This window comes from Nelumbo lutea, chromosome 4 (assembly GCF_056320005.1).
Source record: "Nelumbo lutea isolate HS-2025 chromosome 4, American lotus-T2T, whole genome shotgun sequence".
Classification (NCBI taxonomy): domain Eukaryota; kingdom Viridiplantae; phylum Streptophyta; class Magnoliopsida; order Proteales; family Nelumbonaceae; genus Nelumbo; species Nelumbo lutea.
The window spans coordinates 37929636-38000134 of NC_142687.1; the positions used below are offsets into that span (position 1 = coordinate 37929636).

Consider the following 70499-nt stretch of genomic DNA (forward strand, 5'->3'; position numbering starts at 1 on the left):
CCACATCATCCCCCTTTGGAGCTCATTTTAATTCACATGTTTCGCATGTGACTACTTCTGCCGTCACTCGACCTACACGTGCCGCGGTCCCTTCTTCTTCTTCATTGGTTCCTACTATTAAGTCCTCACCACCGACTTTCAAAAAAATGACCGATAAAGAGATGCAGCAGAAGCGTAAGAAGGGTCTATGTTTCCATTGCGACGAGAAATACAGCCCTGGTCATCGTTGTGCTCAGAAATCACTTCAGGTTTTACGGGTCCAGGATGATGTGGAGGAAATTGCTTCTGAGGTGTCTAATTTGGACAGCACTTCGACTGACATTGAAATTGCTCCGGCTCCAGATTCGGCCGTGCTTTGCATTTCATCTCTTGTGGGATTGTGTGCTGCTAATTCCCTTGAGATGCGTGGACACATTTTGTCGCGTGAGGTAGTCTTATTGGTAGACTCGGGTGCATCCCACAATTTTATCTCGGAAGCTTTAATTGAGGAGTTGAAATTGCCCCGTACTCCTACACACGAGTTTGGAGTTAAGATAGGTAATGGCGACGAGGTGAGAACTTCTGGAGTTTGCCGTCAGGTTTGCCTCAACTTACCTGAATTAGATGTCATTGCAGATTTCTTCCCTTTGAAATTGGGCTCTACGAACGTCATTCTTGGTTTTCATTGGTTAGCATCTCTCAGTGATTCAGTGATGAATTGGGGTAACATGTCTATGAAGCTCAATTTTGGGGGTATCTGTGTGAAACTGCAGGGCAACCCTTCTCTGTGCAATTTCATCATTCTTGGTTTGCACGCTATGATGCGTAACTTGCAACATGAGGGACAAGGGGTTTTGTTGGAACTGAGACAATTGCAGGTGGTGGATTCTTCTTTGAACTCTGCCTTGTCTACACCCTTGTCTCTGCCAATTTCTTATTTACTGGATGAGTTCAAAGATGTTTTTGATATGCCTACGGGTTTACCCCCTACTCGGGCTACGGAGCATGCTATTGTCTTGCATGAAGACACTTCCCCTATCTCTGTTTGTCATTACAGATACCCTTAGTTCCAGAAAGATGAAATTGAACAACTTGTCTCTGAGATGCTGGTTGCGGGTATTATTCAGCCAAGTACAAGTCCCTACTCGAGCCCGGTCCTTTTAGTCAAGAAAAAGGATGGAAGCTGGCATTTTTGTGTTGATTACCGAGCCCTTAACCATGCCACGGTTCCGGATAAGTTTCCCATTCCAATTATCGAAGAACTTCTCGATGAGCTTCATGGTGCTTCTATTTTCAGCAAAATTGATCTTAAATCGGGCTACCATCAAATTCGTGTCCGCAATGAGGATATTCCCAAGACCACATTTCGCAGACACGAGGGCCATTTATGAGTTCCTTGTCATGCCCTTCAGTCTTACTAATGCGCCATCGACTTTTCAGTCGTTAATGAATATTGTTTTCCATGATTTCCTCTAGCGCTTTGTTCTGGTGTTTTTCGATGATATTCTGGTCTATAGTGCTTTCGAAGCTGCCCATTTGGATCACCTTCAACAGGTCTTTTCTGTGTTGCGTGCCCACTGTCTTTTTGCTAACTCAAAGAAATGTATCTTTGCTCAGCCTAGCATTGAATACCTTGGTCATATTATCAGTGCGACTGGTGTTTCTGCCGATCCTTCTAAAATCCAGGCCATGGTGAATTGGCCCCAACAATCTTCACTTAAAGCTCTTCACGGTTTTCTGGGATTTACGGGCTATTATCGCCGTTTTGTGCATAACTACAGTAAAATAGCATGGCCATTGACAAAACAGCTTAAAAAGGATGCCTTCTCATGGAATGCGGAAGCTGAGAATGCTTTTTAGGAGTTGAAACGGGCTATGACGATAGTACCTGTGTTGGCCCTTCTGGATTTTTCCCAGCCCTTCTTGATCGAGATAGATGCATCCGGTGTGGGTCTTGGTGCGGTATTGATGCAGAACAATCGCCCTATAGCTTTTTACAGCCACAAGCTTAGTCCATTTACACAGTCTAAATCTATTTACGAGCATGAATTAATGGTCGTTGTCTTTGCCACTAAAAAGTGGCGCCCCTATCTTCTTGGTAGGTGCTTTATTGTACGTACCGACCAGCATAGTCTTAAGTATCTGTTGGAGCAACGGGTTGTCGAAGGAGAGCATCATAAGTGGCTCCTTAAGCTTATGAATTATGATTTTGAGATTCAGTACAAACCTGGTACTGAAAATGTCATGGTTGACGCTCTTTCCAAAGTTCCTGCTGAAATGCACTTAAATTCTCTTACAATCCCTATTTTTCTTGATTTTGATGGCCTTAAGGAGCAAGTTGATGCTAATTCTTTTTTGGCCAACATTAAAAATGTTATACAGTAGGATCCTGCTACCTATCCTGCCTACTCTTTAGTTGGGGATCACCTTTGTTATCATGGTAAATTGGTTCTGCCTGCTTCTCCATTTATTCCCCTCTTAAAGAGTTTCATTCTAGTGTTGTGGGGGGTCACGTTGGTATCCGCCGGACATATCAGCGTATAGCAGCTGAATTTTATTGGAGGGGGATAAAATGTTCTGTTCAGGAGTTCGTACAGGCTTGTGATGTGTGTCAACGCAGTAAATATGAAGCCATGTCTCCTGCTGGCCTTTTGCAACATATACCCATTCCTAATCAGATCTGGGAGGATATTGCTATGGACTTCATTAAGGCTCTTCCTTAGTCTAAGGGATTTGATACAATTATGGTGGTGGTCGACCGTTTCTCCAAGTACGCCCATTTCATCCCTCTCAGTCATCCTTTCTCAGCTCTTATGATTGCTCAGGATTTCTTACACAACATAGTTCGTTTACATGGCATTCCCTAATCAATTGTGTCTGATCGTGATAAAGTCTTTATGAGTTTCTTTTGGCATGAGCTTTTCACTTTGCAAGGTTCAGAATTGTGTCGTAGTTCAGCTTACCATCCTCAGACGGATGGTCAATCGGAGGTGGTTAATTGCTGTTTAGAGACTTATTTGCGTTGTTTTGCGGCTGATTCTCCCTCTTGCTGGTCTTCTTGGAAATCTTGGGCGGAATACAGCTATAATACTTCTTTTCACACTGCTGCTGGTATGACACCTTTTAAGGTGGTTTATGGGTGCGATCCTCCTCCATTAATCCGCTATGAGCTTGGTTCTATGGCTAATGCTAATGTTGAAATTGTTCTCCTTCAACATGACGCTATACTTACTGAGCTACGTGCTCATCTACACCGTGCACAACAAAAGATGAAGGACTCGGTTGATGCGAGCCGGCGTGATGTGAATTTTGATGTCGGGGATTTGGTGTATGTGAGAGTGCGACCTTATCGCCAGCAGTCTTTAGCTCGCCGAGTCAATGAAAAGCTTGCCCCTCGTTTTTATGGACCATTTGCTATTGTGGAAAGAATTAGTATTGTTGCTTATAAACTTCAACTTCCTCCAGATGCACGGATTCAACCAGTTTTTCATGACTCGCAACTCAAAAAGGCGATTGGTAACCATATCTCTTCTCCTGTGATTCCTTCCACTTTGTTTGCTGATATGGAGATGCTTGTGGAACCAGCTGCCGTGTGTGGTGTGTGTCCATCCACTATGACCGGAGTTACTGGTTTGGAAGTGCTTATTCATTGGCAGGACCTGCCTGATTTTGAAGATTCTTGGTAGCCTTTTGACTTGCTTCGGGACCGATTTCCTCATTTTAACCTTGAGGACAAGGTTAGACTTTGGGTGGCGGGTAATGATAGGCCCCCAATTATCCTTACATATGCTAGGAGAGGGGAAGGGCAGCATAAGCCAGGTTAGCAGTCGGTTAAGGAGGGAAATGTTTAGATATTGGTGTGCTTATTGTAGCTATGCCAGCTGGGCATTCCTAGAAGGAGTTAGTTATGATGACAGGAGGGAATAAGAAGGGAGTCTAGGGATAGGGAGGGATCATTCTGGTGTGAGGAATATTTTGAGTGTTTGGGAGCGGCGGTCTCTCGAAGAACCGACCAACTGTTATTACCTTCCATTGAATAAATACATGTTTCTTTTCATTTGTGTTGTGTATTTTTGCCGTGTCTGAGAATTGTGTGTGAGATCTCCAGGACATATCACAACCAAGCTGCAGATCTGTTAATTCGATTTCTTGATTGACCTCTTCAATTGATTTGGGGCTCCTGCATTCCTCTCCTCTCATGATCACTAGCCATTCAAACGAGAATTAAGGTCGAGAAATTGATCTTCATTGCAAGATGCAGATCTTTCAACTGATTTGAGGCTCCTGCATTCCTCTGCTCTCCTGTCATGATCACGTGCCCCCAGAAAATGAAAAGAATAGAGGAGCGCAGTTGGCTTCTTCCAACTGCCAATTCTCAGATTCCTATAGAATGACAAATCCAAAATAACATATTAATCATTTGATATTTAGCAACTTCGGCTGACTTTTGAGATGTGAAGCTCAGTCATGGATCTTTATTTTGGAGGCAAAATAACACAAATGGTGGAAAGAGAATAAAACTAACCATATTCTTTATGGATCTCAAGAAAAAGAAAACCAAATTGAGTGGAAAGGCATGACAAAGAACAGGCAAGCAAATCCACAGGGTTGATGCCACCTTTAACTTTAAAGAGGTTTGCTATCATCTGCCCCCATATTTTTAAGGGAGAATGACTGTTCAGCCCACCTCAGAATTCTTAGCCCCACCGTACAGGTGGGATGAATCCTGACCATGGGTTGATGCCAAATCCACGGGTAGGATGCAGTTTATAGGGGGGGCTATTACTGTAATTTCAGAATTCTGAAGTGGGCTGCAGTGTACTTCTCCGCATTTTTAATACCTTCATTTCTGCCAATTAAAACCTAAGGACATTGAGGAAAAATTCTTTAGGAATTTCACAATGAATACTCTGCATAGTCTTCTATGCATTAATTGTAGTTGAAAAAAGAGAAGATGAATTTGCAGATTTGCAAAGGGAGATTTCACTTATTATTTTTCTCTGTTTCTTCAATATTTTCTTTTTGCACACAGAATGAAAGTGTTCCTATAGGTCTGTTGGCAGCCCAAGTAATAATACAGAAGTTTTATCTCTACCATGCGTAATATTAACTTTGATCAAACGAAACATACTTTTACATCCAATAATGTATTATGCATAAAACCAACTGCAGATATGCTTCGAACATTTCAAATCTGATCCACCTGCACAAGCACATATGTAACCATGACAGACTGAAACACCAATTAACAAACTCTGAACTGATGGATTTTATACCCAAGATGTTTCAAGTTTTGTAGTGTGAGCTTGTGAAAAGGCTCAGAATATGGTAGACTTCTGCTCATTGACAGTTGGTGAGACACTTGAAGCATGGTTGGCCTAGAAGTCGGATTTGCATTTGTGCATGCCAAAGCAATTGTCACCACCAAAGCCAGCTCTAGTGCAATGAGATCAGTTGGAGGTAGTATTCGTTGGTCCAATGCACTTTTGAGTTGCAGGTCATATTCTTCACTTTGTAAGCATAAGAGGAGTTCACCAGGATGCTTTCCCATGATAATTTCTAATACTACAACCCCAAAGCTGTACACATCGCACTTCTCTGTCACCTTCATTGTAGTGGCAAGCTCTGCAGTACCATGATGAACACAAATTAATAGATAGTCTAATTAACAGCAGTGCAGACTGTTTAGATTAGGTGTGAAGAATAAGAAAACTAACCTGGAGCCATATAGCCATATGATCCAGCTGGTGCACTCCAGTTAGACTCACCAACTCTTAGCAACCTTGATGCTCCAAAGTCTGAGATCTTTGGCTCGAAGTCTGAGTCCAACAAAATGTTATTCCCTGATATGTCCCTGTGCACGATGGGTGAAGAACGGTCATGGTGCAAATAAGACAAAGCATGTGCAACTCCTTTAATAAGCTTCAATCTCTTCTCCCAGTCTAGCATCCTTGCCTCTTCCTCCTCATGTAGGAAACGTCCCAAGCTACCCTTTTCAACATATTCATACAACAGGAACATGAAGCCCTTGTTTGAACAGAACCCATGAAGCTTTACAATGTTTCGGTGTCGAATTTCAGTTAAAGCATATATTTCAGATTGAAAATTCTTATTCCACTGGTTATCATGAAGTCTATCTTCATCAGATGTTGATGGGTGAAGGCGCTTTACCGCGAAAACATCTCCAGTTGGAAGAATTGCTTTGTAGACACTCCCTTGACCCCCTTTCCCTATGCAGTGTTTATCATTGAAATTTTCAGTGGCATTGACAATATCCTCAAATATTAATTTCTTGTTGTAATTCCACACTGAGAATGAAGTTGCACCCACTAAATCATAGTTTTCTTGAGATAGGTCTCTGGGTTTATAGTGGCAGATGAAGATTTTAAACAAAATGGGTAGAAATATGGCAAGAGAAGCAAGAGGTACAGTTATAACAATGATCAATTTCTTCTGCCTATTTTTTGTGCTTTCACTTCTATTAGTCTTGCTGCCACAAGGAGCCAAACCTTGCACTTTTTCACCGCACAAATCCATGTTACCTGCCAATTCCTTGGGAGAAGCTTCCCGAAAGGCCTTAACATTTGGAAGTGGACCCTGAAGCTGGTTATTTGATATATCGACAACTTGAAGGCCTACCAAATCTTGCAGGGCAGAAGGTATTAAACCTGAGAGCCTATTGTTAGAAAGATTCAAATATTCTAGTGAGATTAGACTCCCAAGCTGTGGTGGTATGCTTCCTGTGAGAACATTTTGACTGAGGTCAAGTGCAGTCTGTAAAAACACTAGATTCCCAATCTTGTGTGGGATATCCCCAATTAATTTGTTTCCATTGAGATTTAAGGATATTAGTTCTCGGCAATCCCCCAGTTCCCCTGGTATTGATCCACTTAAACTGTTGTGTGATAAGTCCAAATTTTTCAGATTTGGCAACCTTCCAATCTCAACTGGGACCTGTCCTGAAAGCAGATTGTTGCTCAGGTTTAGCATGTATACAAGAGAAGTTGAATGGAAAATCTCCGCAGGAATTTCTCCTGTTAGTTGATTTGAAGAGAGGTCGAGTTCTTGCATGTTTTTCAACCTCATTATCTCCAAGGGAATTTTGCCTGATATCATATTACCAGATATACGGAAAAATGATAGACTTGCACAATCTCCCCAGTTCTTTGATAAAATACCAGACAGCCGATTATCACCCATATCGAAGTGTTGGAGATCTGGGTATACCCCAAATGCATTGGTGATGTCTCCGTCAAGAAGGTTCTGTTCAAGACGGACTCTGGTTAATCCTGTGCAGTTTTTAAGGCTTTGGGGTATTGGTCCAACAAAATTGTTTCCATTAGCTGTGAAGCGTTTGAGCTGTCCTCCTCTGCAGATTTGCGGAGGGACCTTGCCTGAGAAGTTGTTGTAGGATAAGGTTGCGACTTCGAGTGAATTGGGGCCAAAATCTTCAGGTATACTACCAGAGAAGTTGTTACTGTAAACATGAAAGGCAACCAAGTTTTTCAAGTGGGTTATGGAAGAAGGCAAGGTTCCTTGCAGTTTATTTGTATTCAAATCAAGATGATTTAGGCTTTCAATATTACCAATTTCATGGGGAAGGAACCCAGTGAGCTGGTTATTGGAGAGACTTAGGTTGACAAGCACAGATAAATTTCCTATGCTGGAAGGAATTAAACCAGTAATCAAGTTTCCATTCAAGTTAAGGAACTTCAAGTTCAACAAGTTCCCAATCTCCCGAGGTATGGAACCTGATAACTGGTTACTGAACAGGTACAAGTACTCGAGCTTATGGAGAGACCCAATTTTAGGAGGGATTATTCCAGTCAAGTTGTTGGTATCAAGTTGCAAAGAAATGAGTTTATTCCAATTAGAGAGAAAATACGGATGGATTGCACCGGATAGTTGACTTCCAGATATTCGAAGATAAAGAATTTGATTTAGGGAGGCCATTGAAGGGGGCAAGGGCCCTGCAAGGTTATTTTCTGACAGTTCAAGGAAAGTAAGGTTGGTGCAAAAGCCAAGCTCATCTGGGATACTGGAATTCAAGCCTGCTTTCTGTAGATTTAGTTCCTGAAGCATGGTGAGCTTTCCTATAGAAGATGGTATTGGCCCATGAAATTGATTTTCCTGCAGTTCAAGAATTCTGAGGCTGGACAAAAGGCCAATATCTGTTGGAATTGTACCATTTAGTTTATTTTTTCCTACCCTCAGCTCTTGAAGTTCATCTAGCTTCATGGTTTCCATGGGAATTGGCCCTTCAAATTGATTGTTGGTGAGGTTCAAGATTTTAAGATTCTTAAGACTAGTCATAAGTTGAATAGGTATCGGACCTGCAATTTGATTATTTGACAGGTCCAGAAAAATGAGCTTTGAACATTCAAAAATGAATGGGGGAACATCTGGTTTCAGCTGGTTATAATCAAGCCGGAGTTCAGTTAATGATAACATGGGCTTAAACCGAATTGGGTCTGGATTCTCTTGGTAAATGTTTCCCCCAAGATGAAGATGCCATACCTTTTGTAGCTTGCTAATCTGATATGGAATTGGACCTGTGAATGAATTGTTCTGGAGGCGAAGAACTTGTAACTCCAGGAGGTTTCCAATCTCTGACGGAATAGCTTCTGTAAAATTATTACTGCCGAGATCAAGAAAAACAAGTTTTGCAAGTAATCCAATTTGACTTGGAACTGCCCCAATAAGCTTGTTGAGGTTGAGATTGAGAGAGCTGAGATTGGGGAAAGCAGAGAAGTTGAATTTGTAGAGAGTGCCACCAAGTCCTGAGTTGGCAAGATTTATCTCAACAATGTCCCCTGCTTTATTGCACTGAATTCCAGTCCAGTTGCAAGGATTGCTTGTGCGACTGGTGAGGGACCATGAAGTGAGAGAGTGAGAGCTTAAACTGTCCTTCCATTTCACCAAAGCTTCTGCTTCATCCTGAGCATGAGCTTCCAGGAAAACACAAGACAGAATGAGAAAGTAGAGAGTGATATGCAATGTTTCTCTCATGGCTGCAGCTCTACTGATTTGCAATGTTTAGCCTTGCCCTGGTTCAATGTGAATGAACAATGAAAAGCAAAGTAGAATGAGGCAATATCAAAGCAATTCAATTTAGTCATCAGGATTAATTAAAATGGATACTGATTTGCATGATTTGACTATTATCTTTGAGTCTAAATGTTATTTTTTAAGCTAATCATTTTGAATTTTTGGTTCTTAATTAAACCTGTATATCATTTTCATTTTGTGCCTGTAAATTTCAGTGAAATTGCTTTTGCTGAAACCCTTTGTATCTCTTTCAATCGGGGACCCAGAAAGTTTGCAACATCGTTGATGTGAAATGTGAACACCACAGCTCTCTCTCATGACAACAAACTGCTTAATTTTGACTATGCTTTTTCGGTCTAAACATTATTTCTTTTTACTAGTAATTTTGAATTTTTGAAGCTGAAACCTGTACAGCTTTTCAATTTGTGCCTGTAAATTTCAGTGAAATTGCTTTTGCTGAAACCCTTTGTATCTCTTTCAATCGGGGACCCAGAAAGTTTGCAACATCGTTGATGTGAAATGTGAACACCACAGCTCTCTCTCATGACAACAAACTGCTTAATTTTGACTATGCTTTTTCGGTCTAAACATTATTTCTTTTTACTAGTCATTTTGAATTTTTGAAGCTGAAACCTGTACAGCTTTTCAATTTGTGCCTGTAAATTTCAGTGAATTGAAGTTGCTGTTGCTGAAACCCTTTGTGTTTCTTTCGATGGTAGAACTTGAATCTTCGATGCCATACAAGTCAAATTTACCCTAATTTTTATTAATTTAAATTTTATTTAAAATAATTACATAAATAAAGATTTATAATAAGCCTATAGCCTAACCTGGCCCATGACCACCCCTAATTAAGAATATCATAAGCCTGCAATTTATATATCTCTATTTCCATCTTAATTTCAACCCGACATATGAAATTTCACTCGGTCAGATCCTTCCAACTCTTGGTGTGTCAATTGATCACATTATTTGTATCTTACGTAAGTTTTATGACTATTTCCTGTCATCCTTTGCATTTATTAGTTCTCAAAGACCTTGAATATAATTCCCTCCACCAGTTTAACTAAAACATTAATACCAATGAGAATTAAAAAAGCAAAATAAGAAAATTTGGGTTATTCAAAAAAATCAAAATTTTGGATTATTCAAAAAAATAATAAAATATGAACAAAAAAATCATGAAAAATATGCAATCACAAGTTTTCAAAAAAAATAATTCATTCACTAATTATTAATTACAATAACATATACAAAACATAACAAATATTCACATAAAAAATAAAGAAAAATGCAATCACAAATCAAGAATACATATAAGCATTTAACTAAATATTAATCACAACAAAATATAAAAGACATCACAACTATATATATCAAAAATAAAGAAAAATGCAATCACAAATCAATAAAAATATAAACATTTAACTAATTATTCATACAAAAAATTAAGAAAAATAATTCTGCAACCCACATACTTCAGCATATGTTTGCATCATTTTTAACAAGAAAATGAAAAATATATATATTCATGCATAAGAATCATCACATAGACAATGCAAAAAAAAAACAAATATTTTGGATTTATCTATGAAAAAAAAATCGGTTTCAATCAAAATATTGCACTAAAAATAGTTTTAAAGCAAAGATGAGGGAGGAGGAAGGCAGACCTGAGTGTCACCGACGAGAGCACAATGAGAATGCATGGAATCACCCTAAAAAACTAGATCTAGTAAAGAGGGTTTCAAGCGTTTAAAACCTCAAAAAACCCAAAATATTCAAGAATACATGTAGGAAACAAGTCCAAATGTGAAACCGACTAGGTCACCGACGAGTTTGTAGCTCATTTGATCATCGCTGGTCGCTCTCAAAACAGGTTTCGCCATTGGTATGCTTAACCCTATTCGAGTGAGGAAGAAGGATGTTTAAGGAGATATAGGGGTATTTTGGTAATTTAAAAAATTAAATAGGGACCAAATTGTCCCAAAGTTTTCGTAGGTCCATTTATTAACAAGTATTTAAAAAAAGTAACTCTCAAGTGGCTTTTTTAATGTGTACTTCTTTACCAAATAAGTACTTTTTTTACCAAACACTAAGGTTGTTCACGGGTCAGTTCGATTCAGTTACATAGTATTTTAGCAACCAAACCAAACATCTCAGATTGGCTTATTACCCAACTGAAACCGAATCAAAACTAACATAAACCGATTAAAAATAGTGCTATCGGATGCTTGGTTTGCTTGATTTTAACTGAATCGAAACTACTATTTTCTTGTATTTTTGTTGCTTACAGGTTGTAAGCAAATTTAATAAAAAGAGGAAATCATTATGATGGGTACAGATTTTTTGACATTTGTTTTGATAACAAATAATTATTTGAATATTTTAATCAAATATCAAAATACAAATTTAATGAAAAAGGGATAAAGAATTAAGCAATGAAAGGAATTGTACAAATTTGCCTAAAATAGGCCTAGGGGTAAGGGCTAGGATTGTAAGCCTGCAAAACTTGGTAGGTCATGTCATTGTCTTGTGATATCTTAGAAAAAGTACTTTACAAAACATATCACATGTGAGAAAGAATTAACTTTTTTTAAATGACTATTACACATTATGTATCCCATTATATACAATTGTTTGGGTCGGTTTTACTTGGTTTGTAAATTCAAAAATAGTGACCCAAACCGATCAGTTGGTTTATTTATGTCTTTAAATTGATGTTGACCGAAAATTTAACAAAACCGACCAACTTTGATCGAGTTGGGTTGGGTTGGTCAGTTTGATTGGTTTGGCCCGATTCATGAATAACCCTACCAAACACCCACAAGTGCTTATCTTCCACTTCATGTGTGTGTGTATGTGAGAGAGAGAGCGCGCAAAAGAGTTAAGGAGGAAGTTTCCCATTTTAACATGATTTAAACTAGTGGTAAATAGATCATTGTCCCATGGCTCAATAAGAGGCCTGTAGGAGAAGGGGAGGAAAGAAATAATGAATGAGAGTTGGGAAGGGGTATAGGAGAAAAGAGAGATCAAAGAAGGAGGAATCGGAGAAGGAGATGACTACTGACGTATATAATATAATATAGATATAAACACTTAGAACAAAACAAATTTTAGAAATTTATAAAAGTAAATTTGGAAAATAAAACTTCTATAATGGATGAAATATCTCAAAAGAAATACTTGAAATTGTCTTTTGTCTTATTCATTTTCACTTACTTGGTAAGTATGTTTACCCATACAAGTGTTTTGGATATTATTCTTATTTTGATAAGCGAGATTCCAATGTTCTTATATGATATATATTACCTAAGTAAAGAGAAATGACAAAGGGAAAGAATGTTATTAGTGTGCGAGTAAATTATTTATCAATATTTTAAGGAGGTATTAGGTACGAAAGTAATTGAAACCCTTTAATATCTTGGTTTTTCGTATGACCTAATATAACAACATATGAATGCAGGAATTATAATCAATTGTCCGTTTAACCAACTTAACCCTACTAAATACCAACAAACTAACGAAGCATTATATATAGATATAGATATATGGAATTGTTTTTCTTTTATGTGGTGGTATAATCGTTGATAGTTAAATATTTAGTAACAAATATGAAAAGATGAGAAAGGGTTATGATTACATTTATCTTATATAATAGCATTATTGTAACTAATTAAAGGTTTAATGGTACATTATATAAATATATAAATATATAAACACTTAGAATAAAACAAATTTTAGAAATTTATATAGTAAATTTTATCATAGACAAAAAATCTTAAAAATGAGAGTTGTATTGTAGCATAATCACAATATTTAGTAACAACAATAAAATGAGAGATTTTTAATCTTATATTATACCTCTCTTATAAATTGATTATGACTTTGTATAGAAAACTCTAAATTAAACTTAGTTTATTGTGTTGAAAAGTAGACTTAAAGAACTTTTTATAAATATATAATATATTATGTAAAATTAATTATTTTGAAATAAAAACTCTAAAATAAGATTTATGATTATCTTAATCAACCAGCTATGTACCTTAAATTGAATTAGCAATTTAACTCAGATTTAGGTATAAAAGGTATTAAAATACTTGAAATTTAACTCTATCTATTGGTATGATTTAAATATTTTTTAACTTTTATCTTGAAAGAACCAAAGTATCATTTTTTAAAGAAGTAATTAAAAGATTAGAAGTCAATTGTATGATACTTAAAGAGAAAATGATAAAAGTGTTCAAAAATGAGGTGTCTACAACCACTATTATATTGTTAATACAAATGTACTTAATAAATCTACCTCTCTCAACTATAGATTTTAAAATATAAATCAATACTTTTTAATAATATAATTATAATAATAACAAAATAGGATGTATCATCAAGTATTTTAACAAAATAAGATATACCACAAAAGACCCTTTGTAGAGTTTCTATTTCCACTACTAAATTAATTATTACAGCATCTTTATTTTGCTTTTTAGTTAAAATCAAATTTAAGTAGAGATATAAAACATGTTTTACATATTTGAAAACTAATTTGCAATTCATATTATTTTATATAACCTATCTCATAATTTTGAAAATTTATTAATCTCATTCTTATAAGATCAAAATCTTATACTAAATGAGATAAAAATATTCCTTATAAGACCAATTTTTTCCATTTAATAAAATCATCCTAACTAAACTTGCTTCTATGATTTATATAAGAATCAATAGCTTTGATACTAATTCATAAGCAATAGTATGAACACCAAGATTTGCGTGGTAACTGTGAGACTAAATAATAAGTTATAATGGTTTGTAGTTAGTTAGAAATATATAATAATATTAAATCAATAACTATTGATTTTCAACAACAAATATCATTAATAAGATGGATAACATATAAAAAAACTTCAGTAAAAGTGAATTTACAATAAAGAAATAAGAAAACTTCCCTTGTCTTTAATAGTGGGGCTCACCTCAATAAAGGGACCTAGTTTTAATTAAAAATTTTAAATTATTAAATTATGGGCTACTCTTTATATATTAGTTTATTTCATTTTTTTTCAATGTGCGAATCACTTCATTTATATATAAAGAATATTTTAATTTTTTCCTTTTTTATCTTTTATTTTTTTAAGTTTTTTATCTCTATTTGTGGATTTCGCCTCATAAAAATGGAACCCTCAATATTCTATTGTGCATTGAGGGATTATAAAATTCAAAGAATTTATACACGTTCGTAGAACTTATATACAAGAGTTAAATGCTATCTTTAACTCAAAAGTTAAGGCTATTAGGTTGTGGGCTAATCCTTGTATATAAATCCCTTGTACATCTTATTCTTTTTCAATGCAAAGTTCTCATAAGGGAATTCTAACATTCTATTTTGCACTGATTAGGAGAGTTACAAAACTGAAGAGTTTGTATACACACTTATGACTTATATATTAGACCACCTTTAACGTAAAAGCTTAAACTATTGTCTCTGGATTTTCCTCGAGGTTCCCTACATCTCTTATCTTCTTTAAGAGAGTCTCTGTTTTTGGGTTTTTAGAGGTTTACTCTCTCTTTCTTCTCTGAGATAGTCTCCATCTCGGGGTTGTCCTCAGGTTTTCTTTTTTCAATTTCAGTAATTTCTTTTCTTCCCTTTCTCCCTTTCTTTTCTATTTTTCTCTTCCCTTCTCCATTTCCCTTACTCTTCTTTCTTTTTGATTAATTTGGTTTAATCCTCATCTCTTTAGTTTCTTCTCCCTTTTTTCTTTTTCCTTATTTTTTTGTTCTCTTTTGTCAGAATTTTAGTATAAGAGGCGGAGGGTTGGGCGATGGCCTTAATCATTCTAGTTCTAGTGGCTAATTTTTTCAAATGGTTAAACTTATAGTTGGTTCCAATTTCAGCAATAAGAATTCTGACGGTTATGGTTCTAGAATTTTAAAGTTCTAATTTGTTAAAGTTTTGGCGGTTATGATTCCAAATGGTTAAAGTTATGGTAAATCGCTATTGTATTTATCTCTCTCATTTAGTGGTTGGAAATGCATTCATTTATCTCTTTTGTTTGTGATTCTGCCGCATCTTGTCTATTGTAGAAGTTTCTTCATTTTCTCCTTTATTTACTATTTATATTTTATTCTTTCTAGAGGCCTGTGTTTTTTCTTAGTATTGTTATCACTTTTCTATTTTCATACAATGTTTGTGTACTTTCTTGTTTGGTACTGTAACCACTACTTTGTATTCATACAAGTTTCATAATTGAATGAAATATGATGTCTTGCCTTAAAAAAAAGCTTAAACTATTAGGTTATGGGCTAATCTTTGTATACAAGTTTTTTGAACTTTTCATTCTTTTCTCATGTGGGGCTTTCTTTATTCTATATACTCATACGTAAATCATAACAAAATCTTCACCCATTAACATATATACATCCATATAACCAATTTAGATTTTGTTACAACATTTTCTCAAGTCTATACTCTAATAAAAAAAATGAAATAATAAAAACAATTAATGATAGTAGTGAGAGAGAAGTGAGGGTTGTTTGCGAATTTTTATTAAAAGAAATTATTTAGCAAAAATAAAAGAATTGTTAAAAGGGAGCAATAAGTGAAGAAACTTAATCTTTTTATTAACTTATCAAAATAACATTTTACTTTTTTTTCTCTTTTTAGACATTAGAAAATGTAAAGACAACCCATCCTTAGAGAATCAAAGTATGGGTTAATCTTAACGATTATTTAACATCAAATCATTCTTCAAGTAAATTTTCTTATCTCTTGATTTTTCATTTTAGTTTTCAATGAAATTTTCAAAACAATAGATAAAACTTCTCATTTGGACTTTTGAGCTAAAAAATAAGATTTGTGGAAATTGGTACCCTAAATATGTTAAATTTAGGAATTTAAAAAAATTTAGCAGCTAATTGATTTTAAACTTTTAACAAGGTTCATCCCATGAGGTCTTCACAATGATAGGTTACACTTGCGAAACAAATAATTGAGCTGGAAGTACCAAGTCTTAAAAGTTTGGTCCATTAACATAGTAAATTAAATATGAAAAAACTCTAGGAATATTGGTCAACAACCAACTTTAGAATATAGTAAATCAATCATTTTTGTGAAATTTTTTATTGGGTTTCGATTTTAATTTGTAATATATTATGAAAATTTTATGTTGGAATAATAAATGTTTATTTTAGGTGGTTAGAATATAAGATACAGGTGTCAAAATTTGCTCATGTAAATATACAAACTAAAAACTAGAATCTAAGAATCTTAGAACCTAAGCTAGTAAACTACTTTAGATTTAGGTAAAATGGTATAATAAGATACTTTTGGCTATACTCTGACTCACTTTTATTAGTATTTTTTATTTAAAGCATTAAAATACTTTTCATTTTGATTTTTTTGTGAACTAATAAATTAAATTAGCAAAACAATTTATGGGTTATATACATAAAAATGCATTTGTTTATTTGAATTAGGATTCAAACATGTAAAAACTTATGATTTTATAAATTTAGAATATAAGTGAATTTTTTACTATTATGGTACAATGAAAATTTTGTTTGATACCTTGTTAGTCCATAAAAGAATCAATGATACTTTTTTTTAACTTATTAGTCTTTATTTAATTATATTATTATTACAATTGTTAAACTTGTATTGTAAGACTCATGCTTGGATTGATGTATTTGTTATATTCTATATATGTTACTATAGAAAGAAATGTTCTAGACATCAAAGGGACCAATTGAGCATTAAATCTGTTGAGATCAACCCTCCTTTCCACTTGCAATATTTTATGTCTAAAAGATTTAGAATATAACAAAACTAAGAAGTTATTAGATTATGTAAAACTTGGCAAGAAAAATGAATATATACGGACTTCACCTAAGAGTGTTATAGGTTTAGAGACACTATGATGAGGAGGAAGAGGAATATGCAAATGGAAGATTGTTCAATTTTTTTTGTAATATTGGTGACTTTCTAAAGAAAGAAAGAAGGTGAAAAGAGGATGGTGATGTTGCACTATTGAGAGGGTTGGGAAGTGGAAAAAGGGGGGAGGAAATTTTAGGTAAAATGTATTGAGCTAATTAAAAAAAAAAAAAACTATTATATGGGTAGATACACATGAGATATGGAGACAATCCTATATAAAAAAGGAATAATAGGAAAATCCAATAAATTCATAGGAACGAAACCTATAGAAAGAAAATTATAGGAGAAACCAACGAATTCATAGAAGAATTGTAAAAGAAAGTGTTAATTTGGCTTAGTTGGAGGGTTGGGAAGGGGAAAAGAGAAAGAGTTAAGTTGTGTTTGATTTGTGGGAAGATTTTGGTGGAATGAGATGGGATGAGAAAAGAAAAAAGGGTGGAAATTTTTCTTGCTCCATTGTATGGTTGCAAAAGGGAAAATAGTGGAAAAATTTAGAAATAATTATTAATTAATTAGTAATATTTTATTATTTTATATATTACTTTTATTAAATATTAATATTTTAATGAAATAATTTTATAATTAATTATTATTGATAATTATCTAATGAATTATTTACTAAGAATTAATATTTATTATGAATTAATTAATAATTTTATTTTTCTTATTAATTATTTTTATTAAATAATTAATCAGATTAATAATCAAATCCTTATTTATTCATTAATAACTTAGCTAATTAATTATTAACTATATTTTTAATTATTAATTAGTAGATAATACTTTTTTATTACTTGTTATTTTATTATTAAATATTTAAAATCCATAATTAGTTCATTAATTATTATCTTACATTTTATTAATTTTTATGTTATTAGCAATATTATAGTTTATTAAGAACCATGACTTAATTAAATTTTAATGTTATTATTCATATATTATTAAAATATTTTCAAATTTATAAATTATTTATTTTAATTAAAATATTATAAAATAATTATTTAATTATTAATTAATTGTTAAATGTTTGTTGTTATTTCTTAATTAATTAATTAATCATTTTAATTATTTTTATCTTATTATGAATATTTTATTTTATTAATACTTATGATTGAATTAATAATTTTAATAGTTTATTTTGGAAATATAATTAACTATTAAATTATTTATTGATTAATATTTTTATTAATTATTTATTAATTGCTTTAATCACATTATTTTATTAATATGTTATTAAATAAATAATTATTTATTTATAGGTTAAGAATCTAGTATTAACTCATAGAAATACTACAAGGATGGTGTTTTTTCTATTAAATAAGTTTCACCCTACATTCTCACTTGTTTAGCACAAAATGGTGGGACTCCACAACCCAAGAACTAGGATCTATAACCCCACCTTTTTCACAAACTAAACATGAGAAGGGAGAAATATTCTAAATACTCCATGTTTTACCTTCTCTTCCCACAAACCAAACCGAGCCTATGTATGTATAAATAGATTACCACCTTACATATAGATCACCACTTCACCACTTATTTGTTGAATGGTGAAAACATGGGCATTTTTGTGATGTTTTTTCCTATTTTTTATCATAATACCTATAATACCCTTAGATCCATTAATTATTTTTTTGTATGAAGTATTTTTCAACCTTCATCTTTATCATAATACCTATAATACCCCACAACTACGAATTCCACAAAAGGAGGTCGACAAAAATCAGGTAAAGAAAAAACATTATTGGAGGCAAAGTTTTGGACCCTCTAACTCTAATTATATTTGCCATGTGTTCCATTTTTTCGAGCATTGGGGGTATGGATGTAATTTTGGACGGTCAAGGAAATTTATTCATTAAAAAATTAAATACAAAATCGAAACGAAATGGTTCATATTTATCTGATCATGGCCAACGTCATTGGAAATAAGTAATACCAGTGCCTGAAAGAAGCTCTCATATGTATTTGAAGGCATCAGAAGGTATGACAGGAGAATGAGCAACTGAGCATTTCTGATTAGTGTAACGTTCTGTTTTGTTTGAAGTCCCACATCGGTAAGATAGGGGAGAAACAAATAAGAGAGAGAGATATAAGAATGAATAGAGAGTAAGAGAAGAACATACTTACCTGGACGGGGTCAATGGGTGAACAAGAAGGCCCATGGCCTAGGCGGGCGACCTCCATTGCACTGAGGAGGGGTGCCAGCTTAACATCTCCCCAAGTGGTAGAGTGTACGTCATAATTTGTGAGAGCGGGGGTACGCGTTCGCGCGGCCCCTACCCAATTTTTCCTTGTTCAAGTTTTACTGTGTTTATTTGTTCTATATTGTGATGACCTACTTGTGAAGATGCAGTTAGCCTTCATTCAGACTAACTTTGTTATTTAAGGACTTCGAAGTCATTCATCTTCAACCGCGACTCATGCTGTAACAAATTCTGAGGCATAAGGCTATCATATCTTTGGAATCGGTTCCAATAACAATCTGTTATGTTTTCAAGTCCCACATTGGTAAAAGATAAGAAAGAAACAAATAGAGGGAGGTATAAGAAGTGATATAGAGGAAGAGAAGAATTCTGTCAATAGTGAAAAGGTCAATGCATTGCTTCCTCCAAACCATCAAAAAGATCTATGAACTTATTTCCTTATTTATTTTCTCAGAGTTTAGCTCATCTCCTTTATTAACATATGAAAAATGTCTTACACCCTCCAAACTAGAATAAAAAACATTGTACTTCATCTAGTTGGTTCCTGGTAGAATATTCTTCGACAGACACCTGTACTACAAATACTATTCTAGCAAGCATCTTCTCCAGTTATGTTCTTTCCTTTCAATGGGTTAAACCCTTTTTAGCGTTAATATCTTCAGAGTTTAGATGGGTGTGGAAATTGTAGCAGTCATCCATGACTCAATGTTCTGTGGTTGTTACACAGAACAACCAATTAGTTTAGTTTGGGTTCATCCAGAGGAGTATTGGGTTGGTGAATTCCAATTTCCCCATGCTGTTCATACGAATCTGGCATGTCCTTAGTCTACCCATCCATCTCTTGCTTACAATCTTATTTTCTATTTCAACCCATAGCTCAATGGAGGAACATTGGCACGTTGAAATTTTTCTGATAAAGCAGAGTCTTAAAGACTTAATATGGATTCAAAAACTCTTTTTTGATGATATGACTTAGATCCTAATGTACCCTTGGTTAGTTTATATAGGAGACATGGATCTAATCACTTCTCTTTTCGTATTTAAACAAAATATATTAGAAAAAAATACCTGCAAAAGAAATCCTACATGTTTTCAGTTACATGTATGTTCATGAAGATCCAGAAGTAAGCTGTACAGTATCCATTAGTAGAGAAAGTTAATGTCACCAAAGTCATGTAATGTAACATATCTAAAATAATAATCCAAGAGGCCCGATATCTTCCAGAAAAGGATAACAATTGCAACCCAGGTAAACAAAATAATGAAAAAATGAGACCATCAACCTGAGATGAATTTTGGAACTCAAAAATAGTAAACAGAAATTGAAAGACAATAAGGAAATGAGTCACTGAGATGTTCTGTTTGTTTGTATTTAATGTGGATAATCATGAAAACAACTTGCATTTTATGACTGCTTATAATCGACAAAAGTAAACTACCAATTAGTTGAACAATAAAAGCTGGCATTCTCATTGTTAAATTCAGTCAAAACTCAAAGCGAATTCATGTTTTGGTTGGCCAGAGCTGCTATTGCTCAGTCTGTCAGTTGCATTAAAAACTCAAACCAAAACCCATATCAAAAGTAAAGAATTTGAATGCCTGCAGACTACAGCACTTGGTCTAGGATTGGAAGTTGCCATATAGAAAGGTGCGTGTTCTTGGATCCTACATGTCAAAATTTGCGTAAACATGATCTCATTAGAGAGACCTGCTCAAAGAGATAAACCACAAAGAGAGTCAAATGGTGAAGATAAAAAACTAGACGTTTTTCTTTTGCCAGTTTTTAAAATGGTTCCGAGTTCCGGCCTCACTAAAATAGAAGACAATAAAAAACCTTGAGGTGAGAAGTTTCTGTTTGCACATTTGTGAATTTGGTGAAGTTTTCCACTTGTAACCAAGAACACAGGACAAAGCGAGAATGAAACGCATAGAAGAGAGAAACCAGCCATCCAAAACCAAAACCCCCCACATGAAGTCTAACTTCAGTAAAACCTTGGGAGTAAATAATTGTTGGGGCATTCCAAAAGATGGAAAAGCCCTCCAAAAATAGGCGTATGCCGCTGAATGCGGCGAGTACACGGTATTCTTTAGTAAAAGGCGAAAGAATAGTTCGCTATGTACTCACCGCGCGGCTGCGTGAATGGGTTAAAACGTAAAAGAATCTTATATAAAATTCATGGGGAGTGGAGTTCTCTTCTTTCTCCCGATATGGGATTCAGCCACAATTAATTGGAATTTGGAACTGCTGGTCCACACTCACTAGTGGGTTATCCATTTTAAGGATTTGAAGTTGTTAATTGAGGTCTCTAGTTCTACGGAATTCCAGGCATGGATTCAGATTTGGGCTGGCAGATGGGAGGGCCCAACCCAAACCCAACTAACCCCACCTAAATTAGGAAAAATTGGACCTGGAAATTTCCCTGTCCGAACCCAATTAACGCATGAGTCATGACAAAGGTAAAATTTGGACCTAAAATGAATCTATCTGAGCTTTAGATCTAAGTTAGGGATGAAATTTAAGAGAACCCAAAACCAACTAATCCCATATATGACAACTGAGATGTTCTTTCTGTGCGGTTGATAGTATCTTTTGGGTAGCCGATCTGAACTTTGGATGAAGGCATACATACCCCCATTATCACAAATTAGGATATACACTCAGTCATCACCCACTAGGGGTGGATGTGCACGGTGCAGCATTGATTTCCAGCCAATCTCAAATGGATGGCCTAGATGGGCCATAAACAACTATATGAAGCACTTAATAATGGCTGCTTGCAATTGGTATAGTTGCAAGTATGCAACTCTAAAATGAAGGTGAGGAGTCAGATCGAACTATACCTCTCTTCGCCTTTTGGCTAAGATCAAGTGTAATATCTGTTCTTATCAGTTTCATATCTGAAACATGAGCTATAGCCATTGGTCCACATGACATGATCACAGTAGTTTGCTGTTGAAGCCTTCCAATTGATCATCTGGATTTTGTCTTCACAACCCTTTGAGTAGTGCATTGGAAACATCTTTGCATGAATGAAAATATACAAGGACTGAGAAGTTGTTAATACATGGCTGAGAACGGTGTGAGAACCAATTTTATTGTGAGGATAAAATCGGGTCTCCTTTGAAACAATATGAGATTTGTTGAGCAGCATAAAATTTTTCCTGCCATGGCTGCTGCTGGTCGTATTTTGCCGAAATGTATTTTCTGTAATCCTGTGAAGTCTTCTTATCTTTCCATCAAGTTAGTCAAGGAGAAAGTTTTTCTAAGTCATCTATACACATACATCCACACACACAGGTAGGGATGACGTGGCCAGTCTTACCTGGTTAATTTATCTTATGGGCCGGGAGGGCCTTTTCTTCCCTTCATGGGCTGAGGCTGACATCTGAATCCACTATATGCCCAACATATGCCATAGTTGTGTATATCCAAATTGTATGACACCCTTCAATTCAATTTTGATGCATTTAAGTTAGTGATGGCACCTTTCAGTGACAATTGATGAAGGAAGATTTGACCTAATCTCGTAATCACTCAATACGTGGCAAAGGCAAATAGCTCGGCACAACAGCGCACCCAGGGCACAAGCACCAAAAGGAGGAAACCAGCAGTCCGAACTCCCCACAAGGAGCCCGAACTCCCCACCAGCAATCCGAACAAGGAGCCCGAACTCCCTACGAGGAGCCCAAACTCCCTACTAGAAGCCTGAACTCCCTACGAGGAGCCCGAAACTCCCTACAAGGAGCCCGAAACTCCCTACAAGGAGCCCGAACTCTCCCTTAGGCCCCGAGCCACACAAGGCAATGATCCGAACTGGCCCGCCTCATGGCAGTTCGGGGCACTCCCCTATCCGAACTCAAGACTTCACCTCGCTCGCCACTCCATCACTTCGCCTCCAGGATGCTGAACTGGACAAACGTACCATACCTGACACCGAGGAGGTCCATATCCAAGGGTGGCGCACCTGACTGACATGGGATCTGACACTTGATAGCCGCACTTCAACGGTCACCTACCACCGTCACCGCCAGTCGCAGAGGCGGCTCCGACAAAAGGGAGCAGTGGCGGTTCTGTCCAACAGAGGGAATGACACCCGAACTGGTAGGAGCCCAGAAGTAATCATACCCGACCTGACAGAAGCTTAGGAGTGAGTGCACGAGGTGGCTATAAAAGGCTCCCTATCCCCCAAGAACAAGGTACGTGAACTTTCCGCCATCTGGTTTTATCTTGCCTAAGAATTTTAACTTGAGCTTCGGAGCATTCATACCAGGTTCCCCCCGGAGCTTCCTCATCTTCTCTGTTTCAGGCTCCCTGTAGCTCCATTCAGAGGCAAGGTCGTTGACAGCTAGGACCAGCCGGATTGCGCACCATCAATTGGCGTCGTCTGTGGGAAATCACTTCTAAAAGCCTCCCTCTAAACTCTCATAACCTCTTTTCTCCCAAAACCCCAACACTCATGGCTTCTTCCAGCAACACTAGAAGTGGCATGGAGACAAACACCACCAGGGAACAACTTCAAGTCCCCGTGGTGTGCGTCGGACAGTTCACCATCCCCCTTTCGGTGGATGGGATCCCCAGTTTGAATGCGCCACAAGCAGTGGCGCCCGCAAACCTTCCTGCCATGAGCATCCCCTTTCCTCTCTCTATCGAGACAACCTTTACTAAGCCAACTACCGTCCCCCTGGCAACCAGCCAAAGCCAGTTGGACGACCTGATGCAATTCATGCGGGCAATGCAAGCCCAAATACAACAATTCCAGCAACACCAGATCCAGCAGCACCAAGTACTGCACAACATCTCCCAGTATCACTATCAACAGCAGTTCCCCCAACTGCCTCTAAACCAACCACTACTTCCACCTCGGCACCCTGCTCCGAAGCCGGTTAAGGCCTCCCCATAGGATGGACGCCCCCACCAATGAAAAGCCTCCCGGCCCCAGAACCCCCCTAACAGCCAGGCCTCGTCCCCAAGCCGAAGAGATAGAAAAATCACCCTCGCCTCGCAGCTCACAGGCGGGTCAGGAACCTCGCCTGCAAGGTCAGCACCTCGGCGTTCCAGGCCCGAGTTCCCGCTCATGGAGAACCGATTCAGTGCCCTGGCAACAGACTACCAGCATTCCGGGCCCATCGAGCTCGGCAACACAGAGGCCAGCAGTGCCAGTACCAAGCCCACTCAACAACGAAGGTGCCGACGAAGTCGCCGAACTGCCACCCGTGTCCTGCCCGAGCTCAGAGGTAAGGAAGAGACGAGCTCGGACGAGGTAAAAGCTACCCTGATTCTCTCAGTTCCTTCCCCCCTCGCATCAGAACTCCTGGCGGTCCCCATGCCCAGAGATTTCAAGCTCCCACTTTTGGACAAGTATGATGGGTCCTTCGACCCCAACGACCACGTTTGTGCTTTCCAGTCCTAAATGCACCTCGCCAGGGCCAGTGAATCGTGCATGTGCGTGGCCTTCACCACCACCTTCAAGGGGGTAGCCCGCACTTGGTACAGGAACCTGGCCCCCGGATCGATAAGATCTTGGGCCCAGTTCATGCAAGTCTTCACTGCACACTTTGTCACCAGCAAGCGGTGCCCTAGAACAGAGGAAAGCATCTTCTGAGTAGTCCAAAGAGAAGGAGAATCCATCCGGGGCTACATCAAGCGGTTCAATGAAGCGTGCTTGCAGATACCGTGGTTAGACCCAGCGGTGCAGCTCACAGCGGCCAAGAGAGGAGTAATGCACAAAGAGTTCAAATGGCACATGGTAGCTAACCAACCCGCAACCGTGGCCGAATTCCTCAAGCTCGTAGATAAGTTCATGAGAACAGAGGAAGAAATCAACCAACGGACTGAAAGCGGGAACGAGAAAAGAAAGAGGGAAGGCGAGCCCTCCAACCCAGTCAACAGAAAAAACCCAGCCCGGGAGCCAAAGCCGAACCAGTCATTCCGAGCTCCCTTAGCAGTTCGGACGGATTACACGCCGTTAAACACGAGGCAGACTGAGATCTTAATGACAATCAAGGACGCCCCATACGTAAAGTGGCCACCTCGCCTAAAGGGAAATCCGAACGAGAGAAATAAAAATTTGTACTGTAGTTTCCATAGAGACCACGGTCATAGTACCGAATAGTGTAATAATCTCTGGGACGAGATAGAGAGACTCATTCGTCGTGGATACTTAAGGAATTTTGTACAACATGATAATAATAATAACAATAAGGCAGGTCGGCAAGGGGAGAATAGAAAGGATGCCCCCGAATCTAGCAGCAAACCAGCCGAACCGTTGCAGCGACAGCCTCCGGAAGAGAGGCCAGTTCGGGGAACCATCCATGTAATAGTGGGAGGTTCGGTGGTAGCAGGGTGCACTTCGGCAGCAGCCCAGACGCCAGTTCGCGAAGCAGCCCAAGAGGAACAGAACCCCCCAAAGAGACCAAAGACTGAAGAGTCGATCTTCTTCACAGAAGACGATGCGCGAGGGGTCCACTACCCCCACGATGACGCACTTGTCATAAAACTAAGGATCAGCAACTTCGAGGTCAGGCGCGTACTCGTGGATTCAGGCAGCTCGGCGGACATCCTCTTCAAGTCAGCATTTGACCAGCTATAGTTACAGAAGAGCGAGCTGAAGCCCGCGAACACTCCTCTGGTGGGTTTCAGCGGAGAGGAAGTCAGGCCCCTCGGAAAAATAACAGTACCTATGGAAGTCGGCACATGGCCTTGTGCGGTCAGACTCAACCATGATTTCCTGGTGGTTGCGACCCCTTCCCCATACAATGCCATAATAGGGCGGCCAATTACGCATATCCTGCGGGCAGTGGTCTCCACATACTATTTGGCAATGAAGTTCCCTATAGACTTTGGTGTGGGGGTAGCGCGGGGCGACCAGCTCAAGTCTCACAAGTGTTATGTTGCCGCCCTGAAGGGAAAAACCAAGGCGGGCGATGACCTTGAATTGGAGCGGCCTACGAAGCAAGGCGAGGAACGAGCTTCGCCCACAAAGGAAATGATCGCAGTCCTGACTTTGGCTACAGACCCAACTCGCACACTACAGATCGGTGCTTCCGTCGATGAACCACTACGAACCGAACTGGTGAGTTTTTTACTTCAAAATTTAGATATTTTTGCTTGGTCCGCGGTCGACATGCCCGGTATTAACCCCAGCCTGATAACTCACAAACTTAATACTAACCGTGTAGTCAGACCCGTTAGCCAAAACAAACACAACTTAGCCCCAGAGCACTGGAGGGCAGTCGACGAGGAGGTCGAAAAGCTCCTCGCAGCAGATTTCATAAGGGAATTCCATTACCCGAGCTGGGTAGCCAACCCAGTGCTGGTGAAAAAGGCAAATGGCAAGTGGCACATGTGCATCGACTACACCGACCTGAACCGAGCTTGCCCGAAAGATTGCTTCCCCCTCCCCAGAATTGACCGCCTAGTGGACGCGACCTTGGGACATGAGTTGCTAAGCTTCCTGGATGCCTACTCAGGCTACAACCAAATCAGGATGGACTAGTCCGATGAGGAAAAAACCAGCTTCATAACCGAGTTCGGCCTATACTGCTACAAGGTCATGCCCTTCGGATTAAAAAATGATGGGGCAACCTTCCAAAGACTTGTAAATAGGCTGTTTCGGCCCTTGATTGGCACGAAAATAGAATGTTACATAGACGACATGGTCGTCAAGACGCAGTTTTCACAGGAATTAATACAAGACTTAGATTCTGTCTTCCAAATCCTGCGTCAATTTAGAATGAAACTGAACCCTAACAAATGTGTCTTCGGTGTCACCTCGGGCAAGTTCCTAGGGTACATTGTCAACCGGCGCGGTATTGAGGCCAACCCGGACAAGATAAAGGCCATCCTAGATATGAGACCACCCCGGAAAGTAAAAGAAGTTCAGAGGCTAAACAGTCGCATAGCCGCTCTGAGCCGCTTCATGTCCAAATCAGCAGACCACTGCTTGCCCTTCTTCAAAACAATCAAAGGCAAAGGGTTCGAGTGGACCCGAGATTGCCAGCTCACGTTCGACGAGCTAAAAAGCTATCTCACTAGTGTGCCAACCTTAGCCTGGCCTGAGGAGGGCAAGGTCTTAGAACTGTACCTCTCGGCAAGCGACGAGGTGGTCAGTTCGGTACTAATAAAAGAAGTAGACCAGGTCCAACGACCCATCTATTATGTTAGTAAAATTTTGCAGGGAGCAGAGACAAGGTATCCGCAGATAGAAAAGCTAGCATACGCACTAGTGATAGCAGCTCGAAAACTCCGCCTGTACTTCTAGGCTCACACCATCATCCTGACTGACAAACCTCTGAGGCAAGTTTTATTCAAGCCCGAGGTTTCCGATCGACTGACAAAATGGGCCACCGAACTCAGCGAGTACGACCTCCAATACAAGCCAAGAACTTCTATTAAGGCCCAAGCCTTAAAGCCCCTGAGCCGATCGAGCCCAAGATCCCCAGTTCGGGTGAGCCCGGAGCTCCCAAGCCAATAGAGTCAGAACCCCGTGAAGTACCAGCCAGTGTAGCATCTCTCCTGGTTAGGCCAAAAGCGAACTGGGATGAAGAGCCCTGGATCCTTCACGTAGATGGCTCCTCGAACCAGCAGGGCAGCGAGGCTGGAATAGTGCTACATGGCCCGAGCGAAACGAAATTGGAATACGCACTACGCTTTGAGTTTGCGGCATCCAACAACGAGGCGGAGTACGAGGCACTGATAGCTGGGCTGAACCTAGCGTGCAAGGTAGGAGCAAAGCACGTAGTTATCTGCAGTGATTCCCAACTTGTGGTCAACCAGGTTACGGGCGAATACGAAGCACGCGAGCTCACTATGATTGCATACTTGGCAAAAGTAAAGGAGGCTCTGCTCAACTTCCAGTCACACTTCATCAGGCAAATCCCGAGGTCAGAGAACACTGAGACCGATGCCCTATCCCGGTTAGCTAGCATGAGTCACAACGCCATGAGAACCGTATACATAGAGGACTTACCTCGGCCCAGCATTCTCGACCCACTCGCGAGCTTCTTACTAGATGAAACCCTCCCTGCTGATCGCAATGCAGCCAAGAGGGTGCAGCGCTAGGCAGCCAAATACGTCATAATAGACGAACGATTGTACCAACGATCCTACACGCTCCCCTACCTGCGTTGCTTGCGACCTGCCGAAGCCGAGCTCGTACTCCGTGACACTCATGAAGGTCTGTGCGGCAAACACCTAGGGGCAGAGCCCTCGCCCAAAAGGCACTTCGACAAGGATACTACTGGCCAACGATGAAGGCAGAAGTCGTCGAGCTTGTCAGAAAATGCGACAAGTGTCAGAAGCATGCCAATATCCACCATCAGCCTGCTGCCGACCTCAAGTACCTCACCAGTCCATGGCCCTTTGCACAATAGGGCATCGATCTCCTGGGGCCATTCCCGCCAGCAACAGGTGGGAGAAAGTTCCTAGTGGTGGCAGTAGATTACTTCACAAAGTGGATAGAAGCTGAACCTCTGGCAACAGTCATAGCCCGAAACATATAGAACTTCTTTTGGAAGAACATAGTATGTTGCTTCGGGCTACCTCGGGTACTGATCTCCGACAACGGCAAACAGTTCGAGGATATCAAGTTCCAAGAATGGTGCCAAAATATGGGAATTCGTCAGAACTTCACATCGGGTGCACACCCGTAGGCAAACGGTCAGACAGAAGTAATGAACAGAGTCATCCTCCGCGAACTGAAAGCACGACTAGACCGAGCTAAAGGGTTGTGGGTGGATGAGCTACCAAGTGTTCTGTGGGCTCACCGAACTACGGAAAAAATCGCCACGGGAGAGACCCCTTTAACCTCACCTACGGCACCGAAGCGGTAATCCCGGCGGAAATCGAAATACCTACACTACAACTAGAAGCATATGACGATGAGACAAACGGAGACGAGTTACGCATCAACCTCGACCTACTGGATGAGGTAAGAGACCTCGCGCACATCCGAACAGCGGCCTACCAGCAAAAAGTAGCTCGGTACTACAACACCAGAGTAAAGAAGAGGAGCTTCCGCGTCGGCGACCTGGTTCTCCGTAAGATCATGGCACCCGAACCCGGCGTGGGAAAACTCAGACCAAATTGGGAAGGACCCTACAGAGTAAAGAAAGCACTCGGGGGTGCATACGAGCTTGAAACCTTAGAGGGTAATCCCTAATGTCCTCCTAAAGGTATTCGACCTGATGCTGCAAATCCAGCCTCAAGTCCGCCATGTGCTTCACTACGACTCCCATGGCCTAGGCATCTCTCTGAGACCTCGGCTGCTTGGCCTCTACAGCACAAGCAGCCGCCTCAGCAGCTCGAGAAGTCGTCTCAGCAGCACGAAGAGCCTCTTCAGCAGCTCGCACCTGCCTCGAGCTCCTTTCCACCTGGGCCGCCAAGGCGTGGATAGAAGAGTTCACCTACCAAAAAGAACGAGTCATCAAAAGAATGACAGCAAGAAGGATAAAAGCAAAAGATCTCGATAAAAAGTCTGATTTACCACCATGGCATGAGTAACAGCACGGCAGGCCACCTGGTGTAGAGGGAGATCAGTCCATGCCGTGACCTCCTTGGTGAAAATGGCCTCCTTACTCTTTTGAAGAGCGTAGGTCGGCGACAGCACACTCCTGAATTCCCCTGGGGCCCCCGAGCCCAAGGGCCTAACTCGCGTATGAGCAGACCCAGAGTAAGCAGGAGCACCAGAGTAGGTGGGAGCCCCCGTGTAAGTAGTCTCAGCATACGGGCCCCCTGCCGCTTCTTGCATTGGAGGAGCCATCTCGGGCTCCCTTGGCGGATCCCCTGACGGGTAGTCTAGTACCTCGGGCTCCGCATCCCGGGGTAGCTCGGCGCGAGTTCGCTTCGCGACTCGCTTCCTCCTCTTAATGCCTTGAAACAAGTGCCCACAACGTGTCCCTCCTGAGTCCATCACACCTACAAAAAAGAGTTCGGCATCAGAAAAAACCTAGATAGAGCAAAATAGAACCTCCAAGTAAGGAACCTACCCGAACTCAGGTCGGCCGCAATGAGCTTGGTCTCCGTCAGATACTGTTGGCAATTTAACCCAAGCTGTGCCCATTGCCGGAGGCCCTTCACCGTCTCTTTGTCAAGCGTAACACTGGAGTCAGGGGCGGCCACCCCCCACCCGGTCTGAAACGGCCATCCCAGCACACTTCGCACCCCAAAGTAGTCATGCTTCCACGTCGGGACCTTGTTAGGAAGATAGTGTAAAAGCTTAAAACCCGGGCGAGGAGATAGGTAATATGTCTGCCTACGCCCGAGGAGGAGACCCGCTTGCTTCTTAAGCATTAAGATGGAAGAGAAGATCTCCAAGTCTAAAGGAAAGCCATGTTCGCTAAATAGGGAGATTGTCCCCACCAAATTACGAATGGAGTTCGGGTGAAGCTGGCCAACCGTAACGCCGAAGTGATTCAAGACCTCGACAAGGAGGGGATGAAAAGGCAATCGCAGCCCCGTAGCGAGCTGCTCCCGGAATATCACAATCTCATCAGGACCGTGTTCCCAAGGAAAGCTACCCAAAGGTATGAAGTAAGCATACTCCCCAGGCAAATTGTAATAGGTAATAAGGGATTGGAGCCCCTCAGGCGTCATGGTCGAGGGGCCAAACTTGTCTAACGTCCGACCCTGACGAGAGGTGGACGGCAAACTACCCGAGGCGACTCGACCTACGGGTTCGAACTCTTCCTCGAGCTCTACCTCCGGCTCGCTAGGACTATCAGGGGATGTGACTCGGTTCGTAGAACCTTCATCTGACCCACTTGAAGAATCGTCTAAGCATTCCGAGCTAGACATTGAGGAGAGAAGGTGGATTCCAGGAAGGTACTCACCCAGAAAAAAGCTTGAACAAGACTACGGGAACTTGAACGAGCGAAAACCTTGAACGCGAACTGAAAGCCTGGACGCAAGCTGAAACTTGGATGTGAGCTCAAGAGGCAAAGCACAGAAGTGACAAAGCGACTGGGGTCCCTCGCTATTTATACCCACAGTGACTGAGAAGCAACAACACTGATCAAAGCCAATCTGACGGCCCACAGTCGCGTTGACCGCACGTCCCCTGAGATCGAGACGTGATTGGCGCATGTCTTTTTGAAACTGACAGAGCATCGGCGCACGTCTTTCTGAAACTGACGGAACGCCAACGCACGTTTCCTCACATTAAAGGCGGCAGCGGCACGTTTTCAAAATTTGAAAGGACGCCTGCTGTCACATCTCCCAGCGGCGCGCTTTTTTGATTTTGAAATAAAGCGTGCGTTGTCACGTCTGGCAGCATTTGTAGGCAGGTCGGCGCGTTTTCCGTCTTTTGGGCGCTCGAAGAAACTAACCCTAACAATGCACCTCGTGCTATCAGTCAACCGAGATTCGAAGTACGAGACAAATCCACCTGCCACCTTGCGAACTCCCCGCGCCAAGGCAAGACCCTTAGCACGAGGAGTGGGGGGCAATTGATGAAGGAAGATTTGGCCCGACCTCGTAATCACTCAACACGTGGCAAAGGCAAATAGCTCGGCACAACAGCGCACCTAGGGCAAGCACCAAAGGGAGGAAACCAGCAGTCCGAACTCCCCACAAGGAGCCCGAACTCCCCACCAGCAATCCGAACAAGGAGCCCGAACTCCCTACTAGGAGCTTGAACTCCCTACGAGGAGCCCAATCTCCCTACTAAGAGCCCGAACTCCCTACGAGGAGCCCGAACTCCCTAATAGGAGCCCGAAACTCCCTACGAGGAGCCCGAACTCTCCCTTAGGCCCCGAGACACACAAGGCAATGACCCGAACTGACCCGCCTCATGGCAGTTCGGGGCACTCCCCTATCCGAACTCAAGACTTCACCTCGCTCACCACTCCAGCACTTTGCCTCCAAGACGCCGAACTGAACAAACGTACCATACCTGACACTGAGGAGGTCCGTATCCAAGGGCAGCGCACCTGACTGACTTGGGATCTGACACTTGACAGCCACACTTCAACGGTCACCTGCCACCGTCATCGCCAGTCGCAGAGGTGGCTCCGACAAAAGGGAGCAGTGGCGGTTCTGTCCAGTAGAGGGGATGACACCCGAACTGGTAGGAGCCCAGAGGTAATCATACCCGGCCTGACAGAAGCTTAGGAGTGAATGCACAAGGTGGCTATAAAAGGCTCCCTACCCCCAAGAACAAGGTACGTGAACTTTGTGCCATCTGGTTTTATCTTGCCTAAGAATTCTAACTTGAGCTTCGGAGCATTCATACCGGGTTCTCCCCGAAGCTTCCTCATCTTCTCTGTTTCAGGCTCCCTGTAGCTCCGTTCAAAGGCAAGGTCGTTGACAAATAGAACCAGTCGTATTGCACACCATGAACAACCATAAAACTTTGGTTTGGTTTGGTGCAATGTGTTCAATTTTCAAAATCTCTGAAGCTGGTGGAGGGAATTATATTCAAGGTCTTTGAGAACTAATAAATGCAAAGGATGACAGGAAATAGTCATAAAACTTACGTAAGATACAAATAAAGTGATCAATTGACACACCAAGAGTTGGAAGGTTTTAACCGAGTGAAATTTCATATATCGGGTAGAAATTAAGATGGAAATATAGATATATAAATTGCAGGCTTATGATATTCTTAATTAGGGGTGGTCATGGACACACCTTTCAATCCGATCAGAAATTAAAAATTAAAGAAAAAAAGGAAAAAAATCCCGCAAAACCAATCCATCAAGCTATTGAGCAATCAAGCAAGCTCTGTAAGTTCACCGTTTTTTATACTTCTTAGTCTCTTACTCTGTTCATACTTTCCACTTCTCGCTTCTCATTCGCTGGAATTTTGGATTTGCAGAGAAGGGCTTGAAAATGGCAATTTTGGAAGCATCAACGACTCCAACGGTTGAGAATTCTGAAGAGAATCAGGAGAACTCAGAGCCATTGATTCCTGGGTTACCGGACGAGATCGCCGAGCACTGTCTTTTACATCTCCCCTACCCTTATCAGATGCTGGTTCGTTCTGTGTCTTCGTCTTGGAACAGAGCCATCACAAACCCCAACTTTCTGCTTTCCAAGAAAACCCTCTCGCTCTCTACGCTTTACGTCTTCGTCTTCGCCTTTCACAAACCGACGGGCAAGATTGAATGGCAAGCCGTGGACCCACGATCGGGTCGTTGGTTCATCTTACCTCCCATGCCCTGCGTCAAACCTGTGTGCCCTCCTGGCTTCGCCTGCGCATCGCTGTCACGGCAGGGTGTGCTTTACGTGCTCGGCGGGATGCGCTCCGACACGGAGACATCGTTGCAAACGCTGATGACCTACAGGCCAGCGCCGGTAGGGGTTGGCGAGGTTCACTAACGAGTGTTCTAAGGGTAAACATTTAGTCAATTTTAAAAGAGTAAGGATACATTTAATCAATTAGCTAAAACATAAGGATAGTTTAAAAAATTTATCCTATAAATTATTTTGAAAATTAATAAATTTCTTATAGTAAAATTAATTTTACAAGATTACTATTTTTTATTATTTTATTTATACAACTAATTTTATTTATAATATTAGTAAAATAATTGAACTTTCAATTAATAAAATTTGTTGTAAAATTATTATTATTATATTAATAAGTTTGAATTAATTTTTGCAATTTTTTATTGTTATTATAATTAAAGGTCACCAAGTATGAACAGTAGAACATCTTTCCACAGACATGCAGAGAAATTGATCCGTCGACAATGGCCTAGACTCATTGGAACCATTTGAATTTGACTTGGGCAGGAAAGGGCTGCAAGCACCAGAAGAACAGCAAAACACAAAGATGGAGCTGTTGATTCTTTGGCGCTTATGTTTTCTTGTCCTCTTACACTTTTTATTGTATCAAAGGTATGTATATATATATATATATATATATAGAGCGAGAAAGAGAGAGATCAATATATATATAGAGAGAAAGAGAGAGAGTTCGAGAGAGATCATTAATTTTGTGGTTCAATAATGTATATTGTCTTGTATATATGAAGCCTGCAAATCGATCATCAGAGGCGGAGAGGCTAATGCATATTAATTTTCCGTTGATGACAGTGTGATCTCTGCTGACTCTGCAAAAGTGACATATCCGCCTGGTGTAGGACAACCAAACCCAATTCGCAGCGCACCCAACACTCCTATCCCGTGAGGGCTGAGAGGAAAATGGACGTGATCCGGGAATCAGATCATATGTCTCTTACAATAAGTTACATTAATATAACCATGACTAGATACCTTTTTCGACAAAACAAACAAGGAATTATCTGCTCTCTTCATTTCCTTTATTTCTAATGTAGTAGATGTATGTAAAAAGAAGGAATTATTGGAAAAGAAGAAATTAAAAAAGTAATTGGACAATAAACAGATTATTTATCATGTCCAAGTTTGTAAAGATGGAATAAGTCTTTTAAGATAGGCCGACCATGTCCATGTTGTATCAACAGCTTTGTAGTTTCTTTAATTTGGATTAATTAATATTTCCAAGTAAAATTTAGTGACTTTTGTTTCATCTAGTGAATGTGCTACCCAATCTGCCTGTGAAATTTGAGAATACATGCATTGTTCATATGGGGGTATTTTTGGTGTTTAAATTATATATTTTCTAAAAGCCTATACAAGTTTATATATATTGTATTTGAATAAGGTATACTGCACAGAAAACCCTAATTTTCAATGGGAAAACTAGTAAGTGTCTAATTGAGATTTGTAATGTTGCATTGAACATAAGACTTTGTTTGTTTGCTGTCATTTGCACTGGTTTAAATGTATACATGGGAGTGCAAAAAGGCTTTGTGTAAACTGTAAATTCTGGTTTACTCTTCTGCCACAGATTTGATCTATGTGTCTTATTTTTTTTTGTAAAAATTAATTAAAATAGGAAGAGGGTCATTTGTTTAGGAGTGTGAGGTAGGGAGAAGCAAGATGATGTGGTCGTCACTTATATGAGAGAATTGACTATTGAGGCAGGAGGCATCCAAGTAGTTCAAAATTTTCATTAGGTTTTAGGATGCAAAATTTTGACTGCAAATGAGACAAAAATTACAAATTTTGTATCAGTTACAAGTGCAAATCGTCATTACAAACAAAATGATGCAATAACTGGATCACATGCAAAATTTGTATTCGGTTCAGATAATTTTGCAAGGATTCATATGTTGATGGAGGCACAAATCATCACCAAATCATGTTACAATTTGTATGTTTTCTTTTCCATATGTTTGCATTCCAGTTGGTATTTTCTTGATTTTTCATATAGTAAAACCTGAAGAAAGTAGTTTCACATATCGCCTTATAGACATTGTTGTACTAATTGATAAAAGTAGAAGGTTCAGACATTGTTAAACATCCAACTTGGCTTTTGTTTCAGCATTTTTTCAAGGGCTCTAAGATTGTATGCAAAACCCTTAGGCTATGTTTGGTTTGAAGGAAAAGGTAGGGAAAGGAAGGGAAAAACAGGGAAACCCATACAAGGTTTGTAAAGATTTCCCTACCTTTCCCTTCATTTCCCTACTTTTTCCTTCAAACAAAACGTAACCTTAATTACTTTTACATCGCATATATAATATCATGTATATCTCATATATAATATCATGAATTCATACTTAGGTCTCCCTCCTATGTAGAGTTCTTCATTGAATACAATTCTTCCTCCCTGGAATAATAAGAGACCTTGATCTTACCTTTATCAAAATCAGATTTCAATTTCTATGTCTGTCTTTAAAAAATAGGGAAATTGTCTAAAACTCACCATGAGTTTTCAACATTTCTCTTAAACTCACCACAACTTTTCAAAATGTCTAAAACTCACCATGTCATTAAGTTTTTATTTTTCAAAACTCACCTTCCATTAGTGCACCGTTAATGTTTCTTAACAGAGGTGTCCATGTCATCATAAATAATAATTTTCATGACCCAATTACCCTTGAATGGCGAGTTATAGGAAAAATGGCCTTTTTCATTTTTCAATTTTATTGTTTTTTTTTTCATTTTTAGTGTTTTTTTATAATTTCCATTGTTTTTTATAACTTCTGTTTTCTTTACATTTTTCTATTTTGTACTATCTATAAATTTTCCTATATTTTTTGTTATTTATTTGCAATTTCTGTGTTTTTCTATAATTTTTGGTGTTTTTTCTATAATTTTTATTTTCTGATTTTGTTTTTCAATTTCTATAGTTTCTATAAATTGAAAATAGTTTTTTATTTTGTTTGTAATTTTTTATATTTTTTGTAATTTCTATGTTTTTATGTATTTTATATTTGAAAATATTTTTTTGAACTTTTTCCTTTTTTCATGTCTAAATATTAAAATGGTAATATATTAACACCCATTAATTTATTTTGTATATATTTTGTATTTTTCAATGAAGGTTAAAATGGCATTATATTAACACCCATTAATCTATTTAGTGTCAAATTAGTGACATTGTGAGTTTTAGACATTTTGAAAATTTGTGGTGAATTTAAGAGAAATGCTGAAAACTCATGGTGAGTTTTAGACAATTTCCCTAAAAAATAATAATCGTACTACTATAATTAAAGCTATTTTTAAAGAATTTAACTAAAGGGGATTTTGACATGCAAATTTTTGTCATTGTGGCATGTTATTCAAACCATGGACAGACCAGTCCATTCTGAACATGCGTAAGGTGAACGAACTATAAGGGGAGATGGATATTATGAAGGGCATGGGTCGCTTGAAAATGGGTAAGATCAGACCCATTTTCAATCATCTTTTTCATCTTATTCAATTTATCGAGTGTATTTTGCCAGCTCAATTGTCACGAATGGAGGGACCCACCCATGTTGTAGGAATCTAGTCCTAAACTTGTAATCCATACACATCATAACAATCTCATATAAAGTATATAAGTATAATAAATATATATAAATATTAAATATTAAATTTATCATTTATAGACTTTTTATAGTTATACATAATATATATGTAGACATAATTATTGGATTCTGATTGTTGTTGTTTGGTTTATTTTATTAGTACTTTTTTTATTGTTAGTCTTTAATAATTAATATCTTAGTATTTGTAGTTAATATTATTTAATTATTAGTATTAATATTTTTATTTTATTATCTATTTATTACATAGTATGTATAACTAAAAGTATTTTTCCTACCCCAAAATATATTGTATTAATATTTTATTTATACATTATTATTATGTTAAATAATTAATATCTTTCTTTGCTGTTATTATTTTAGTAATATTTTATTATAATATTATTATTTTATTATTAAATTAATAATATTTTATTACTTTATGAATATTAGGATTTCGGGGTTTTGTATTATGAGTTCTTTAGTCCTTAAGGGGGCCTAAAATACCCAAAGGTCCTTACATCGCCCCCCTCTCTTAAATGTCTTTTATAAATGTAACAGTAACATGCATTAAAATAAGAGGCCTTGGAAAACATAAAGGTCTCTCTCTCTAATAGTGTGCAACTTTATTAATCTATTCAAAATGTTCAATGATTAATCTTTTTATATTTTTAAAACAAAATAAAATAAGAAAAATAAAAAAATGGAGAAAATAGATAAATAGCTTCTCTCAAAGAAGAGGCATGATGACATGCACCATCCAATTTTATTTTATATACTAGCGGGGATCTGTGTGATGCACGGGAAAATATGAGAGGTTGAATAATTTTATTTACTATTAATTAATATTAAATTAATAGCCAAAATTTTTTGTTTAATTAAATAAAAGTATTCAAAGTTATTGTTAATATCTAAAATTTTAATAATTTTAATTTTCATTTAATGTTGATTTACATAAAATAATTACTGTTAATTTAATATGAATAAATATTTTTTAATAAATTTAGTTTTATTAATAATTTGTAGTAATTTTAATAATTATTATTATTTTTAAATGAAATTTTGATTAATATGAATAAATATTTTTTAATAAATTTAGTTTTATTAATAATTTGTAGTAATTTTAATAATTATTATTATTTTTAAATGAAATTTTGATTATCTTTGAATAAATAAAAATAATTACAAAAGCTAACATTTTTATTAATTTCACTAGTAATTAAAAATTATATAGGAATGAGAATGAGGTGGGTTCAGGGTAGGGCACCCCATCCCTATCCCTGCCCCATAGTTAAGACACTCTGCCCCATCCCCGCCCCGTCCCTAGTGTCGGGCGGGTTCAGGGCAAGGCAACCACTCCTCAATGTTAAGTGAATTCAGGGGCAATGCACCCCACTCCTCATCAAGGATGGAGAATCCTTGAATTTCCCCGCATCGTCCCTAGTATTGGGCAGGTCCAAGTAGAGGTGTAAATCGGGTCATGTTGGGTAGGCACGACATGATCCACATGCAAGCCGCACAAAGTGCAGGTCGTGCTGTGCTGGCCAACGGGGCGTCCCTCCCTAGCCCGCACAGGCCCGTGCCATGCCATGGGCCAGGCTAGTCCATGGCTTGAGCCTTGGGCCAGGCCAAGCCGTGGGCTGGGCCAAGCTATGAGAGGTTCATTTTTAAAAAAATTGAAAAAGATATTTAAATTTTTATTTCATATGATTTTTTATGTATACAATTGTTTATATATACAATTAGACCTATTCATAGGCCAGGTAGCCCGACGGCCTGGCCCGACTTGACCTGTTATTTTTTAGGTTTGGACAAAATTTTAGGCATGTGGGCTCGAGTTCAAGCTTTCTCAAATAAGCCCAACTCGAGCCCGAGCTCGGCCCGATACTATTACATATATAAAAAAGTACTTATGTTATATATAATAAATAAATAAATAAATAAATATATATATATATATATATATATATATGTCAATTTACTATTAGGAAATTGCTATGGACGCATTCCTCAGAAAGATGTACCATCGCCGCCAGTAGAAACAGGAACCTGATCCACCGCCAGATTAGATTAGATCATCTTGCTTGTTCTTATCTTATTCTATTGCTCTTATCTTATCTTGTTAGTAAGTTATCATATTAGGATTAGTTTATCTTATTATCAGATTAGGATTAGTTTATCTTGTTATCAGATTAGGATTAGTTTATCTTATTATCAGATTAGGATTAGTTTATCTTATTATCAGATTAGGATTAGTTTATCTTATCCTTAGCAAGATAGAATTAGAAGTCTCCCTATTCAGTAAGGAGACTCCCTAAGATTAGGACTCTTGTAATTTCCTATTTAAGGAGACACCATTATTGAATGAAGATATTGAATATTCAGTCAAGAAGAGAGTAAAGGAGAGTTAGGTGATCTCTTGGACAAATCACCCACGAGATAGTCAAAATAGGGACTGTACGCAAGGCCAAAGGCAAGGAAAGATCAGAGGTTCCTGCGGTGGAGCGGCCCGTGACACGATCCTACGCCCTAGCCCATAACATCTTGGTAGAGCTGGTCATCATGGGAGATTTGCAGTAGCTATCATCTAGGGTCCACGAACTGGAGCATAGGCTCGTAGAAACCAGCAGGGAGGTTCGTGAGGTCAAAGACGATGTTTGGGAGTTGCGACGCTTGCTGAAATCGTATTTCTCTAATAGGGAGAGGAATCCAGAAGGGGCTGTAACCACAAATAGCCTCCGACCAGACTTGACGGAGCCGTCTGACGAACAACAGCAGCAGCAACACCCTCAGCCATAGCAGCCAGACAACCAATAACAGCAACAACTGCAGTAGTAGAAGCAACAACATGATCAACAACAACAACAACTTTTCCGAGCAGCTATTACTAGTCCTAGTATAGTTGCCCCGAAACTGGCCCCTAAGTCCTATGGGCCCTTCAAGGTTCTACGACGGATTGGCAGTGTGGCCTACCAGCTGGAACTGCCAGAGACTAGCCAGATTCATGATGTCTTCCACATCGCCTTGTTGAAACCATTTACGGGTGTTCCTCCGGACCAAGTCCCCTCCCTGCCACCCCTGCAAGATGGCAAATTGATTCCCCAACCTAAAGCTGTCATCTGCTCTCGTTTCAATCAAGGAGTTCTTGAAGTCTTGGTGAAATGGTGTAGTTTACCATCGACCGAAGCCACATGGATCCCATTGACAAAGTTCCAAGCCACACATCCGAAGTTCGAGCTTGAGGACAAGCTCGTAGTTCAAGAGGGGAGTAATGTTATGGACGCATTCCTCGGAAAGACGTACCATCACCGCCGGTAGCAACAGGAACCTGACCCATTGCCAGATTAGATTAGATCATCTTGCTTGTTCTTATCTTATTCTATTGCTCTTATCTTATCTTGTTATTAAGTTATCAAATTAGGATTAATTTATCTTATTATCAGATTAGGATTAGTTTATCTTGTTATCAGATTAGGATTAGTTTATCTTATTATCAGATAAGGATTAGCTTATCTTATCCTTAGCAAGATAGAATTAGAAGTCTCCCTATTCAGCAAGGAGAATCCCTAAGATTAGGACTCTTGTAATTTCTTATTTAAGGAGACACCATTATTGAATGAAGATATCGAATATTCAGTCCAAAAGAGAGTAAAGGAGAGTTAGGTGATCTCTTGGACAAATCACCCACGAGATACTCAAAATAGGGCATGTATGCAAGGCCAAAGGCAAGGAAAGATCAGAGGTTCCTGCGGTGGAGCGACCCGTGACGCGATCCTACGCCTGAACCCATAACAGAAATATAACTTAGTTTATTAATTTATTAAATTATTACTAAATTAATATAATATTAGTTTATAAAAATATACTGAAAATAAAACATTTTGTGTACAGATCGGGGTTTGAGCTCGGGCTCAAACTTCGGGCTTTACATAAGGGCTAGGCTCTGGCTCAAGATTTAGGCCCAATGATCGAGCCACGCTCAGGCTTGGGCTTGCACATTTTCTGTTGATAAAGAGGTCTGTGTTAATTATAAAACTATGATTTTTTACAAATTAAAATTTTTATTTAATTCTAGTCTAGTATAAAAAATATATATAACATTTCTATATATATATATATTAATATAAAACTTGTTATTTAAATGTTATATAATAATAATTACCATATATGCACATAATTAGACTTCTAAATTGAGCTTATTAGGGGTTGTTTAGCTTGGGCCCTATCCACTAAAGCCATCATTAGACTCCAAAAGTTTGACACCCAATTAGACTTCCAATCTGATTATCCATGATAATGTGTGGGTCTGGTGCATATCTCAGCTAGACCTAAGTCAAAAGAAAATAGTTGCTTGAGCTTGCTAGTTTATAGATCTAATCGGGTTAGTTTAAGTTATAAATGATTTATTACTTTTTATTATTAATTATTAAAATATTGTAATTATTAAATTACTTTATTTATTAATGTAAAGTAATTTCTAAAAATTATCATATTTTCTTGGATAAAACTAATTAAATGTAATTTTTTGGTAATTAAATGTAATTTTCTACTATTTATAACTTAAATTATAATTACTGTTAATTATAATTTAACAAGGAGAAGAACTCCCACATGGTTTCTGATAAATAGTTTTGTGCCAACTCTAGTCTCTCCCAAAGCTTTCGTTGGCCATGCTTAGTCTTTGAAAATAATAAAAAAAAAGACAATGAAGTTTCTTTTTTGTTCTAGAATTGGCTATGCTTTGTTTCTTTTTTATTTATAACCACCATATATACAAATAGATATTTCTTGGGTCTATTATTCTTAAGGTATATATTTTGGACATTTACCATGTGACCCTTGAAAATTCAACCCAGAAAATTATTATATTTTCAATAGGGGTGTTAATGGACCAATTTCGAGTTAGACCCCTCCAAATTGAAGGTGTTATAGGTGGATTGGATGATCCAATGGACTCGGACGAAGGTGTTATAGGTGGATTGGATGATCCAATGGACTCGGACGGGTCCATACATAAATCGTTCGTGCATAGAGTGGACCGAAACAGGACAAAACCAATTAGCTCAAAGGTCCATTATATTTCCTTTTGTTTGAAACCTCCAAACTTTCAAAGGCCAGGGCTCCACGCCTCCAAGGATTAAATGAACAGTCAAAATACATATCTCTAGCAATTTTCTTCATTTTGTCCGGTACTACTCCAACAGTATTCCCGATGGCATTTTCCTCTCTCCGGCATGATCTATCACTATCGATTTTTTTGGTTGTTTTGAAATCTGGGCTCCATTCCAATGTCTTCATTAGCAATTTTCTTGTGGATTTTTATGCAAAATGTGGGCGATTGGAAGACGCTTCAAAATTGTTTGACTAGATGCCCAAGAGGACAATCGTGTGCTGGGCGGGCGTCAATGATGGTGGGTTATTGCCAAAACGGAACTGTGGATGAGATCATATCGGTCGATTTTTAGGCAGATGCTGTTGGAAGACAACCTCTCTCATATCAGATTGTATATTCAATAGAGGCTCAGTTTGGAAGGAGTACAAATACAAAATTGTAGAGTTAAAACTTTGAATTTTATATTATTTTGTATGTATTTGTGCTGTACATATTTATATAAATATTACTCTTTCCCAACTGAGCTGGACAGGTCAAGAGGACCTTTGTTTTATTCTTCCACATGCTACAAGATGGAATTGTGCCAATTAAATCAGATATCGATTATAAGCATGATTCAGGCATGTTGTTTAGCAAAGGAATGACGATTATTTATGTGGATTCATGGTTATATAATAAAATCAGACTTGTGCCAAGCCAAGACACCCTTGTTATGATTTCTCTTGTGGAAATATACTCCAGAAACGGCTATTACAAGTTTTTTATTCATCTTGAGATTGTAAGTGTTTGGTTCACTGATAGAACCCCATTTTCATTTCCATCCAAAGTTGCCGGCCCGTTGGAACTTGGAAGTACATAACAGTATAACAGGAGGGGGGGCGCCCCACAATGCCCTTAGCGCATCACCTTGTATAGGGAACATCTCCTGATAACAGTACGGCAGATGAAACATCACTGGGAGATGTTCCCAATACAAGGTGGGGATGTGTTGTGGGGTACCCCCTTGTGGGGTGCAGATATGAATCCTAGAAAAAGGTGAAATAATTTTGTAGTTTGTAAACATTAAGTTATTTATGTACAAAAGACACAATGAAACATAAAAGCGCAAAATAAAATTCACATATGCGCCCTACAAAGGGCACCTCACGATGTCCCACAGCACATCTCTGCCGTGTATGAGGAACATCTCCAGACTGGTATTATCATTGGGAGATATTCTCGATATACAGCGGGCGGGGATGTACTGTAGGACATTGTAGGGTGCAGATCTGAACTCGCAAAATAACCAACAGGCAACAACTACCTCATCTTTCTCGTGCTCATGCCTGCAATTTATATATCTTCATTTCCTTCTTTCCAAATCACAAACAAATTAAGCTATTCGAAATCGTGTGAGTAGGAGATCCAAACACCCTTGAATATACTTAATTCCTTCCGACAGTACCCTTTCAAAATTGAACACATGGCACCAAAGTAAACGTCGGATGGTTGTCCCTCATATTAAAATATTGATGATGTTGAATAGTTGGTCGACATTTGTCGGTTAACTCAGATCCAAAGTCCACACACATCATTAATTCCAGTCGTCAATGCACAGCTGTAAGCCCACGGGCCACGACACAAGCCCACGATTACTAAATTATTTGTCACTGATGAATCCCAAATCAGACGCAAGAGGACTCCACCCATGTCCATGATGATCTCTGTATATATAATCCTCTTTCAGCTTGCTTCAACTCTCACGCAGCTGCGCGGTGACAACAAAGCCAGCCATTCTTTTCGCCTTTTACTTTTCCATATCTTGGATGGATGGCCCCAACAATTCTTTACTCCCAACTCCCAAGTTTTTTCTTTCAGATACACTTTAGAGTTTAGACTGTGGGGTATTCAGATTTCCGATCATGCAGCTCTTTATTTCATCTTCATTTAATCCTTTGTGTTATTGGTTTCAAACGGAAAGATTCTCGACCAAATCGAAAAATTGCAATTTGCAGTTGATCTGATGATGGTCTGTCGTAGAAGGTTTTGATTTTTAATGGGTTTTGTTATCTCTGAAATCATGAAACTAAAACTAAAACACTCTTGGTTGAGCTACCCCCAATTGCCCCTCATTGTTTTCTGTAGTCTAGACTCTAGAAGGATTAATTTCTAGTTTAGTGGGTCAGAAGTGAGAATAGTCATTTCAAAATCTGGAAAAGGTACACCTCTAGTTTTTAATTTTGACCTTTTTGCAGTGGAATTTGGCGATGCAAACTAATTTTGGTTGTTTTGCCATTTGATTCTCTTGTGGTTTAGGTCTTTGAGCAGGTCTGTATTCGAATTCTGTACTTTTCTCTTTAATGAATTGGGGTATTGGGGTTTGACTGATTTTAACCTTTTGGTTTTGTTGTAAGTTATGTGCTAAAGTCTGAAATCGTGGTAGTTCAAAAAAGCTACCAAGAAAGAAAAAGCTGCATTAATATATAAGAACTTGTCATGGTGATATATTTTAATTCATCAAACTCTTAGTGTTGCTTTTGTTGTTCAAATAATTTGTTGTACATTTCTTTTGTCAATTATAGTCCTTCTTTAGATGTTATTTGTTAACAATGTTTTGTGTCCATGATTTATAATACAAACAGAACATCTCAGTGATCATTTCCTTATTGTCTTTGCATTTTCCTTTAATCAATTCTTTTACGGTTCTGTTTTCTAATTTGAGTTCCAGAATTCTTCTCTAGTTAGATGGCTTATTTAGTTATCTGAGTTGCAACTGTTATCTTTTACTAGATTGCATCGGGGCTCTTGTTTTCCTTCTTTTTTGCTAGGTTATATTGCAGAAATTTGGTTGCATGAATTTTCTTTAATAATGGGTACTGTCACTTGGATAACTTTCTTTGATCTTTATGAGTTAATGTTTGTGCAAATGAGAAACATATAGAAACTAGACAAGTATATTTATTTATTTTGATTAAAATTTTATATTGAAGAGAAGTGATCAGATCTGCGTCTCTTTTAGAAACTAGACAAGAAATCCAATTCATGTGCCCAAAAATGAGATTTTTTGTTTATATTTAGTCTTTAAGACCCTGCTTTATCAGTATTTCAATGTCACTCTATGCAGCCATCCATTGAAAGGCAAATAGGCCTTTTTCAGTCATAAATTAGACCAGATAATAACAATGAGATATTTTTGGTCAAGTGATATGGAAGAGTTATGCAGGTTAAGGACAGCAAATTGTAAGAGTAGCTTGGGGAATTGGAATTCTCTATCTCAACCTCTGTACCAAGAAGGCAAGAACTTTGTATTACAGAGAATTTAGTCTTGGATGACTGCTAAATATCCATACCCATCAAAAGATATCATGACAAAAAAGGGCTTAAACAATTGAAAGGAAAAGAGCATAACTGGAGAAGATCCTTGTTAGAACAGAGTTCTTGGTACAGAGGTTGTCAAAGAATAGGCTACCAGGAAGCAACCAGATACAGATACAAAGCAAACTTTTCATATGTTAATATAAGAGATAGGATGCAATTAGGAGAATTTTTTTATGGGTATAAAGGAACCATGGTTTTCTAAACCGGAGGTGACCGGTTCCATTTTACCCCAAAACCATTGATTTGGTCAGAAAACCGCTGATCTGGGCAGTCAAACCGTTCGAACCATTCAACGGTTTGGCCGGTTTTTATTTTTTAAAGTTTTTAAAATTTTTAATTCTTTTTATTAGAACGGGCCATTCTTTTGGTTCAAATGGTCAGACCGTTCAACCCGAAAACCGGACCCCTAACCAGTTCGTTGTCCAGGTAGGTTTTAAAAACCTTGAGAGGAATAATGCATTGTTTCATTACTTGGTATGCAATCAGAGAGCCATAAGAATCACTCTTACATTGACCTTTTTTCTTTGGTTAAGTTGACTGAAAAGATGGAATATAAAACAGTTAAGCATACAAATTACTGTTAAGCAGAACCAAATGTGGGCTGAGGTAGAATCATTCATATTCTTGTGGTACACAGAATGGCCCAACTAACAACCATTTGTAACTGAAACTAGAAACCTCATTTTCATGGAAAATAATTTTCAAAACAAAACTTGTTTTTTATAGATAGGGTCTGCCTAATAATGTACCCTTCTTCTTTGAACAGTTAGTGGCTTTAAAATATACTAAATGCATGTGACTTGGTGGCAGTCAGTAAGTTGTATCTTCTAATTTAGTTTAGAAAATTTGACAACTAGAATTTGGGGAAGAGTCATTGGATGAGTCTCCTGGTAAGGGAATTAACATGAACTAGAACATGGCAGCTTTGGTGGCAACCAGAAAGCACTCACCTTCTTCTCTTCATTAAGTAAAGCAACACTGAAATATCCAGATAGTCTGAAGAAGTGGGTCCTCTAACTAAGGCTAAAGAAGAAATATTAGCTAACTCCGTTGTAATATGGAACTCAAAAGTGGACTGGGTTTAGTCTCACATTGTTAACATGGAGAAATATGTGGAAAGGTTAGGTTATAAAATGGAGGTTAATAAACTGATCAAGCCATACCTTTCTTGGCCTTTTGGCTAAGTGTAATATCTTTTCTTAACAGTTTAATATCCGATATGTGGTCCATTGGCCCCAATGGTATTAAATTAATCTTTTTAGGGGAGGTCATATCGCAGTAATTTACTACTGGAACCTTCAGAATTTTCTTGGCTATATATACTCGTTACTTGTGAACTCCCTTATTTTCTATACCCTAAATGAAAATGTTGTTTGGTTATAATTAGTAATTTGATACATCTTCTCCTTGGAATATACTGTAAGAAAAATGAAAATATCAGTTAATTACATTGTGAAAATATGTTGATAAATAAATATTTAGATCTATATATGTCTTCAACATTCAAAATTTTGAAACTGGTGGAGTGAATCCAAGGTCTCTGAGGACTAATAAATACACAGGAAAGTCATAAAATTGACGTAAAATATAGATAAATTGATCAATTAATTGACCAAGACCCACCTACCCAAGAAAAGAAAAAAAAAAAAGGAAAGACTTGGAAGGATTTGACTTGTCTGAAACTTGGAAAGAAAGAAATGGAGATATATTAATACCAGGCATTGAGAGGATCAGAACTCAGCAAAGATGAGGTTGTTGTTGGTTCTTTTGCGCTTATGCTTTATTGTTCTTTTGTTGTCTCTTGTGTATCAGAGGTACATAAACAATTTAGTTTTGGTGAAATCTGTTCTTTTTGTATGAAGCCTGCAAAGACTGAATTTTAACACATCTTCTTTCGTTTTTGACAGGGTGCTCTGTCTACAATATCCGCCTGGTGCTGGTGAAGGAAAACCAACACCAATTCCCCCAGCACCAGACCCTCTGATTCCTTGAAGAGAGGAAATGGGCATTGACAAGGCAACAGGAGAGATTGATGCTTTCTATATGGATTTTTGTGGTTTTGTGGAAGCTGTGATTGTATGAAATCATAGAATGTTTTTTTTTTTTTTTTCGTTTTCTGAGAATTTGTCCTTGTTGGACATGTAAAATATGGGAGAAGTGAAGGATAATGAAAATAGGGTTAGGAATTAAAGGTGTCCAACAATGTTTGAAGTAGAAATGTGTTTATCTTGCACCATGATTTGGTCTTACACAGTAAAATGAACAAGTCTAAGTAGAAAATTTTGAATCAATAATATATTTATTCCATATATCCGTGTCAGCCTTATAACCTACTTTGTAGTTTGTATATGGAGATTTTCCTGGTGATATTGGGGATTAAAAGCTCATGTATTTCAATCCGAAAAATTTTCATCCAAAGGAGCTTATTCTAGACATGTAGCAAGAGTTTCAACAATGTTGCTTCATGGTTAACACAGTAATCACGCAATTTGGTGATGCTAAAATGAGTTCAATATCACTTCCATGAGACTTGAACCAACTATAATTCTCTAATTAATGAAACAAATAAACCAACTTCACCAATAAGGCAATAAACATAGTTTCTTGTGTTGATGCAGAGACAGCTTAAGTTTGTTTAAAGAAGGTATGACAGGTGAGTGAGTACTGAGTATGTCTAAGCAGTAATATTCTGTTTTGTTTCAATTCCCACATCGGTAAGATAGGAAAGAAACAAATAATTGAGGGGGGTATAAGTAGGAACAACGAGGGAGGGAAAAACATACTTACCTGGACGGGGTCAACCGGTGATCAAGAAAGCCAATCGCCTAGGTTGGCGACCTCCATTGCACTGAAAGGAGGGGTTTCAGTCTAACAACTCTCCAAGTGGGAGAGTGTACGTCATAATTTGTGATAGCAGGGAATCCCGTTCTCGCGGCCCTTATCCCAATTCTCCATTTTTTAGCTTTTACTGTTTTATATGCTTTTAATTATTTTTAAGCTCTGATAACTATTAATTAAAACGCTGCTTTCTCCTAACCCAGATTTCCGTTTCTGGTCTCATCATCTTTAAGGGCAAACCGAACAATATTCATTGCTGGAAGTAAATTCTGGAATCTATGCTCAGTAAACAAACTTCTATTTTACTGGACTACACATCCAGTTGGTCTAAGGTAATGTTGATGCAACATTCTGTTCTCATTCAATTGATGTAGGAATAGTATCTGTAGAAATCATCAGGGTAATCATGTAGCCAGAATAGCTCTTAGTCTTAGGCTGTCTCCTCCATCTCAGTCAGTCTCTGGGTGGTGAAGTTTGGGCTGTGTTTTGAAGGTCACCTTGACTGTTATTATTCTTGAAGGAAACGCATTGAAGCCTATCCATTTCCTGTTGGAGGAGCGTCGTGCTGCTCCACCTTGACTGTTACATTGCTTCATATGTTACTGAGCGCAGGAAGCATCAATTCCTTCCATTTCATATCATCTGGACTGACTCTCTACAGAATTCTGTTGCCTCGCTTATTGAGTCTGATAAATACAGTCAATAAGCTGTAATCAAGGAACACATAATTTTGTTTTTAATGGATGACGAACACGTCAATGCATTGACGGTAAAATTTGAACAGTAAGACCACGATTACTGTTTACTGGTTGATTGTGAATGAATCCCATATCGGAATAAAAGGAGAACTCCATTCACGATGAACTTTATATATTACTCATTTAGCGTTAAGGCCTCTTCCCGCAGCCGCGCGGTGAGCACAGAGCGAACTATTCTTTCGCCTTTTACTAAAGAATACCGTGTTCTCGCCGCATTCAGCGGCATACGCCTATTTTTGGAGGGCTTTTCCATCTGTTGGATGGAAGGCCCGAACAATTCATTACCCCCAAGGTTTTCCTTCTGTAATGCTTATCTCTCATCTCTACAAATTCAAGTTCATTACACCTTTGGATGGGTAATTGGTGGCTTTTTGGCAATGTGAAAGATTCATTTCTGATTTATTTAAGTCAGAACTCGACCATTTTAAGAACTGCAAAAATAAACACGTCTAGTTTATTATCTCTTGACCCCTTTGGCTTTGGAGATCAAACTAACTTCCCATTCGACTCTCTTTGTGGTTTAGCTCTTGGAGCAGGTCTGATGAGATCATCTTTGTGCAAATTTTGACATTTGGCAACCCAAAAACGATACCTTTCTATGTGACAACTTCCAAACCAAGGATTGGATTTGTCTTCCCATTCTTCAATTTCTGTTTTCCAAATGTGAGTTCAAAAATTCATCTCAGGTCAGGTGCTGTCATTTTTTCAATATTTTTGGTTTCGTGGGCTGCAACTGTTATGTTTTGCTTGATTGTATTAGGCCTCTTGGATTATTTTCCCAGCTTTGTTATACAACAGGAAGTTGGAGGCATTGACTTTCTTTACTAATGGGTACTGTCACTGCCATCAACTGGACTGCTTTCTTTTGAATCTTCATGAACATGAGTGCAACTTAAAAACAGAGGATTTCTTTTGCTGTAGAGACTAGCCAAGGATTCATTAGGACCCTACTCAAAGAGTTTTTGTTATTTGTTAGATTTCACCAGGGGTATTTTGGTATCTTAGGTTTATCTATTTGAGTGTGAAAGGTCTGTTTTATTCAAGTTTAAGTTATGTGTCCCATCACTTATAAGAGACAATATTGTCTTTCTTGTAATTGAATTTATTTGAGATAAATACAAGTGGATCGATTAGTGACGGATAACTTTTTCTCAACTAGTGGAACTCTTCTTCTTCTTCTCTACTTTGACATTGAATAGGGTTGTTTACATGGTACCGGAGCAATAAAACCTAGTTTACTATTCTTTTTTTCTCTCTTTCCTCATTGCCCTTTCTTCTTCCTGGGTTCGCCACCAATCATATCAGATTTCATCGATTTTCTCCTAACCTGATTGGAAGCTCGACAAGAGGCCAAAAAGTATGCCTCTGGTTGCTGTGGTGGTGGTCATTGAAGTGATGTACTAGATGCCCTCTATTCTGTGATACGAAGATGGCTATTTGTGGACAAGTATGAACAGTTTTTTTTTTTTTTTTTCACCCAAGTAATGGATTGCCAATGCTGTGTTTTGATCTAGATTATATTTCTCTGGTGGTGTGAAGTGATTAGTATGCATATCACTCTCGTTTTCTTTTGTTTGTACCTGGGTATGTGCGTTGAAAGTAGGGTTTCAGTTGCTGAATTTCACAACAGTGGTGAGGTGGTGTTTGTACTATGCTGAATAGTGTGTGGTTTGATTCTGAATAGTTGAAGGTAAAAACCTTGTGTCGTGTGGTGGTGTTCATATTTCCTTTGTGAAGTGAGGATATTCGGTTGAAAATGATGTAAAAAAACTGATGTGTTCAAACTCCTGGTGGCAGCATATATTTTGAAATCTTGTTTGTCTCCTAATTCAAAATAGAAAGTTTCTATTTTGTAGTAATCCATCAGGGTTTAAGAATTAGGATGAAGGTCAAACTCCAACTCCAAGAATGACTCCAAGTCTGCTACTACACGAGACAGGATATAAAGAGACGACCGTGACAAACAAGAAGCAAGATGACCAAGGGCGGTTCCACAATCAAAGCCATGAGAGCGACCTACCTAGAGGCCCTAACGAGAGGGCTTAAAGAAGCAGATAATAAACGAAGCAAGACAATTGTTCATCATCTTCCCCTAGAATCTTCCCCTAGAAATCATATGGGAGGTCTTATCGAGGCTTCCTATTGAGTCCATCATCAGATGCAAGCTCGTTTGTAAAGGCTGGTGTAGGTTAATACTGGATCCAAATTTCATCGAATTGCGGGTGAGACAAGCAAATACCAGGCCGAAGCGCATCATCCTTTATGAGAAGTACACCACTATAAATAACATATTTTTGTTAGATAAAAGAATGAATAAGTGCAAGGTGAGAGAGCTTCCGGTGCAATTCATGCGACAGTACATGAACGAGTCCGTCATCGATGGTTGTTGCAATGGTTTGCTCTACATCCGTCCATCTTGCTCATTGGAGACAACCTACATTCACAACCCGATTATGCAAGAATGTGTATCATTGCCTGAATCAGATCTCTAGGAGACACGTCCTCCCAAAATTGGTTTCAGTGTCGATTCCACCGGAAACAAGTATAAGGTTCTCCGAGTGTATTGTGTAGGTGCAGACATGATTCAGAAAATGTATCAGTTCAAGAGTGAGATCATTACTCTCGGTGAAAGTTCATGGAGAGAATTGAAAATCCCTCCTAATATTGGTTTTAGTTGTTGGTTGGAAGGGATGTTCTTCTTGGATGGATCCCTTCATTATATCGGCAAAATCAGACCCTCCAGTAGCAGATTTTCTATCACTGTTTGATATTAGCAGACCCTCGTAATATTGGTTTTATGTTTTGTTTCTTTTGATTAATAATCATCATGAATTCATCATACAAATATAGATCTCTTCTTTCTATTATTTATAAGTTATTTTGTACGAGTTCACATTTGTGCCCTATAGAGAGTGTCTCACATACGCTCCACAACATATTCCAAACGTATATTTGGAACATCTCCCAATGACAAGTAGGAGAGATGTTCCCAATGCATGCTGTAATGTGCATGTGGGGCGTGTTCTATGTGGTGCAGATGTGGTTTCATTTTGGACATTTGCCTTGAAAATTCTACCTGGAATGTTCAATATTTTATCTGAAAAATGTGTTTCATCCTCACCATCTCAGTGTTTTTGAACCATCGCTGACTTAGACGGTTGGATCACGTTCAGCCCAATAACTGTCCAGATAACAGGTTCCGTTTCACTCTTAAGCTGGTTCTTGGTCAGAAACCTTTGATTAGGTCAGCGACCTGCTGACCTGGGTGGTCTAATCATCGATCAGTTCAACCTGTTCAATGGTTTTGAGTTATTTTATTTTTTTAAATTGGAACAGGCCATCTATTATAACCTGAAAATCAGACTATCAACCCAAAAACCAGTGGTTAGAATGGTTCTATTCCCAGTTAGTTTTTAAAACCTTGATTAAAAGAATGGATAAAATAACTTGCATGGGGGAAATTATTTTGGGGCAGGAAAATAATAATAGGAACTTTAGCATAGTTGCACAACTACCGAACTCGCATCCTCTGCACCCAGGGTACAAAGGATTTTCTGCACCGTCCAAGAGGAAACTCTCCTACGCCTTCATTTCAATCATACTTGGATAATCACAGAAGAATGAATCTGCATCCTCCAGTTTTTGTTGAAAAATGTTGGGAGAACAATGTCATCACCTCCCTATTATAATCTGTATATATATAGTATTGATGTTTGCTCTAACTAAACTAGATGGAAAATCAAATATTTTTGGAGTCTGATTTAATTTAATTTGATGTCTGGTCTAACTAATCTGGATATAAAATCAAATATTGAGACAAGACAGCAGTATTTCAGTTTGACGTTATTCTCTGTTCAATTCTGTTTGATCCTCCTTTCGTTTTCACAGCATTTTTGATGGGACGAACTTTGTTTTGGCATTCGGGACAAATTCAAATCACTCGAGCATTTGGCATTTGTTTCGGTTCAACCAATATTCCTTTCAAATCACTCACAGGTAAGAGATGAACTCTGATTTTCTCGATTTGGAATTTGGTATTTGTTTCACATCTGGCATATGACACTTGGTAGATCCACTGGCAGTGACCAGACGTGTTGTGCGTGTTCAACGTCGACGGGTTACTAGACTAGATTACGAAAATATAGGTACTGTGTTCACTTGAGCGAACACTGTAATTCTGAACGGGTTGGAAAGATGATACATATGCGTCGGATCCAATCCATTATGTTCAAAACCCAATTGGTCAAGTCCATTTTGGAACCAAAACCGGTCCGGTTTGAATCCATTTTCCACCCTACCCCGAATAAAACCCGGCGGTGTATTAATTTAATAATCGAATTATCAATTGTCATCAAACTATTAATTATTGATTATCAGTAAATTTTCTCTATATTCATTGTAAAATATTTTGGTAAAATAATTTAAAGTTATTGATTATCACTGTAAAATATTAATTAAATTATTGAAAAATAATAAATAGTTATTTTGGTAAAATATTTTGAAAATACAACTGTTGTAATTCGAGTAAAAATTCTTCTATTTTCATTTACTGAAATTTATTGCATTAATTTTGTTTTAATTTAATTAATTTATTGTAATTTAATTATTCATTTTCTATAATCTAAATACTGTATTTTTCTTTAACATTTTCAGTAAATAATGTTTTTAAGAAATTAGTTATTAATATTATTTTTGTGTTCAATATTTCTAAGTTTTACTTTTTGAAAATTATAACTTTCAGTAATTTTAATATATTTATGAAAATTCACGGTAAATTATCACAAAATTTACTCATAATTTATATACTGTAAATTATCAAAGAAATCAATAATTATTAAAACTGATTGATTTTCCTAATTTATATACTGTATTTTTCTTTAATTTTAGTTATTTGTTTTAATATTTTCACAAATTAGTTATTAATATTATTTTGTATTTTAATACTTCTAAGTTTCAGTCACTAAAAATTATAACTTTCAGTTATTTTATTATTTTTCAGTAATTAATATTTTTCAATTATTTCATGCTAATTTTTTAGTAATTAAAATTTTTGAATGATTAATATTTTCGATTATTTATTAATATTTTTTTTTGTTTGTTCTTACTTTTAGGTTATTACTATTTTTAATAATTTCATATTAAAATACTGAAAAAATATTTAAAATTGATAAAAATTAAAAAATTGCTAAAAATTACTTGAAATGCAATAAAAAATTAAATTGATTTTCTGAAATTTAAATTGTCTGAACAAATAATAAAATGGCAGATTTGGGATTTAAAAAGATTTAAACAACTACATGAGAATTCTTCTGAAGTTAATTGATGGAACATTTATAAAGGGGGTCTTTCTCGCAACATTTACAAAGGACTAGTCCACACCACACTTTTTGATTCCATGTATCTCATATACATTTATTAATGATATACACCAATGTTTTAAAAAAACGTCCCGAAAACGGAACCGTTTTGACCATCGATTTCCAGGATGACGGTCCAACCATCTGGTTTGAACAGATGGCATGTTTTGACAAACAAATTAAAAAAACAATTAAAAATAAAAAATAGTCAAAAACTGTTGAACTGGTTGATAGTTCGACCGCTCAGGTCAATGGGTTGTTGACTTTTTAAATGGTTTTTGGCCAAAAACCAGGTTTGGGGTAAAATAGAACCGTTTGCTTGGATGGTTCCTAGGCTGAATGGTCCGATCGTCTGAGTCAACAACAATTCAAAAACCTTGATCTACACAATTAATCATAAATATCTAATTTTGTCATTTTATATGATAAATATATTGAAAAATGCATCAATGAATTAATGCTAACCAATAAATATTATTTTTTTACAAAAGATAGTGAAATAATTAAAAAATAAAAAAATATAATTTAAATATTTAAAAATATTATTTTATTGATAAAACATTAAAATTTTAAAAAATTAAAAAAATTAAGTAAAATAATTAATATTTTATTGACAAAGATATTAAAATGTAAAATATACAGTATGTTTTTTGCCTTTCAGGGAGAGTGTGAAGCAGGGGATGAAAAATAGAGTGTGGACGGGACCGGTCCACCTATCCACAGCCAGTAGAATGGGTGTTCATCCAATCAAGATGATCATGGTGCCAAACACCACCCAAATCAACCATATTTTCAATTTTGAAAAAATAATGGGCCAGGTGGAATTAAACCTAGAAATGTTACAAATTTTCCATTAAAATAACTAAACTCAATGATCTATGGTTGTTTTACCCCTTGCTTATGTTGGAGCCTATTTGCGGGTGCATTTAATCTGGCTTGGCCTAATTAGGAATCAAGACTGTGATAAGACTCCTAAAATTCAGTCAAGAAAGCCTGTGCGTAATAGGTCCTTACTAGTTTACTATAAAAGAAGGGTTTTTTAAGGAAAAAAGCAATGCCCAAATTAAAAGTTATGACCGTTTGAAGCTTCAACATTTGCTTTGACCTCTTTTATTTCTTTCTTTTTTATCTTGAGTTTATAGAAATTGTTCAACAATTTGTTTTACATCAAAGTAGTTTGGTGACCACGAAAATCGACTAGGAAATGTTTAAGGGCATGTGGCCATTGTTGTTTATTCTGAAAATCCCTTTCACACTTCATATCAAGCTTTATGAAATAAACATCATTTATATCTTCCTTCTTTGAACTAAGAACAGAACTGAATAAGCTAAGTGGTTATCATGGTTTTATCAGGGGCAAAAATGACATTCTCATTTACATTTTGCATAGATTAAATTTGTGTGAATGGAGATTAGGGTTAAAACTGTCATTTTTCACTCTTGTCTAATGAATAATAAATTGGTTGTAAGGTGTGTTTTAATAAAATACAAACTAAAGAATATGTTAAATCCATGAAACTAAGGTCCTATTTGAGAACACTTAAAAGGCATGGGACTACACATTAAGTGATTTTTAAGTACTTATGGGTGTTTGGTAAAAAGGAGGGTAAGAAGTACTTATTATTAGAAAAAGTACTTCTAAAAAAAGTGACATGGATGTGATTTTTTTTCAGCACTTTTTGAAGAAGTGCTTCTTCATTTGAAGGGACAAACCTGTCTTTGTTTTTTTTTTCTTTAATAACAAAACTACCCCCACTCAAGTTAATCATCTTCTTCTTCCATTCGAAACCCTACAACAACAGACAGCGGCGGTGTTTGGTTGCAAGTCCACCGGCAGCATTTGGTTGTAGGTCCACCGGCGACGTTCCACAGTGAGCAAAAGCCACTGCTAATGAAGAAAGAAAGAAAAGTTTATCAATGACGACTGATTTCTAGGGTTTTTTATTTTCATTTCTTTTTATTTTTGAATCCAAAACCACCAAATCCATTTCTTCTTCCTCGTCATCTATGTGATCAAATTCCTGGTTGCAATAATTTTTAGTTTCCATAGCATCTTCTATCTAGCAGACATTCTAATCTGATTTTGTTCATTTCTGTACTGTGGTGGCTTAGTGATAAAATTCTCTCTGGTCACTCGGTCACATTTTGTGAGACGCTTGCCGTGACTTCTGCTGAAACTAACGAGGCTATAGCTTACGAAAATTTTGGTAATTCTGCATATATGCTTTCTTCCTTTCAAAGTTGTTTCAGCACTTTCTTAACTTGAACAGGTGGCAGCTGCATATCTGTAGGCAAACAAGAGGAAAGGATTGAAGAAGGCAAAGCTTGAGATGCAGTTCCAACAGAAAAATCGGGTGAAATTGTCGAGCTGTAATGAACCTAAAACAGGATTTTCATTGTTCAAGACTGAGTTCAGTACTAGGCTGTTGTTCATGGAACCGATGGAAGAGTTTGTCATCAACAAAGCTGCCGTCTGGAGGAGGCATTGAAAATACTGAAGCTTACCCAACTCATAAGCTTCTGGTGGAATAGTAGCCCAATGTAACAGATGGGGTTGGTCCATGAAGAAGTTAGTTTGAGGTTGGTGGGTGATCGGATCGATGACCATCTTTATCAGCTTCTTTAGGCGAGTGTTCCAGAAATTTTTAATTTCATTATCAGTTCGGCGGCCATGGAGCTGCTTCGCGATTTCCTACCACCTAGTAAACAAAACCAAATTGAGAATTTGAGATATTAGTATGCGTAAACAATCGGGTAGATCAAAAACCATAATTTGCAGAGACTAACGAAATTAATTACTTGTTGTCAAGAATGGAATGAAGTGTGAGAATATCCCACCCGCGGTGATGATTGTTAAGTCGCCCGAAATGAGAGACTCAGGAGGCGGAAATGAGAATCCGAGAATTTTGTGAATGTTGTTAATTGGAGGAGTCTTTCTATTGTCCAATCTACAGTTCCGACGGTTCCGACAGTTCCGGTGAAGAAAATGAGAGGGAGAGGGAAAGATCTGAGTGGAGGGTAAAATTGTTATTTGTGTCAATATAAACACTTATGGTAAATGTAACTTACCAAATATCCCCACTCCAACAAGTGCTTAAAAAACATAATAAGTGATTTGAAAAGTCGGTTACCAAATAGCTTTAATGTTTGTAAAACAAGTACTAAGAAGTATTTAATCATCAAATAGGCCCTAAGAAGTAGAACACGGACTGCGAGTCAAAACTCCTAAGACATCAGCTAACAAGACAAGGTCTAGCTGCGAGAGGGAAAATGAATTCCCCGTAAGGATTTTGAGTTGAGTAGGGCTGTCAATTGGACTAGATTTGGTCTAATCCAGTCCAATCCAATATTGGTTCATTTACAAATGGACTGGACTAAATCCAGTCCAAATCCATACAAACCAAGTCCTATCCAATTCAAATAAAATGCAAATAGACCGGATTGAGTCTAATCTAATCCAAATTGAATCAAACACCAAAATAACATGAAAAATCCATAAAATACACAAAAAAACTACAATACAATCCAGTCCAATTAAAATGTAAATAGATCGGATTGGGTCTAATCCAATCCAAAGTGAATGAATAAAAGTACTTTCAAAATTTCTTTTGTAAAAGTGCTTTCATAAAAGTACTTTCGAAAAGTGCTTTCATATAGTACTTTTCAAAAGTGCTTTCATAGAAGAACTTTTATAAAAGTGGTTCCATAAAATTGCTTTCATAAAATGACTTTTATAAAAGTGCTTTCATAAAAGCACTTTCAAAAAGTGCTTTCATATAAGTATTTTTCAAAAGTGCTTTCATAAAAGTAATTTTATAAAAGTGGTTTCATAAAATTTCTTTTATAAAATGACTTTTATAAAAGTGTTTTTATGTCGGTTTAAATTTTGATCTGTTTCAAATTGGACAAGGGTTTGGCCTCATAGGATTTTGGGGAATTTGGTTTAGGTCCAATTTAGACTAATAAGAATATATACCAATTTATTTTGAATTGGCCCAATTTAATAATTACAACGGACTGTTCGAATCCGACTTGATAAGGTTTGGATTGGATCGGATCCAATCCATAACTGGTCCATTGACACCCCAAGAGTTGAGGTTACAACCCATGTTAGCTAAGTAATCGGCAACCCTAGTTGCCTGATGACAACAGTTTTGCAGCTTGACTAGCCAATTTCTTAGGACACGTACTTGAATTGTTTTGAGCTTCCAATACTAGAATCTCATTCCAAAACCATCTCACATAAAGTAGAATCTCATTCCAAAACCATCTCACAGAATCCCAACTTCCAAACAAAATTAGAACCCATATAGGAAAGCTTTTACATTGATTGAGCGTCATTGACTGAGCCACTTCAAAGAAGCTACCTCACATAGCTTCATCAGAAAGTCGATTTTGTAACTTCTATAATCCTATACTCAACTTATTTTTACCAAACATGGCTTCTCAGCATTCCAAGTTCTTCAGCTCATGCAACACCAAAAGTTTTGTGAAAGCCCTCCTAGACGGGCACTTAAGACCAATTGCCACAACCAAGACTTCAGTAACAACATTTGGATGTTTGAACAACATAATAATCCCTTAATCCACTTTTCTATTGACCTCTACAATTCCAAAGGAGCCCTATCACACTATCGTAATCTCCCATTGCAACTCCATCAGTGTTCATCCTGATCCACGCCAAATTATTGGTTAGTTTATATTAGAAATTATAAAATAAATTAGTATAATTCTAAAATTAAACTATTTAAAAAGAAAGTAAATTATTTAATAAAAATTTAAATAAATTTTCAAAATTATACAAATACAATAAATTTTCCAAAATTTTCATAAAATTACATTTTTGAATATTAAAGACAATTTAGTATATTTTTAGAAATTTACCATGTGGTTGATATTCAATATATCCTTTTAATCATTTCTATCATCAAATTGAATATTGGGTTGTAGGGGACAGTGTTTTCAAAATTGGATCAAACCAAATGATTAGACTGGAAAAATTGGGAATCAGACACCGTTTCACCTCAAAACCACTTTTTGTCCAAATGTCGTTTATTTGGTTAGTGAACCGCTGACCTGGGTGGTCGAAATGTCAACCCAAACAATAGTTTATGGCCTTTTTTTGTTTTTCTAATTTTTTTTGTCATAGTGGGTGCCTTGCCTTGAGCTTGGTTTGGTGTGTGGCATGGCCTGGCCCATGAACCAGCCTGACCCACAACACGACACGGGCCCGTGTGAGCTTGGGTCATGGGCTGTGCCGAACCGGCCCTCCAAATTATGCTAGAGGAGGGAGGCATGGCCCGGGACACCTCGTGGGACAACATGTCATGATTTGCACTTTGTGTGGAACACATGCGGGTCATGTCGTGCCGACCCAGCACGACCCAATTTATACCTCTACTTGAACTCGCCCAATATTGGGGACGGGGCAAGGAAATTCAAGGATTTTCCATCCATGAGGAGGAGTGAGGTGCCTTACCCCTGAACTCGCCCGACATTGAGGAGTGGTTACTTTGTCCTAAATGCGCATGACACTAGGGACAGGGTGGGGATGGGGTAGAGTGTATTGACTAGGGGGCAAGGAAAAGGATGGCCGGATGGGATGCCCTGCCCTAAACCAACCCCATTGTCATTCGTATATAATTGTTAATTATTAGTGAAATTAATAAAAATGTTAGTTTATATAATTGTTTTTATCTATTTAAAATTTAATCAAATTTTTATTTAAAAATAATAAAATTATTAAAATTACTACAAATTATTAATAAAACTAAATTTATTAAAAAATATTTTTTCATATTCAATTAACAATAATTATTTTTTATAAATCAACATAAAATAAAAATAAAATTATTAAATCTTTCGGATCTTGCTAATAATCATCCCTTAATCCACTTCTCTATTGACCTCTACAATTCCAAAGGAGCCCTCCAACTATCGCACCATCGTCATCTCCTTTTGCAACTTCATCAGTTTTCATCCTGATCCACGCCAAACAAGGCTTTCAGAGCCTTGGTTCTGTCCGTACTTTTCGTATATTTTTCAATGGCAAGACCCCATGTCCGCATAGTTGCATATTGCGTAGATCTCTTATGTGCGAGTGGTATTAATGGTTGTTTCAGATCCTTGTATATTTTTAACATATGAAAAATTATATTAAAATTTAAATGAAATAAAAATATAATAAATTTCTGAGATTGTTGACACGCTAATTTGTTGTCACGCTTGGATCATACCCAGTTCGGATTGGATTGGGGGAATTATTATATTGTAAAATATACAATATGAGCAGAGTCTAACACAAACCCAGTGCACTTAAAAATCTTCTAATATTGCAGTTGGAATCAACAACTTTTTGAAAGTGGGCCCATCTCTAAAACTAAGAAAGTTGTGCTACCCTGGTATGAGATCGTTTCTCTCCTAATTCAAAATAAAAAGTTTCTATTTCGTAGTAATCCATGAGGGTTTAGGAATTAGGATGAAGGTCGGACTCCAACTCCAAGAATGATTCCAAGTCTGTAACTACACGAGAATATAAAGAGACGATTGCGACGAGCAAGAAGCAAGACAACCTACCTAGAGGCCAGACGATTGCGACGACCAGAGGGCGACGACGACAAGAAGCAACAAGCAAGACGATTGCAAAAGCCAAGAGAGCAACCTACCTAGAGGCCATAATGAGAGGGCTTAAAGAAGCAGATAATAATGGAAGCAAGACAACTATTCATCATCTTCCCCCAGAAATCATATGGGAGATCTTATCAAGGCTTTCCGTCGAGTCTATATTCAGATGCAAACTAGTTTGTAAAAGCTGGTGCAGGTTAATACTGGATCCTTATTTCAATGAGATGCAGCTGATACAAGCAAACGCCAGGCCGAAGCACATCATCCTTTATGAGAAGTATACCTTTAAAAGTAGCATATTTTTGTTAGATTAAGGAATAGATGAGTGGAAGGATAGGGAGTTTCCGGTGGAGTTCATGCGACAATATACAGATAACGAATTCATCATTAGCGGTTGTTGCAATGGCTTGCTCTGCATCCTTCCGCTTTGCTCATTGGAGACAACCTACATTTACAACCCAATTAAGAAAGAATGTGTGTCATTGCCTTTATCGGATTTAGATTCAAATTCAGATATCGATGAAACACTTCCTCCCAAAATTGGTTTCGGTGTCAATTCCACCACAAAAAAGTATAAGGTTCTTCGAGTGCAATGCTTAGGGGAAGACATAATTCAGGACACGTATCAGTTCAGGAGTGAGATCATTACTCTCGGTGAAAGCTCATGGAGAGAATTGGAAACCCCTACTGATATTGGCCATGGTTGTTGGATGGAAGGGATGTTCTTCTTGGATGGATCCCTTTATTGGATCAGCCAAATCAGACCCTCCAGTAGTAGATTTTCTATCACTGTGTTTGATATTGGCCATGAAAAGTTTCGGACTATAAAGTTTCCTCCCTCTGTACCATTACCAAGTTTTCATAAAAAACTGAGTCTAATGGAGATAGATGGTTCTATGGCACTGGTTGAATGTGAAAGGACTACGATTCACTTATGGCGCATTGTTCGTGATGGAAGTATGCATAATTTGAAGTGCCAATGCAGTTACAACATCCCGGCAATATGGTTTGATAGACATGACCACAACTACTTATTGATGGATTTGCTATCCAATGGCTTTATTCTTAATCAAGGTAGATACGGATTTTGTCAGTATTGCTATGAAATGGTCAGAAACGGTGAAGATTATTGTGCAGATAACATTCTAGTGTATTCTCCAGCTACCAAGAAGCATGGCTACATTGAAGGATGGAGAAAAGATATGACATGGTTTCAGATAAATAGTTTTGTGCCAACTCTAGTCTCTCCCAATGCTACCGTTGGCCATGATTAGTCTTTGAAGTTTCTTCTTTCCATCATGGGCTATGACATTGGAATCACCACAACATCACCAAGGGCCACAACAGAAGTTTCTTTTTGGTTTGGTCATGAATTGGTGGCCTATTATTATATATAGTATGGATGAGATGATCTCAGTCTTCTCTTGTCAAAGTATACTAGTCCATTCTAAATTTGATGTTTGCTCTAATTAAATTAAAGTAGATGGCAAATATTTTTGGAGCCTGATTTAATTTGATATCTGGTCTGACTAATCTGAAATATCGATCTCTGTTCAATTCTGTTTAATCCTCCTTTCGTTTTCACAGCATTTTGGAAGGAACGAAATTTGTATAGGCATTTGGGACCAATTCAAATTATCCAATACCTGCCGTTAATTAACCGCTCTCTCTCGAGGTCGTTCCGAGATCTTTTGTTCCACCTCCCACCTCTACTTCAGCACGAGAGTGGGTTCTTCTATCGTGCCCCCCCAGTGCACGCCTATCTGGAACCCTGGCTGGGCAGTTCACAGTGGCGATTCTGAGGGATCACATGGTCGTCGATGAACTGAGTAAAGGCATTGTGTTGCCGTCGTCTTAGGAGGAGATAGAGAACCTCCCATGTGACGTTCTGGAGATTCGTCTCTTCTCCTACGTCGTGAAGGTAAATCCCGCTCTTTTCCTTTGTTTTAATGTTGATTCACTTGATCATGTCTGGAACCCTGCTCAGACATGCTCACACTCTCCTGTCATGCCTTCTACGCGTTCAAAATTTCAAGTACATAAGATAGCTTCTTTTAGGCACTAATTTACGATGACGTTGGCCATGATCAGATATATATGAACAATCTGATTTGGATTTTGTAGAATTCTCAGTTATTTGAAAATGCTACAAGTGGCAAGTTAGGTAGTAGACTATCAGTAATAGTACTGCATATGATCATTTCCTTTTCAAACTCTCCACTTGTTCTTCGAATTCAGACGCAGTAGGGGAAAGAGGATCTGGTGCCCCTTCTGACACCATCTTCAAAGACACTTTGGCTCGCGGGATAAGTCTATTTTTCACTTTGGGCTTGGGCTCGTTTCTGCAGCTTTGGCCTATGCCAAGGGGAGTGTAATAGAGGACTGTTGTGGGATTATGCGAGGGGTCTCAGCCCCTACCCTAGCCCGTGCTGAAGGGAGGGTGGTTCCGATTGGCACAATTTGGGAGCGACTGAAAGCTCTAACATCTCCCAGAGTGGCTAAGTTACACTCCACTCTCGTTAGGAATCTCATAAATCTGATATTGGCTAAGGCTGAGTTTGGCAAATAAATTTGCACTTATGCAAAATTATGGTAGTGCAAATGATTTGAATGTAAATTCTGACATATTTTTGTTTCAAATTTTAATTCATTTTGTTTGATTACAGTACAAATGAAGTAAATTAAGATATGGAACAGAATAAAGTAAAACCCAAAATAAAATTAAACGAGAATTTATACTTTTTCCATTCGTACTCCCATGCTTTTGTAATAATGTAAATAAAAATGTACTGCAATCAAACACAGCCTAAAGGGGTAGCAGCGAGGGTGGGCCTGAAATTGACATATAAGAGGTTTTCTGAACGACAGGTCAGGTTCATTGTGGAATTGTCCAATCTACAATTCCGACGGTTCCGACCATTCCGGTGAAGAAAATGAAAGGGCAAGGGAGAAATCTGAGTGCAGGGTAAAATTGTTATTTGTGTCAATATAAATATTTATGGTAAAAGTAACTTACCAAACATCCCCACCCCAATAAGTGCTTAAAAAACATAATAAGTGATTTGAAAAGTGGGTTACTAAACAATTCTAGTGTTTGTTAAAACAAGTACTAACAAGTACTTCTTTTAACAAGTACTTAATCATCAAATAGGGCCTAAGAAGTAGAACATAAACTGCGAGTCAAAACTCCTAAAACATCAGCTAACAAGACAAGGTCTAGCTGCCAAAGGGGAAATGAATTCCCTGTAAAGATTTTGAGTTGAATAGGGCTATCAATTGGAATTTATTTGGTCTAATCCAGTCCAATCCAATATTAGTTCATTTACAAATGGACTGGACTAAATCCAATCCAAATCCATACAAACCAAGTCCTATCCAATTCAAATAAAATGCAAACAGACCGGATTGAGTCTAATCTAATCCAAATTGAATCAAACACCAAAATAACATGAAAAATCCATAAAATACACACACAAAAAAAAAACTACAATACAATCCAGTCCAATTAAAATGCAAATAGATCGGATTGGGTCTAATCCAATCCAAAGTGAATGAATAAAAGTACTTTTAAAATTTCTTTTGTAAAAGTGCTTTAATAAAAGTACTTTCAAAAAGTGTTTTCATATAAGTACTTTTTAAAAGTGCTTTCATAAAAGTACTTTTATAAAAATGGTTTCATAAAATGGCTTTCATAAAAGTGTTTTTATGTCGGTTTAAATTTTGATCCGTTTCAAATTGGACAAGGGTTTGGCATCATAGGATTATTGGGGAATTTGGTTTAGGTCCAATTTAGACTAATAAGATTATGGACCAAGGTATTTTGGATTGACCCAATTTAATAATTATAACAGACTGTCCAAATCCGACTTGATAAGATGGGGATTGGATTGGATCCTATCCATAACTGGTCCATTGACACCCCTAGAGTTGAGGTTACAACCCAAGTTAGCTAAGTAATCGGCAACCCTAATTGCCTGATGACAACAGTTTTGCAGCTTGACTAGAACCATCTCACAGAATCCCAACTTCCAAACAAAATTAGAACCCAAATAGGAAAGCTTTTACATTGATTGAGAGCTGCATTGGCTGAGCCACTTCAAAGAAGCTACCTCACATAGCTTCATCAGAAAGTCAATTTTGCAACTTCTATAATCCTATACTCAACTTATTTTTTACCAAACATGGCTTCTCATCATTCCAAGTTCTTCAGCTCATGCAACACTAGAAGTTCTGTGAAAGCCCTCCCAAACGGGCACTTAAGACCAATTGCCACAACCAAGACTTCAGTAACAACATTTGGATGTTTGAACAACATAATAATCCCTTAATCCACTTCTCTATTGACCTCTACAATTCCAAAGGAGCCCTCCAACTATCGCACTATCGTAATCTCCCCATTGCGACTCCATCAGTATCAGTGTTCATCCTGATCCACGCCAAATTATTGATTAGTTTATAATAGAAATTATACAATAAATTAGTATAATTCTATAAGTAAACTATTTAAAAAGAAAGTAAATTATTTAATAAAAATTTATATAAATTTGAATAAAACAATGCCCCCCGGGCGAGAAGACCTATTCTAAAGGGCCCATACAAACACCTAGGGGGAGTTCTATGATCCTGAGGCGAGGGAACTTTCTATAAGTATTTTTTTTTATATTTATTCATTCAATAATTTTAGTATGGTTTTACTTTGGACCATTTTATGTAATGACTTTTTTTTTAATTGTTCTAGGCCAAAATAACCACATATATGGATAAGTAAGCAGAAGTTGGCACACAGGTTGAGGCCATCAGTCCCCATGATGCAGTGGCAGCAGTTTTGGGAGATGAGCATCCATCACAGGTGTGCTGTTTGGGCTTTGGGCCAACCCCAAAGCGTGCTTTTGGTATTGCAAGGTCTGGAAGCACCTCTCAAAGTACAACTGCCACCACATACACAACACAATTGGAGCAAGAGAACCAACAACTTCGGGAAAAAGGTGGTCTTCAATGGAACGTGGTAAACCTGAATTCACATGTGTATCATTTGCAATCATTCATGGAGCAGATGGCACAACAATATGGCATGCCTATGCCTAATCCATTCCCCACGCTCAACACAGTTCAGGTATGGCTATCACAAATCCCATTGTTTATTGACAGCTACATGAGTCTTATGGTTCAATTTTAGATAAACCACAACTTGGAATATTTTCAGCATTTCATTTCTAGCACCTATTACAACAGTTCTCAAAAGGCCCCTTAGGCCTTAGCATTGTGCTCACAATAGTTGAGGATAGTGCTGTGGCCATGCTTCATATTATCACCTATGAACTTGGTTAAATTCAACCACTAACACACTTTTGCAGCTTGTGGGTGTTAGTGAATGAGAAAGGAGACATGCCTACCATAGGGGCCCCTACTGCATTGTAGTAGGTGCTTGGTGACTTCTAACTAACCGAGATGGGACATATTGGATTAATTAGAAGCAACCTTATAAAAAGGAAGCCAAAAATGAACTCTCCAAAAGGAAAAGATCCTTTGGGAAAGCTATAAATAGGAGGATCTCCAAATGAGGGAGGCCCTAACAAAATTCACACACTATCCTCGTGAGTCCCCTAAGAATTCCCGCCCAAGAGTCCTCTCTTCCCGCTTCAACTCTCTCATATCTCAGATCTAAGATCTCCCTTCTCTGCTATCTTTGACCACCCATCTTGCAGGCTATTTGGTTATCCTTCCTACAGAGACCTTCTCAGTGCTAATCCCACCCTCTTATAGATTGCATTCCCTTCTCCTAGCAAAATATCCCTAAAGTATCAAGTGAGAAAATATTGATGGAACATTAGAAAATGATATGCAATGCAGAAAAGATAGGTAAAATATAGATTGACGAGAAAAGCACAGAAACCATTGAAACACAGAAGAACCAGACTCACAAATATCTGGGTGCCCTCCATTGATTCCTTTTCTTCTCTTCTCTTCTCTTCCTTCTTCCATCCTCTCCTTGACTTACTTTCTTATCCTTCCAACCTTATGAAAGCCATTTATAAATGGAAAAGTAGTCAAACAAGCAAACAACAGAATTAATTATATTTTGTAAAGTAGCCAAACAAGGTCATTTTTAATGCATTTATCATCTTCTTCTGACTCTGGCTGAAATGTTTTTATTTCAGAATTTTCATTTTGTTTTTTAACTCTTAACTCCACGAATCCATCTTAATTTGCGTCACTAGCTAGCTATCAAGAGATTAATTAAAGCATTATATATACTAATTCAAGGGCTTACTTGTGGTTTCAAATGCTTAACCATAAGTTTGTCTGGTTTTAGTCCGGCCTAAGTCTAGCTAGGTGGTTGTTAATAGCTCTCCTTGTCTCTACCTTATGCATACTGGTTCTGTTTGTAGTCGATTTCCATTTGGGTATAAAATGATCATACAGTGCTATATATCAAAATAGGATTGAAAATTTAAACATTGGTTTTACCTATCTATCTATCTATATATTATAGGTAATAACACTCCTAGTACATGTGCTTGGGTAACATTTACTAAATCAACCTTTCTAAGAACCAAGGGGTGTATGAATTTACAATTTGGTTATAACACTCCTCTGGACTTGCTTATTAGATCAATTGGTGTATGAATTTACAATTAACTAGACTACTTGGTTGGACAGGAATGTCTCTTCCCTAACCAGAAATCAAAATGTTCCATTGGTTTCTTTGTATGGGAAAAGTTACTATTAGATGTAAATTTGTTCTTCCTCCATTTGATTCAATCACATTTTTAGAGAAGCTAACAAGCTGATGGATGTACAAGCAATTGGCCTTTATTCTATATATATATATGTTGTGGTTGAAAGATGCAGACTTGAAAGATATGAAAGGTTGGGCTTGATCCACAACTAAATTATTGGGTCTCATTTAGAGACTAACTATCTTTTGGGGAAATCTTAATCAATTGCAGAGTTATCATTAGTTATAACTGGTGTGAGGAGTTATCACTAGTTCCCAAAGCCTTCTACGCAAACATCACATTCAGCTAATATGAATTATGCAATTCCAGGTTGCAGCAAGATGTCGGAAGTTGAAGTCTACAATAAAGCAGTAGTAGCTTCAGCCATCTCTTGGCTTCTGGTGTTGAAGTGTTTCAAGGAATGTGCCAAAGGGCATTGTACTTTCTTAGGGATTTCCTCTTTTACTTTGTCTATACTGTTTCATCACCTGGTTTGTCCGTGTACGATCCTTTGTTGTATTTGGACTAATATGTGCAGGGAATCATCGATCATGGGAATTACTTCAAAACCGTATCTAAGGGTAGTTTTATATGGTTATGGAACCTAGGGAAGTGTACTATAGGATATATGGGATGGCACAACAATATGCATGGACCATGATAAGAGACATAACTAAGAAGGGTTTCACATGGTTCTGGTCTAGTTGCTCCACGATATATGGGATGGCACAACAATATGCATGGACCATGATAAGAGACATAACTAAGAAGGGTTTCACATGGTTCTGGTCTAGTTGCTCCACTTTCACATGAATTTGTGGGTAAGTAACGTAGGTGCCCCTACTTCATTGTAGTACAAAGCAGACCTGACCTTTGGTTTTAGGACACAGCTAGCTCTGATATTTTTTTTGAGTCAGAGGCCTACTAAAGAATTATTGATGAGTGGTCACTAGACAAAAACATGCCGTTTGTTGGCCAAAGTTGGTGCCAGTTTAAACTAATGGGTAGAGCTGCATAGGCACAAATCTACACCCATGGTGTAAATTCAGCTTAGATTGGGCTCGGCCTCAATGACAGTATAGAGTGCTCGTTTAATCATGGGTTCCCAAGAATTGTTTTGAATCTTGGATCAACCTTGCACAACTTGCTTTTCTAAGATTATTTCTATCATTGTTTTAAAAACTGACCCAGAAAACCGGCCTTGGAGAGATCAACACTGAGATCACATTTGCTGAGATCAAGGTTGTAGCACTCCCTTGCCAGTTAGTTTGTTGGTAAAGACTCTAGCTACTTGTAGCAGAGATTCAGAGCTTGAATCTGTATTATTTATTTAAGTCATATACTAGCATTTGATCCCCTTCGCTCAGTAGTGGAGGTAAATGTGATCCTTTTCAATTAAGTCTTAGCAATTATATTAACATGGCTTAAGTGGAGGTAAATGGTAATTTCAAGTTAGGTTTATTTGATATTTGATCCTTTTTAATTGTTTTTTGTCACTAGAAGAAGCTTGAGCTACACTTTATAATTTGGTTAAATATTATGATGTAAAAATCAAAGTAGCCAACAAAAAGTATTTCTTCATATTCAGTGGCTTTATATATGTCAGCTGTATCGAATATTATGTTTATGATAATTAATGCATTTCTCTTATTCAATTTTGATAAAAATATTTGAATACAGTGTTTTTTTGTGTAGAGCCATGGATCAGAAAACACTCCTGTTCCACTTAGAGATTTTGATCTCCATCATGCAAGTCCATCATCAAACCTGATAACATAAGCCAAATTTACTTTTATTTTTATATCAACCAAGAAAAATTATGTTTATACTTTTACATATTTTAGTGAAAATATAATATAATTGTTTTTTCTTTATAGGACATTGAACAAGTACTTGGCACAAGGTCCTCTCATGCATATGTAACAAGTAGGGAAAAGGAGAATGTGAATGCAAAGGGGAAATCCCTTCATTTTGGATGATATTTTATCTTGTTTTTTTTATATTTTTGTTTAAACATAAATGTTTAATTGTAAGTATTAAAGTTTTTTATAATATTTTAATATATGTTTATATTATCAATTAGAAGGTTATATGGATAAATGTGATTAATCAAGTGTAAAGCAGGTGATGTAAATCCATTTTGATAGCTGCAAAATGGCAAAAATAGAAAAAAATAGTCAACTTTTAACGACGTTTGTAAACGTCACAAAAGGTAGAAGAGAAAAAATTTTGCCAACTTTATAAAAATTTTCGTACAAACGTCACCAAAAGCTGATAGATTTTTTCCCCTTATCCACCTTTGGTGACGTTTGTAAACGTCACCGAAAATTGCCATTATTTGGTGACATTTACAAACGCCATCAAGAGTTGGTGCATAAACGTTGTCATAAGTACGCCCGAGGGAACTGGAGCAAATTTAGTAACATTTGCAAATGCCATTGAAAAGTCCCATAAACATCGTCGAAAGTTTTCCAGATTTTTGTAGGCGTGACGTTTGTGCAAACGTGTTAAAAGCCTTTCGTAACGTTTATAGCGGTTTTGATGATGTTTGTCTAACGTCGCCAAAAGCCTATTTTTTGTAGCGTCACAAAAATGTTCATGCTTACCATTCAACAAATATAAGTAAGTGGTGGGACTGTGAAATTCTCCAAGGCATTTATGTAAGGCGGTAATTATATACAATACACAACAGTATAGCACATGGAGTACTGCAAGTGCAAATAGTTGATATGTGGGAGAAATTTTAAAGAGATAGAAG

General features: G+C 37.7%; 2 protein-coding genes, 1 long non-coding RNA gene, 5 other non-coding genes and 2 pseudogenes across 8 annotated transcripts; 8 read left to right on the forward strand and 2 right to left on the reverse strand.

The window, feature by feature from the left end:
• Positions 1-4973: 4973 nt before the first annotated feature.
• LOC148855269 (uncharacterized) lies at positions 4974-9063 on the reverse strand. The gene is made up of 2 exons (XM_088983086.1): positions 5697-9063; positions 4974-5604 (listed from the first exon to the last, which is right to left on the reverse strand). The coding sequence occupies exons 1-2, from the start codon at positions 8986-8988 to the stop codon at positions 5225-5227; spliced, it is 3672 nt and encodes a 1223-aa protein (XP_088839212.1). The 5' UTR covers positions 8989-9063; the 3' UTR covers positions 4974-5224.
• A 10010-nt stretch (positions 9064-19073) lies between these two features.
• On the forward strand, positions 19074-19233 carry LOC148855270 (U1 spliceosomal RNA). The gene has a single exon (XR_016098499.1). It is a non-coding gene; the product is annotated as a U1 spliceosomal RNA (small nuclear RNA).
• Positions 19234-21173: 1940 nt separating this feature from the next.
• On the reverse strand, positions 21174-21292 carry LOC148855271 (U5 spliceosomal RNA). Its single transcript, XR_016095137.1, has one exon. It is a non-coding gene; the product is annotated as a U5 spliceosomal RNA (small nuclear RNA).
• A 703-nt stretch (positions 21293-21995) lies between these two features.
• LOC148855272 (U2 spliceosomal RNA) lies at positions 21996-22122 on the forward strand (annotated as a pseudogene).
• Positions 22123-32986: 10864 nt separating this feature from the next.
• Positions 32987-33475, forward strand: LOC148855273 (F-box protein AFR pseudogene; annotated as a pseudogene).
• A 10295-nt stretch (positions 33476-43770) lies between these two features.
• LOC148855274 (uncharacterized) lies at positions 43771-47754 on the forward strand. The gene is made up of 2 exons (XR_016112576.1): positions 43771-47259; positions 47353-47754. It is a non-coding gene; the product is annotated as an uncharacterized LOC148855274 (long non-coding RNA).
• On the forward strand, positions 46605-46792 carry LOC148855275 (U2 spliceosomal RNA). The gene has a single exon (XR_016095147.1). It is a non-coding gene; the product is annotated as a U2 spliceosomal RNA (small nuclear RNA).
• A 470-nt stretch (positions 47755-48224) lies between the features above and the next one.
• On the forward strand, positions 48225-48387 carry LOC148855276 (U1 spliceosomal RNA). The gene has a single exon (XR_016095772.1). It is a non-coding gene; the product is annotated as a U1 spliceosomal RNA (small nuclear RNA).
• An 800-nt stretch (positions 48388-49187) lies between these two features.
• LOC148855277 (U5 spliceosomal RNA) lies at positions 49188-49303 on the forward strand. The gene has a single exon (XR_016095138.1). It is a non-coding gene; the product is annotated as a U5 spliceosomal RNA (small nuclear RNA).
• Positions 49304-50470: 1167 nt separating this feature from the next.
• LOC148855278 (putative F-box protein At4g29970) lies at positions 50471-56887 on the forward strand. Its single transcript, XM_088984901.1, has 4 exons — positions 50471-50488; positions 51138-51435; positions 51613-51803; positions 56690-56887. Exons 1-4 carry the CDS (start codon positions 50471-50473, stop codon positions 56885-56887), a joined length of 705 nt encoding a protein of 234 aa, XP_088841027.1.
• The last annotated feature ends 13612 nt before the right edge of the window (positions 56888-70499 follow it).

What these genes read in the sequence shown, in the direction of transcription:
- LOC148855278 (XM_088984901.1), top strand. An exon ending in CATCGATGGTTGTTGCAATG is followed by an intron (nt 51,436 to 51,612) that starts GTTTGCTCTACA and finishes TGTATTGTGTAG; the next exon opens with GTGCAGACATGATTCAGAAA. An exon ending in GTAGCAGATTTTCTATCACT is followed by an intron (nt 51,804 to 56,689) that starts GTTTGATATTAG and finishes GCATATCTGTAG; the next exon opens with GCAAACAAGAGGAAAGGATT.
- LOC148855269 (XM_088983086.1), bottom strand. Translation starts at nt 8,988, where the DNA reads ATGAGAGAAACATTGCATATCACTCTCTACTTTCTCATTCTGTCTTGT. An exon ending in ATATGGCTATATGGCTCCAG is followed by an intron (nt 5,605 to 5,696) that starts GTTAGTTTTCTT and finishes ATGGTACTGCAG; the next exon opens with AGCTTGCCACTACAATGAAG.